The sequence below is a fragment of the Conger conger genome, chromosome 3, assembly GCF_963514075.1.
Source record: "Conger conger chromosome 3, fConCon1.1, whole genome shotgun sequence".
NCBI classification, from domain to species: Eukaryota; Metazoa; Chordata; class Actinopteri; order Anguilliformes; family Congridae; genus Conger; species Conger conger.
In genome coordinates, this window is record NC_083762.1 from 76,119,471 (window position 1) to 76,180,418 (window position 60,948).

The 60,948-nt window shown below is 48.6% G+C and overlaps 1 protein-coding gene across 2 annotated transcripts; it reads left to right on the plus strand.

Moving 5' to 3' along the window:
• The first annotated feature begins 20,511 nt into the window (after positions 1–20,511).
• Positions 20,512–60,473, plus strand: LOC133124602 (fibronectin-like). Of its 2 annotated transcripts, none has more exons than XM_061235936.1 (46): positions 20,512–20,860; positions 21,339–21,464; positions 21,720–21,857; positions 21,967–22,098; positions 22,443–22,580; positions 23,970–24,122; positions 25,219–25,413; positions 25,998–26,180; positions 26,720–26,896; positions 28,516–28,671; positions 29,403–29,531; positions 30,065–30,208; positions 32,059–32,180; positions 34,281–34,449; positions 35,295–35,471; positions 36,053–36,181; positions 37,085–37,174; positions 37,301–37,495; positions 38,718–38,996; positions 39,512–39,772; positions 40,779–40,873; positions 41,211–41,379; positions 41,937–42,023; positions 42,745–42,936; positions 44,008–44,280; positions 45,612–45,803; positions 46,305–46,394; positions 47,036–47,302; positions 47,578–47,694; positions 47,823–47,987; positions 48,866–49,021; positions 49,527–49,640; positions 50,267–50,536; positions 51,040–51,227; positions 51,900–51,987; positions 52,680–52,859; positions 53,464–53,553; positions 53,929–54,117; positions 54,779–54,868; positions 55,370–55,785; positions 56,309–56,447; positions 57,077–57,235; positions 57,820–57,945; positions 58,421–58,527; positions 59,143–59,256; positions 60,041–60,473. In XM_061235936.1, the coding sequence occupies exons 1-46, from the start codon at positions 20,698–20,700 to the stop codon at positions 60,107–60,109; spliced, it is 7,398 nt and encodes a 2,465-aa protein (XP_061091920.1). In that variant the 5' UTR covers positions 20,512–20,697; the 3' UTR covers positions 60,110–60,473. The 2 variants fall into 2 exon arrangements, with proteins under 2 accessions (XP_061091920.1, XP_061091921.1); XM_061235937.1 differs by having other exon boundaries at positions 55,658–55,785.
• Positions 60,474–60,948: the final 475 nt, after the last annotated feature.

Here is a 60,948-nt window from a genome sequence, read left to right on the forward strand (position 1 = left end):
TGGTATCGGGCACGTGCTGATTGATGTGGCTTTGGCTCTGGTTGCACGGTATGTAAGTTTCCAGTCTAGCAACTCCCAGCTCCTGCATATACGTAAAGAACCAGACTTTTGAGCCGCAAGGAGAGACCCTCGTGTTGCGCTTAAAAACACCACCAACGTGTGCCTGCTGCTTGCTTCTCGATACGGTCGTCAAACTCATTAGGCTCTCTGCCCGGAGGAAACACGGACGGCCGTTCAAGTAGCAAGAGAAACACTTGATTTCATTCATTTGTATAGACGCTTTTCACAGCAGACTGTTCCAAAGACGCTTTACATAGTAACAGAAGGGAAGAGGAAATTGGAAATATCAGCCCTGAGCCACCAAGTAGCGTATGCGCTTACTTTATTATGGGAGACAGGGGATGTCCAGGGGGCGAGGGATGCCCCCCCCCCCCCGAGGCTCAGGTTTTCCTAAAGCACTTTCTCTCTGCATGGGTGTGCAGGGGGGGGCGGCTGTAGTGTAGTGGTTAACCCTGCATTGCTCCAGGGGAGGATTGTCTCCTGCTTAGTCCAATCAAGTCGCTTTGGATAAATGCGTCAGCCAAATAACATGTAATGTAATGCAGTGTAATGGGTATGGATGGGTATGTGGTCCTGTGGTTTTATATCCACGATTCAAGCTCAGTTCGAAACGACAGCGATAGAGCACAGTGCAGGAAACAGGCAATGATGGGCTGATTTCACTGGGGCTGATTTTCAACAGTTCTACCTCTTGGCTGTCGGCAATTATACAGCGCTGTACAACTGATGCTTCTCATTGACCCATTCATACACACACACACACCAACGGCGATTGGCCGCCATGCAAGGCACCAACCAGCTCGCCAGGAGTATTCAGGGGTTAGGTGTCTTGCTCGGGGACACTTCGACACCGCCCGGGCGGGGGATCGAACCGGCAACCCCCTGACGGCCAGACGACAGCTCTTACCGCCTGAGCCAATGTCTCCACATTCAAAGAAGGGCACATTTCTCAAGAGCAAATCCAGGGGATTGGAAGAAAATGTAGTGGAGGACTTTTACTTTCTGAACCTGGAGTTTCCACCTCTGCTGCATAGGCTGCAACGCACCGTCTCCGCCAGGGTGTGGAACCGCCCCGGCTCCGCCAGGGTGTGGAACCGCCCCGGCGTCTCTCCCCCAATGAGGCAGACACATTAGGCCGTAACCGTGGAGACCGAGCCAACGGCCTGCAAACTGCTTAATTACATACGATATAATTACACATTATAAGTGTATATATAGTTGTGTCATTTGCAGTGATGAAATAAACATACGTGCATTGATGTTGGCACAGGCATGCTTGGGCATGAAGCTCATTAGAACAGTTGCTGCTTTCAAGCGACTTATATAAATCAGCATTTCCCCTCATTTGAGCTGTGAACTTTTGGACCCTTGGACCTCGTTGCAGAAGCACACAGCTGTTTCAAAAGCATCACTTCTAGGCATAAGGAGAAATGTTTGGAAATGATTAAGGACCAACCCACATTACTGCACTTCCCCCTGTCTGTTCGGGCTAATATCAACCCCCCTAAAGGCCCAGCTTGAATGGATGACAGCCTTCAGCCGTCAGAAAAGACATGCCAAGGATGAACTTATGGAAATGTCAAGGTCATTCCGGCACCTTCTAACACAGTGTGCTGGGGCTAAAGGCAGCTGTTTAGTCATGAAGTTGACATTAAAAAAAAAAAAAAAAAATTCCTTTGCTGGCCAGATGTCCAAAGTCCAAAAGAAGTGGGAGTTGTCAGACTCACCATTCCCTCTGTCCTGTACTGAACGCTGATGTAACCTGACTTGACAAGTTTGATCCTGATTGCGGATGTCCTGTGAATAAGAACATTTCATGGTGACTTAACTGAGGGCAAAGTAGTGTCAGTTGCAAAAAGTATTTACTAACCAGTGTCTTTATAACATGAGCACTTTATTCGGTATGTATTCAATGTAAGTGCTCAATTTAGAGTTATTCAGTCTTCTCCTGCTGTAGCCTATCCACTTGGAGGTTTTTGATGTGTTGTGTGTTCAGAGATGCATACCACTGTTGTAATGCGTAGTTATTTGCATTACTGTCACCTTCCGGTCATCTGACATCCACTTCCTGTCATCTGAACCTTCCTTTGATCAGTCTGGCCCTTTTCCTCTGACCTGCAGAACTGCAGCACACTGGATGTTTTTTGTTTTTTTGCGCTATTCTCTGCAAACTCTAGAGACTGTTGTGCGGAAAATCCCAGGAGATCGGCAGTTTCTGAGACCTGTCAAAGCACCTGTCTGCCACCAACAATAATTTCACGGTCATTTCCTTTCCATTGTGACATGCAGTCTGAAAAACAGCAGAGGCTCTGAATGCTTTTGTGCATTCACTTGCTGCTACATCATTGGCTGATTAAATATTTGCATTAACATGCTGTTGTAGAGGTCAACCTAATAAAGTGGTCACTGAGTGTACAATATGAACCGTGTAATATGAAAAAGATGGAACACATTTTGAGGTTCATTTGCAGTCCGGCGCGTTGAGCTTGTCATGAAGCTGGTCTAGCTGGGCATGAGCTGGTCAACCAGCATGACTGATCTTGTCGTGAAGCTGGTCTAGCTGGGTATGAGCTGGTAAACCAGCATGACTGATCTTGTCGTGAAGCTGGTCTAGCTGGATATGAGCTGGTAAACCAGCACGACTGATCTTGTCGTGAAGCTGGTCTAGCTGGGTATGAGCTGGTCTACCAGCTAGTGTTGGTAGCTTGTCTGAGCTGGTAGCTTGTAAACCTAGGTTGAACTGTTTTTCTCAGCGGGCATTGCAGGAGGTCCGCATTAGCATAATAGGGGGCAAAATGGCCATTTTGACCTCATCACTTCATACCGGCCACACCTGGTTAGACCAGGTTCCTGCAGACGCATGAACCGAGAATATGCTGACCTCGTTATCCTCCAATGAGACGGACTATATATTATGGAAAATAGTGAGAATCAGCGTCACGTGACTCGGAAGACATGACACCAACCAGCGCGTCAGGAGCACTAGGGGGTTTCGGTGCCTTGCTCAGGGACACTCTGACACACCCGGGGCGGGATCGAACCGGAAGCCCTCCAACTGCCTTACCTCCTGAGCTAATGGTGTGGTGAGGGAGAAACACGTCTCAGCCACCAACAATCTGTAGCACACACCAGGGGGGATGCACGGCAGCCATTTTGTGGCAGAATTGGAGAGGGAGAGAACGATTTTTAGCCAAAAAGGCAGGGGGATGATTAGGTGACAGGTTGAGAGAGGCAGGCCGGGAATTTAGCCAGGACACCAGGGAACCCCCTTCTCTGTGCGATTAGTGTTATGGGATCTTTAGTGACCGCAGTGAGTCAGGACCTCCGTTTATGGCGTTTCATCCGAAAGGCGGATTTAGTTTCCGCATGGCTTCCAAAGGGGATACGGTCATCTCTGGGAGGGGAAAAGTAAAGGCTTGGTGAAAAACATATTTCAGCTGGTGGCGTGTACAGTTTTTAAACAGTGCAGGTTTATTTTGAGACGCACTGTACAAAGGTATCCGCTGGCGTGGAGGTCTCGTGTATTCGCATGTGTTACTTCTGAGTTTATTTACTTTGACAGAGGTGGTATATGCCAGGATTATTCAGTGCCAGGTTACCCTGAGTCTGTGCATCGTTCCACAGCAGGAGCGAGCAGAGATCAAAACAAATTCACAATGACTCTAATTTCCTATTTCACCATTTAATTTGATTATAGTGTTGAGTTTCCCATTCACCTCGATCCATACTCAATAGAAAACATACTGAACTGGACAACTACATATGCACTGCAAAAACCAAAGAGAAAATATTTTAGTCTTATATTGAGACTTGAAATCTCATTTATTTATATACAGTCACTTTTTGCATTGTGGAAACACAAACAGCTATTTTTTTATTTTGTGAGACAGTGGACTCATCAGTGTCGCCAAATGTAAACTCTTGCTTCCATTTTCTATTTATCTGTTTATCATCTGTTCAGAATCCCTTGCTTGTAGTTTGGCTAAAATCCAGGGGAAATTTAATCCTTTTGTCATTTTAAGAGGGCTGTTTTCTGACCCGCTGACCTTTCTGCATTTAGGTTTGTTATTTTTGCCCCATAAATCCCAAAGTCATTCTTTATTTGCGAGGTTATACAAACAAGCACGTAATGGTTGAGCGTGGGAGGATGTGTTCTGAAGTGACTGTAGACTGCTGTTCATTGATGCTGTGTGCATATCCATGCAGGTGTTGCCGTGTTTCTTCACCATAACGACTTCCATATGATTATTATTTGAAAATGGCCGCAAGTGGAATAAGGTCAGTAGCAATTCACACGAGTTAAGGTCACTTCAAATCATTGACCACTAATGACGTTTTAAACCATTGAAGAGGGGGTTTTATTTGGAATGTTTTTTTCTCAAAATTCCAAGTCGTTGTTCTGGAACTCCAGAACACTTTCTGTCGCCAGCTGTGACTGTTACATCAGCATTAGAATGTTCAGCTAAGAACATTCCAGGCACATTTTTGGATCTCACCGCCGTGAGGGGGCTGAAGATATTGGGTTTGAAGTGACTTTAATCGATTGTCCAGAGTGTCTTCTGTTCTGGCCCCACGGTGGTGGAATGACCTTCCTGTGGACGTCAGAACAGCAGTCTCTGACCACTTTCAAGCGCAGACTGAAGACTCATCTCTTCAGGCTGCAACTTTCCCTCCTTACCTCACCACCATGATTAGCCGTGTATATGCCATAGATTATAATGGCACTTATATATAGTTATACATAGATATTGTTGTTTTATATTAGATAATGTATTGTTGTACTCAGCGCATTCTACCTGCCTCTAGTATGCTATTTCGGAAGTTGATGTATTCTTCAAGGGTTCTAACTGTATCCGCATGGTCACGCTAGGACTCGGAACCGTCCTGTCCTCCAGGGTTCCCCTTCACACTTGTCCCTGCGTTCGATCTGCACTCCGTTGCACGTCGCTCTGGATAAGAGCGTCCGCTAAATGCTTCGTAACGCAATAAGGTAACGAGCGTCTGCCTGTTGCCTCGGGGTCGGGGGGGGGGGAGCAGCGGCGTGAAAGTGCCCTGGCTGGCACCAGACGCCCTCGGTTACCGGCAGAGCTCCGGGCGCCCCCCCCCGTCCCGTCCCGTCCCGTCGCTAACACGCCCGCCCCAGACACCTCAGCAAACAGCCGCAGCCGGCGGCCGCTGCCGGAAGATTCCGGAGGCTGCAGCGCAGCACGCTCCTCTGATCCCAGGTGTTTCTGGGTGTGCAGACGCGACTCACTCTCGCCAGGTGGAGGTCAGGGCGAGGGCCGGCAGAGTGTTTATGAATGAATGAAGCGAGGCATTTTAATCCCAGGACGGCGGATTTAGGAGGGGAAAGGAGGGGGGGGGGGTCGAGGACACAACTGGGACACTCTGTCCCAGCCCCAGGCCTGAGAGGGGGCCCGGGATATACGAATTATGAATGCGATTTTGTCCCAGGCCTGAGAACGCAGAGCTGCAGCCCTGCTTGTTTTATGTGGCTTACTGCGACACCCTGAGGACCAGAGACAGAAGATCACACTCCCCCCATAATGAAGAGAAAGGGGGGGAGCTGTCACTCATTACCGAATTCATTAGCAGTATGTATTACCCCCCCCCCACCCCACCCCATCCCTCATCCTGTGTGACTGGAGGTGATGCTCACACCTCAGTTCATGACTTATCTTGAGCTATTGCCGTTCATGTAGACAAGTGCTTTAATCAAGCATGAAACAAACTTTTCATTAGTTAAGGCATTTGTTAGAAACAAACTAGCGTATTTGCGACATGACATTTATGCATTAGCCAACCATGGGATGAACCAATTAGTGAACCATTAACAAATTCATTAACTGATGTTATATCGTATATTCACAGCGCCGTACAGAGTAACTTCCCGGTAGTAGTTAGTTAAGAACTACGTTAAGCAACCTCACTGTAAAGCGTGACTGGAGTTGTTTGCTTTCGGGGTTCAGCACCATGCCCCAGGGACCTTGTCACGCATCTCCGGGGGGAGAAGGGAAGCCCTCCCCATCTCCCCAAAGCCCAGGCCCAGAGCCTGCAGGCCAGACTCGCTGTCTAGACAGGAATGTATGACTAATTTAGGAACACGCTGCTCCGGACCAACACCGCTCCAAAAGACTTTCTTTAAAGAGTTTTTTTTTATTTTTTTAAATGTGTTTATTTATTTAAACACATTAAAAGATTTTTTTTTTTTTATTCCAAGCTGTTTATTCCCTGTTGGTGAGTATGTGAGGGCGTTATTGATTAACTCACGTGCAGGCCCACTTATGTGACGATCCTAAACATACATATTAAATCTAATACTCACACGGATTTAAGGAAGACTCATTTGTCCCAACGGATGTGGAAAGTAATTATCTTGGAATCACTTACCCTGTATAATAAGGAAAGACTACAGACTGATGTAATGTTTTTCAGCAGTGACAAAATAAATATGAGCTACATTTTTTTTTGTACTAAGTGTACATTTTTAATTCTTGGGAATCAAGCCAAATGAGATTCATCAATGTGCTGATTTAGCTCTAAAAACACAGTGCTAGAATTGAACTTTCTGTTCTTTCCAATTATGGTGCCAATAACAGACACTCTCAAGACTTCCTGTAGAGTTGAACAGTGTATGCGAACGCGCTGCATTTCGTCGCTAGGCAACATCTCCTCCCACGTTCGTTGGCGCGCGTGTCACCGCACACGCTTATGGGTTCACAAGCCCCGCCCCTTCGCTGATCCTGAGGCGGTGAGTTTGGAACCATCTGGAAAAAGTCTCTACCGTGGCTCCACACAATAAACCTCAAGCGTTAACTTCGCGATTACAGTGACCAGAGACGCGTATTGTGGCAGATTCGCGTCGGCTTATTTTAATGGGTCCGACGCATTACGGCCAGCAGCTCAATTCTGTATGACGTTTTCAATAAAAATACGGCTTGATTAATCTCTTTATTTACCATAAATTATATGAAACAACATTTCCTTCTCTCTTTTGCTCTGTGTATGTCTGTCTGTGTGTGTGTCACACACTGCCAGTCAAAAACAATTAGTCTGCTCTTAAGGATCCTAAACAACAACAATCACTTTTTACCTGGAAACATGTACGATGCTAGAAACTTTCTTTAAGACAAAGCATCATAACTTATCTGCAAAAACTGGTATAGGTCTGAAAGTAGATATTCCACCAAAAAGAAAGTTTGAACAAGTATGTTTTAATAGTTCTTAAAATAATTCTTAAAATAATATTTCCACCACTGGTAATGGGTACATCACCTTGGTGAATGAGAACAGTTTGCAGTGGGGTTTGTAGACATGCCCAGGAACTTACTAAGAACTACTAAAGAATGTGTATTCTGTATGTGATTCGATAAATGAAGTTATATTAAGTTAATTCCTTACCTAGTACCCTCAGCAGTTTATTCATACATTTGCGAGTTACAGAATTAGAAAAAAAGGAAAAATAACAAAAATCTGATGATCAAATAGGCCCTAGTTCTTATCTTTGTTGCGCAGGTAGCAGTTGAAATTGTACTCCCCTCTAGGGTCTTTCAGCCCACTTATCCCTGGTTATGGGTATGCACTTTGTTGTACGTCGCTCTGGATAAGAGCGTCTGCCAAATGCCATTAACGTAACGTAACGTAATGTAATGTCATTGGAGGGTAATGTTTTTACCACATTACATCACGCACACAGTACCTGACTGGCGCACACCACAGAAGTGCATTTCGCTGTGTCTCACTCAGCGTGAGCTCCGTGCCCGAATGCTCAAAGCCCCTGGCGCCCTGAACGCCGCTCCGGGGCTGTGTGGGTTTGCCGTGTAGGAGAGGACCACGGCTTGAAGCCGTCGACAGGACCTCACCCAGTCGCGGACTTCCCGCCAACGACGCGACCGCTGACCGGTACCCGTCCAGACGACTGCTCTTACTGCCTGAGCCATGTCGCCCCCATGTCGCCCCGGCCAATTCCCCCATGGCGCAATGGGGGGGGGGGGGGGGGGTTAAGGACCTTGTTCAAAGGCCCAACAGCTGCCCTGCTTTTATCGTGTCTACACCAACCCTCCACATCTCAGTCAAGCACCTTAGCCACTGGGCCATAAGCTTGCCAAATATTTCAATATGAAGGACTGAGGTAGGGCAGATGCCCTCCACCTTCCACTGGGACTATATTCACAGCCGCAGTACGATCCATACAGCTGTCGGGCAAGGCCCTTAACCCTGCAATGCACCCTGGGCACTGCAGGACCAATGTAATATCCTAACTAACTAGGATGGGTCAAATGCGGAGGACAAATTACCCCACGGGGGTTCAATAAAGTATATCTAAAACTTACTATGACCGTCTTCCTGTTTAGAACAGCCCTTCATGTGCATTTTACTACTTATGGATTTCATGCTTTTAACCTGTGAAAGAACCTATGCACTTGCAAGTCGCTTTGGATCAAAAGCGTCTGCCAAATGACTAAAATGTGAAATGCAATGTAATGTCTTCTTCGTAACAATGAGTGGTAGGGGAAGTCCAGGGGCAAGAGGAGAAAAGAGAAATGGTTCTTATTTTTCACCCAGAGGGCTCAAGTTGCCAATTCCTCCCACCACCTCCCCATAACTCAAGACTGCAGACTCAATGTAATGTCACAGAAGTTTTTTTGGGGCGGGGTGGGTGCGTGTGAGGATGGTTTAAACACAGCCAGCAGACGAAACGCGGTGAGTAAGAGGAACATCACTGAACATCTTCCTCATCACTGTCACTGAGACCCAGACCACACAGCCCTCAGAACAGTGCAAACAGGCACCACCCAATGTGAGCACAGTTCACCCCGTCTGGCTGTGCTGATGACACGATCCCAGCCGAGGTTTGACACCTACCTCGCACAAAATAGTCCATCCATTTTCTCAAATATTTTCATTTTGACGTGAGAAATGTGACCGCCTTGTCACAGCGCTATTCAAAACCATAACCAAAACCTATCGAATGGTCGACAAAAAATATTCTCTTAAAATACACGTTCTTCCTTGAGGTGTTTGGAACAGCCACACAGTGGGTTTTTCTGTTCAGCGTGAACTCTGTAATCTTCCACGCAGCGTCTTCCAGACTCGTAAAAAGGTCTTTCAGACCGCGCTTCTTTGCCCTCGCTAACGTCTTCCCATTGCACAGAGGGCAGAGTAAATATTAGCTTTGTTGTGTATGAGTTCCTGATGTTTTCCTTGCAGCTCGCCTTCCCATGATGCTTTGCAGGAACATCTGTTCCAGGGCGAGGTGGCTCCTCCTCACCCCAGTCGGCCTTCACACCTACACAGACAGAACGTGTGGCCAAGCCTTTGATCAACACCTCCAACTTCCAGCTCACGGAGGGAGGAAAGCTACACCTGTCGCCCTGTGAACTTTTACAGTGAAGACAAGGCAGCTCTCTCAACGTGCTTGAGTTAACGGAGGGCTTTTTACACCTCTAATTCAGAAAATGGCAGGCAATGGGCCTGATGTACTAAGACCGTTAGCACATGCAAAACCTCTTAGCACACACAGAAACAAGTAACAGGACCAAAAACACTCGTCGGGTAATTGGTTTCAGATGTGCCAAAAGGTTTTAATGATGCTAAAGGTCCAAGTAAATTACATAACACTTATCTAGCTGGCGCTTTTATCCAATTTTTATTCAGCTGATTAGGGTACAACCCCGCCCCCCCCCCCCCCCCCCCCTCCCCTTGGAGCAATGTGGGGTTAAGGGCCTTGCTCAAGGGCCCAACAGCTGTGCGGATCTTACTGCAACTACACTGGGGCTTGATCCGCCAACCATCCAGGTCCCTACCAAGCACCTTAGCCACTAGGCTACAGGCTGCCCCGTAATGGTGCTAAAGGACCTGGTAAATCAGTCCCTGTGTGGGACATTTTGTGACTGCTGACAATTTATGAGAAACGTGAAAGAAGAAAAGCAGGTATGAGCGTAAATTATGTGAAAGTACAGGTTAGGGGCTGGAGACTTGTTTGGCCTACTGTGACAGGGACAGAGACTGGAATAGAGTGGGGTGGGGTTGGGGGGGGGGCGGGGAGGCTGGCCAGGGAGTGTTGGTCAGCAATATAACACGCTGACAGCTTAACACCGCCCTGCAAAAACACAGTTCAGTTCGGCAGGACTCAGTACGACTCCTTTCACGTCTTGGCTATGTGAGCTCATCCACCATCATCGGCCTGTTCACAAAATACAAACGGTGGTCCTTTAAATGTTACCATCAGTCATTTCTGAAGGAATTCATCAATAACTCCGAACACACACACACACACACTGTACACACCAAAAATACCGGCACCATGATCCAGCTTGTGTATATGGTGCAATATAATTGACCATAATGAACCAAGATTTTAAGGGTTAATTTATTCGGTCTCCTGGAAGTCTGGGTTTAAAGATGTCATTCAGCGTAATTACACCACGCTTCCACCAACACTCAAGTTATGTTCATGATGTCATCAATTCCATTGGCTTCTTTAAGACAAAGTTGCTGTGCACAAGTAGAAATAAGACTTTGGATTAAGATCTTTTTGGCTGGAGGGGAGAAGGTGGGGGATTTGTGTTGTTTATGTAACCGAAACACTTGAAATTCAAAGATCATATGAAAAACCCCGTTTTTTTTTTTTTTTTGTCTTTGTGCTATCAGTGCTTATCAACAATGCTCCAAGTTGATTAGAAATCCCTGGTGACTGTTTATCATTCCAGCGCTCTGTCATCATGCTCAGGGAGGGGGGGGGGTTTGATGAGGGGCTGCTTAAACTCCAGGCAGAGATGACCGTTGGAATAACAAAAGGGCCCCCGGGACCTCCTTATCAGCTCTGCTAGGCTCCTGCGGGACACACTTTGGCCTCACATGATCCGTCTACACCCACCCCCCCTCCCTCCCCACCCCCATAGAACCCCCCGCCAGCTCCCCCCAGCTGTGAAAAGGCCCCTCTGGTGTTAGAGCATGTCTTTGTGCTGTCCGACCTCCCCCGCAGAGAGAGGGAGACAGTCTCCAACCGCTCCTCGCAGACGCTGACATCATTGTCAAAAGAGGAGTGTTTTTTTTGTTGTTTTTTTTGGAGCCTGAAGCCCATCGACTGTCATCATAATCATTAACCATTTAAGGTGTGAGATCACAAAGTCATTAGAGTGTTTGGTTCTTAGTTCTTAATTCCAATGCTGATGTAACAATCACCGCTGGTAATTGAAAGCAGCGGAGTTCTAGAACACTCGCTTACTCCTTCTAAGCTTGATATCCACCACCTGCAGAATCACGATGACAGTGAAGAAAAACTACACACTGTAATGTTAGGAGTACAGAATTCTCCATAGCTGCAATATGAAGCATTTCCTCTCCGTTTGAGGGAGTGTGATTTGGGAGCGAGACTACGGGGCGTAGCTCCTTCTGGTTGAAGGAGAGCGTTGGAGGATGACTCTGTGGTGGAAAAGAGACGTCGGAATGTTTTGTTTTGATGGAGTCCCAGAAGACCAAGCGGTGGAGTTGCCTCATTGGGAAGGGGGGGGAGGGGGCACGGAAAGACTCTGCGTGTGGGATGTGTTCCTCCCCCCCCCCCCACCTCACACCCCCCCTTGCTAAAGATGGACTTCCACCGCTCACAGAACCCCGGCTCCTGCTGTGACTCAACAGTTTCGGAGAAACTTTTCGTGGGCCTTCTCACTCGCCTGGAATTCTGTGCCATCTGTTTTGAGGTAACCATGGACGCAGCATTACGTACTGCGCTTATGGAATCTGGCAGGAACGCTCCCCGTCCAGGAAAAGCTAACTTCAGCTTTGCTTTCGCTCCGGTCGGAAAAAAAACGAGGGTAGGGTTTCCAGTAAACCCCACTCCACGTTTCCCCATCCGTCTCTGAACTACGGAGGAATGTGCCGGGATTCAGGACCTGTCCAGTGATGGTGCAGGCTTGTAGAAATACGCTACATCAGCATGAAAAATGGATGCTCCTGCCCAAGCCTGAGTCCAGGGGCCTGTTCCACAAAGCAGGATCACTGGGTTAGCCGGATAACTGGGCCCTGTTCCACAAAGCAGGATCACTGGGTTAGCCGGATAACTGGGCCCTGTTCCACAAAGCAGGATCACTGGGTTAGCCGGATAACTGGGCCCTGTTCCACAAAGCAGGATCACTGGGTTAGCCGGATAACTGGGCCCTGTTCCACAAAGCAGGATCACTGGGTTAGCCGGATAATTGGGCCCTGTTCCACAAAGCAGGATCACTGGGTTAGCCGGATAACTGGGCCCTGTTCCACAAAGCAGGATCACTGGGTTAGCCGGATAACTGGGCCCTGTTCCACAAAGCAGGATTACTGGGTTAGCCGGATAACTGGGCCCTGTTCCACAAAGCAGGATCACTGGGTTAGCCGGATAACTGGGCCCTGTTCCACAAAGCAGGATCACTGGGTTAGCCGGATAACTGGGCCCTGTTCCACAAAGCAGGATCACTGGGTTAGCCGGATAACTGGGCCCTGTTCCACAAGGCAGGATCACTGGGTTAGCCGGATAACTGCACCGAGCGAAACCCGGATGCCCTCCTAATCCGTAACATGGACTGAAGAAAAAAAAACAAAAAAAAAAACGTTTTGTCCAGTTATCCAGCTAACTTTGTAACCCTGCTTTGTGGAACAGGACACAGTTATCCAGCTAACTTTGTAACCCTGCTTTGTGGAACAGGGCCCAGGCCTTGTGGACCCCCCCATCAGCAGAACTGCCCAGTCTCCATACAAATATCAGTTGCATTGCAGTAAAATTGTTCTGCATTTTCAGTCACAAAAACACCCTTTTGCATTTGTGTGTCTGAATCTGAACCTAAGATTCCAAATCTCGACCAAACCTCAGTGTCCACTCCCCCCGCATTGCCCTGTACTTCACAGTGGGTCGACTGTGCCACTTTCAGGAGAACTTTTTCGTTATGGTCCACTGCCCCGTCCAGGGTCCCAACCCCGCCATTCGACCGGCTCCGCCGTCTAACCCGCCTGTCACCTGGCCTCAGGTAATAACCGAGACGTTACCCAGAGAGCACCTGTGAGAACAGTGCCGTGCATTGTGGGAAGAGACGCCAAAATACCTCTCTCAGGACAGCTCCTGAGGGTCACCTCATTCAATTAACATCCTAAACAACAGGCTATTTGTTGAGTCTGAGTCTTTTCCAAAAAGCTAAAATGGGGCCCTGTGTTTAGAGGGAGAACTGCAGCAAACAACATTAAGAAGAGACATCCGATTAATAAAGTCAAACGATTAGAATCCGCCGTTTAGTCTGGACGGGACTTAATACTTTCAGTCAAACCCACGTTTGTGTAGCTTGTGTAGTTTGAGTTTGTATTTTTGACACCTTACAAAAAAAGGCTGATAAACAGAACAAAATTAAAATGTAAAAACTGGTTCAGCTTAAAGAAAGTAATGTACCTTCCAAAATGAACAGCGGTTATCCTGCAGGGTCATCTCAGTCAGAGATAATTATCAGATAATTAGGAAGTTCAAGAGTCCACATTCTCTTCTCTGGCCAGACTAGAGACTGAAAGCATCTAGGGTACTTAATTAGCGCAACCATATCTTAATCTGACATTTGTACAAGCGCCAGCTACAGACACAGACTGCAAGTGTATCCTAAAGATTCAAGCACAAGAGTGAACCAGTGTATTTCATAGAACGGTCAGGAAACTGAAACAAAGGTAACGGGTCAGAACAAAAAACCAGCACACAGACTGGCCCTCCGGGACTGGAGTTGTGTTCTCCTCAACAGGGTGGCATTTGGGAGGAGAGGAGTGAATGACAAAGCTATATCCAAAAGGCCATGACCCCTCTATGTCAAGAGGTACTCAAACCTGGCCTCTGGGCAAACAGTACTGATATTCATTCCACCACTCTAAATTGGGGACTGGTTTAACCCTGAGACACCAAATAAGTGTAATCACTCACCAATCAGTCCCATTATAGGACTATGGACCATCATTACATTACATTATTGGCATTTGGCAGATGCTCTTATCCAGAGCGATGTACAGTTGATTAGACTAAGCAGGAGACAATCCTCCCCTGGAGCAATGCAGGGTTAAGGGCCTAACGGCTGTGCGGATCTTATTGTGGCTACACCGGGATTAGAACCATCGACCTTACGTGTCCCAGTCATGTACCGTAACCACTACGCTACAGGCAGCCCATCAGGCAGAAGTACTGCGTACCTTCAGGGGCAGATCTCAGCATCCCTGCTCGATGTAGGACGAGAGATCCTTCAGGCCAAACGTGTGGTTTGGCCTGAACACAGACCCTAAAGCTTTGACCTTGTGTAGGCAGACTTATTCAGAAATGCGATCTGTGGGCAAGTAGGAAGTCGATGGGCCATCAGCTGAAGACGTGTATATTTACAATGGAATCCAAGTTTTTCTACCTCGGGCCTGTATAGTTTATGAGTCATACTGATGCAACGCGATACAGTGGTCTGCATTTCAGATTATAGGAGTCTTGCCAACTGCTAGAGGGCTGCTGATTCTATAACTTTTCTAGCATCCTTCCTAGCGGTCCCATGTTCCCATAGGCTGTTTTTTCACAACTGAAGGAAAACGTTGACACACCGGTTTATGAATTTGCACACTGAAGAAATCTCTCGGTGTGATCTCTTTTGTTGTTCGTTCCTGTTTTGGAAAGGGCAAAACAAAATAGTTGCAAAATTATACTGATCATGCTCAATATGAAATCATGCACAGAACGAGAACGTAAGTACCTTATTTTTTCCAAATGGGGCTGTAAACCTTAAGGTTATTGAGAATCAATTGCAATTCAAACTGGATGAAGGCTAAATAAGAACATCTGATCAGAGACACTCACATGTCAGTAACCACAGAAAACATGGCTACATGGTATGAACAGCAGTTTGAAGACAGGCAGTAAGTTTGCAAGTGTCAAAGTACAGCTTCATTCATGCCTAATTATAATGTTTATATACATAAGTGACAAAATGAAGTTTCGAAATAACAAAAATGAATGCCGTTTCACCCAGCAAATGTCCAAATGTATACTTTGCAGTGCTAAAAATGCAGTTATCAATCATGTGCTTTAATCACATATCTTGGGAATAACTGGCAATGACTTTTAGTATTCTTACTTTTTATGGCCTTGCATCTTGCTATTCTCAGGGGTAAGGTTACTACGGAACATCGGTTTATAAAAACACACCTGCAATGTACCGTAGGCTGTGAATCCCCCAAATAATTGTGAGTTCCATGACATCTTCATCGCCCTAAAATCATATTTTAAAAAACCATCTGCGTATCTTAGTACAGCAGTTTTGCAATAACAAAGTACAAAGTTCCGGTGGGTTCCTCTTCGAATCCTACCATTGTAAAGGACAAAAAAAACGTAGTATTATGCATGCGTTTCTCAAAATACAGCGCTAACTGGAGCATTTGGGAATTTGTTGTCCAGATAGCTCGAAGAGTAGGGCATTTGTTTCAAAAGAGACTCGCAATTAGTTCATAAATGGGAGAGTGTCGGTTGGGCTACGCAGGAGAAGTGAGTGAAACAGTGATTCACTTTCAGTGTGGGGAAACGCTCATGAACCGCAGGAGTAGTGAGCCCAAGCCAGACAATCACTTACAGGAACCTGACTGCTCCCACCCCTAGCCCTGCTGCTCGGCCACTCACTGACTCACCCTGCTTCCCTGACTGCCCTCCGGTTTGAGGTTTGACCACTTCATGTTTTTCCCCCCCATCAACAATCTGCTTTCACAAACGCCATCTTTGTTTTTTTTTTATTGTTTTTTTTGTTCCTCCTTTTTTTTTTTTTTTTTTTTCCCATTGCACCAGTCACTGAAAAGCATTTTTCATACCTGGTATGATGACTTCTTGGGACGCCCGGTCTAAGCGATGAGTATTTCGGGAGTAAATGTTAAACTGGAGCATAAATGCTCCTTTGGGTAAACATGACTAAGGAGAACAGGCACCACATACATTCTGTGCAGCCCTTCTTACATCCAAATGCAGAGAGATCTCTATTTGCTAAGAAGCAGCTTGGATGATGACAACATATACATGGAGATGAAAACATGGTAGTGTTAGTTTGGTGACATGCTCAATCTACTGGAACAAACCAAACATGGGCCAAATCTTAATGTCCTATTAGATACCAGCATTAGCAACTGAAAAAATAAGGCAAAAAATGTTGCTGGAAAAGCTATTTTTCATTAGCTTCAAGCACAAACTGTAAATTCCTAATAATGAATAATACAATTTTGTATTATTTTACTTTCCTCAGTGTCAGTGTCCTGACCCAAGAAACTGAGGAAATATAGATTTTTTTCAAAATGTTTTTTCCATTCGATAAAACGAATACAGCGTGCGGGAGTTCAATATTTTTATATGTCGTCGTCTTTTTCTCTTGTTGGTTTAACAGATATTCTTTTTCATTCAAAATAATTAAACAAAAAAAAAAGTTTCCGAAAGAAAAAGGAGGCATTATTGTCTTCTGACACGATACCGTCGAACAGAAACGACCGCCAAATTCCATGTATAAATCACCCTGCCCACTGAGAAACTGGTGGATATTCCCAGTGTGACGAAGAGACAGTGGGCAGCAAAGCACTTTTACAGGGATCATTACGCTTTTATAGGGAAACAAGCATCTTACAAGGTACCGTGCATGGAAACATTGCATCCAGCAGGGACTCGCACAATAGCACAAAGGGCTCACAAAAAATATACGCACACACGTACACACACATGCAGACACGTGCACACACACACACAGAGAGAAAGACAGACTCTCACTCACTCACTCACACACACTCACTCACACACAGAAAAGCAGACACACACACACAGAAAAGCAGATACACACACACACACACACACACAGAAAGGCAGACTCTCACACACACACACACACACACAAACACACACACACAGAAAGGCAGATACACACATGCAGACACATGCACACACAGAAAGACAGACTCTCTCACACACACACACACACACACACACACACAGAAAGGCAGACACACACATGCAGACACATGCACACACAGACAGAAAGACAGACTCACACTCCCTCTCTCTCACATACACACACACACACACACACACACATACAGGAATTTAGACGCAGTGAGTCAGCCATAGACAATCCAGTGGGTAGGGCCTCATGCAGTTGTAGACAGGTGATAAGGTTGGTGGTGACGGACACAGCTGTCTGCTCCCTGGTTTAAGGATTAACCCCTAACCTTATCATCTGTGACATAATCAGCACTTCGCAATGTTCCACATTCTACAAAAGGACCCATATTCCTGGCATAAGAATATTTACTTTGAACAATCCAATGAAACATGTTCACATGAATCATATATTGCACATACACACACTTAAACATACAGTCATACATGCACATGTGACATTATGAACTTTTAAAGTTGCTGTTCCACATCCATTTATGAAAATAATAAATCTGGCCCGTCATATTGGGGTTCTCCAGGGATGAACTTTTCCCAAGCTCTTTGATTAAACAGAGCGGTGAGAAGAAAGCTGAATTACTCCCCAGGGAGTCTCCCTGTATTAAAAAACCCCCCAAAAAACTAGCACTAGCAGGAAAGATAGCCTCGCCAAACAGATGTGTCTGCTCAAAGTCAGACCCATTCAGCCAGTGAGTAACCGTTAGTAACTGATCACCTTTACTCTGTGGACAGAACTGTGGGCAGGAGACAACTGATGTGCGTTCATTCACGACGGCGAACTTTAGCTAACGTTAGCGAACATATTCAAAAATTTGCCACGAACGCTAGCTAACAGTTTGAAAAGGTCGTGTGCTGCGAACAAATATGGCGGCTATCAATACACGTCAATCAATGTAGTCTAATATTTGTTCTTACCGTGGAAAATAAATCACAGGTAAGCAACGAATCAGCTAGCTGGCATTGTTAGACGTAAGCCGCATCCGTTTGTATTAAAAAGTCGTGGGTGGCGAACTAAATGGAATGCTCATATAAAATCCTTCAGCAGTCGCGGGTTTGCTGCAAACATAGTTCGACGCAAACATAGTTCGACGCGAACGTTTGAGGTCTTGAACCCATGTCTGGTTTGTAAACCAATGGCTGTGGGTTCAAACTCGGGGCAGTAACTGTAAACTGCTATTGTCCCTTAGAGTAAGGTAAACTACTTTACTAAATATTTCACAACTAATGTAAAAAATTATAAAGGCTGTAATTCATCATGGACAAAGGCAACAAACAAAGCCAACGGATGATATAATATAATCTGAATGTGTCGGCTGCTGTTGCCAAAGTTCTTCACGCTGTTTTCCCTGTGAAGTAAAAAAAAAAAATTTGGTTCATGAAACACATTCTATCTTCTGGTTCCAGGGATTACCCGTTGTATTTCATTTTGTTTCAATGAAATTATTCATAATGCAACACAGACTTTTTTTTTCTTTTTGCATTTCAGCATTTTTTGGTATGACTAATATGTATGCCTAATGCTCTGAATCTGATTGCTCTGTCTATCTATCTAATCTAATCAATTATGTGACAGCAACCCAAAGCACAAAAAAATGTAGACATTGCCAAGAGGTTCAGTTGTTGTTCAGACCAAACACCAGAATGGGGAAGAAATGGTGGTTTCAGCATCTCAGGAAGGGCTCATCTCCTGGGATTTTCAGGCACAACAGTCTCTAGATTGTACAGAGAATGGTGCATGGAGAAAATAAAATAAGATAAATAAATAAACATCCAGAGAGCAGCAGTTCTGTGGGCGAAAACACTGTGTCAATCAGAGAGGTCAGAGGAGAATGGCCAGACGGCTTCAAGCAGACAGGAAGGCGACGGTAAATCAATTTATTTAAGTTAAATAAAAAAAGTCGATCACCAAATATGATGATCATTGACTGTATATTGAAAATATCAATGAAATGTAAAATGATCTGTGGCCCGTCGTAAAGTAAACCTCATAGCTGACGGTTCGAAGGAGATTTCACCGCAAGGTTATTGTGATTGGTTGCATGCGTAAAGTCAATAGCAGAAGCCATGTTGAGATGATGTTGTGTCTTCATACACAGGGTGGAAGGCGTGTTCCTCATTAAGTGCCACTTGCATACCGTGGTTTTCTCCAGCATTATGTCATGATAGCCCTGGAACCATTAGCAGTTTGCACCCTGGAAAATGCATTACACGATTTTTGGGGGGGGTGGGGTGGGGGGACATTATTCGTCCAGTTTAGAACTGTTGCAAATGCATAATGGCAGTTGCAGAGAGTTTGCAATAAACAAAACAAAAAAAAATCTACAGCTGTTCTCACTTATCCTAAATAGTATAACAGTGATCCACAGCAAAGTTTGAAAAGGAAAAAGAATATATCATCAACATACCTCGATCCGGTTTTGTCAACATCATGATTTTGTCATCAGGTCTAGAAATATGCGCGAGATTCAGAGAAAACATTCACAGTAAGAAGCTATCATGTTTTTTTAAACCCACATTTTCAGAAGGATTAAGATGGTTGTATTATCGTATTAAGCAAGCATCGCTTGAGGGTCTAATTACTACATTTGGATAACCTCCACCTCATACCAGGGATTCCGTATAATGGATGAATTAATCTGGTAACAGTTCTGGAACAAACGGCCTGCACGTGAAGAGCTAGGCAAACCGTTAGGGATTCCACTGTGAATCCCTATGAAACTATGAAGTATAGGTAGGCTATCTGGTGACACGTACATAGCCTACTTATTCCGGGAAATAATCAGGCAACTGGAGTGTAAAGTAAACATGCCCTTTGCGAGATGACTGTTGATGACTTTAACAAACAGGCTTGTAAAATGCAGTGAGAAATACAAATCGGTCACCGGTTACAAATAGGAAAAACAACAATAATCGCTGTACCCGCATAAAGTTGCACTATTGCAATTTTAGCATTTGAAACCACAAGTCTGGAACTAGCTAGGACGTCAATAAAAAAACACTTATTCTTTAGCGATAGTATTCAACTTTACAGCTAGAGGTTGACTTGTTGGTCTCGGTGTTTAATAGACAGAGCTGTCACAGTTCTTATGCATCAATGTAACATCTGGGAGAGTAGGCTACTATCTAGCATCTATAAAACAGGATATCTATTTTTAAAAACGGTAACTCAAGTAACGTGCCAGTTCAAAATTTAGGACTGACTGCACCAAATGCAAATTGCATTTCTAGCTGTGAAAACAAAGTATTCTTAAAATGAGAAGTAAAAATATACCTCCAAGTCTGTTTTTAATGTCAATCAGTTTTAATATTTTCCCCCAAATTTTTATTATTTTTTATTTCTTTTATTTTTTTTGCGCTACTCGATGATGAACAATGGCTCGACGACGCTGACGTAAAAAAAAAAAAAAAAAAAATCGTGGTTTGGGCTGGACCCCTCCTCCCGAAGTGTGTCGGTATATCCTTGAATAAAAGCAGGAGGTAACACTGCTCTCCTCAGTACGGCTGCACAGCGGAGGCTTCGGGAAGAACTGGGAAGGCAGCCAGAGCAAGAGTCACAGCTACAGCCTCCGTTACCGAAGACTCTGCGCCTTCTCACGCTGTTGTACATAGGACGTTTTGGAGGATAAAAGGGGTGTTTTTTTTTTTGGTTCAAAATAAAAATTTTCCGTCCCATCTCTTTTTCCAAAATGACCGGTGGCCCGGTGACTGGGTTGCTGGTTGCGCTCTGCATTGGCACCGCTGTCCACTGCATGCCGAAGACCAAATACCGGCGTCAAGCTCAGCAGCACGTTTATCCCAGCTTGGACGACGCGACATCGTTCTCATCCTTGGCCTCGTCGGTTTCTCAAGGTGAGCTGACGTGCCTACCCCGCTGCTTCTTGGAAGTTTTTATATGAACTATATACAACGGTAGGCTGTGGTGTTGCTTGTGGAATAGCACACAGGTACTCCATACCTGTGCATTACGTGATTTGGAGGATAGGCTATTTGGTTGCCCAACTGCATTTCATTGCGATACAGAAATACTGAAACGTATGCTACCCATCAACCTGAATTCTTATTCGAATGACACGCACACTTTATTCCTACGTGTATACCTGTATGTGTGGGAACTAGGCTATTGGGCTACTTGGATTCCATTGTTCGGTTTTCATACATTGGTTAAGTACCAATACAATACGATTTCATCTGCTAGTAATAATTCATAGTTGATTAACGCAAATTATGACAGAGAATCGAGGAAGGACGATCTACTTTGCTATTCCCAGGAACTGTGATGAGAGGATGCTTGGGAATTCACTGCGATATTTTACCTTTTGCCCTTTAGACGGCTGCAACGAGGCTGGCCAGTATTATGGAGTTAACGAGCAATGGGAGCGCCAGTATTTAGGCAGCACGCTGATCTGCACTTGTCACGGAGTTGCAGGAATTCAATGCAAAACCAAATATGAAGGTGAGCGTTCCGTTTCATGACTTAAAATGAAAGTTTCCACTGTCTTCCTCTCCTTCGTTTGTCTTTCCATTGGGTAACGTTCATTTACATTTGGGAAGCCGTTGTCCGACAACGCCCATCTCCTTCTGATTCTTCATTGGTCGTGGACTATCGGGCAATTAAGTCGCCTTATTTCCCGAGTAACCGTGCAAGTGGGAACTCGGGAGCGCGCACTGGTTAGTGAAAGCCCAAAATAATTACTTTCTTTTCTCGCAGCCGAGGAGACGTGTTATGACAAAATCAATGCGAGGTCTTACCGGGTTGGGGAAACCTATGAGCGGCCGAAGGAAGGGATGATTTGGGACTGCACATGCATCGGCTCCGGTCGCGGAAAAATCAGCTGCACGATAGCAAGTGAGTAGAACACACCGGCTTCTCGAAATGGCAAATCCCGTGGGGTGTGTGTCTGTGACTACCTGCGCAAGTTATTAGTAGAGAGTTCAAATATACTTTTGCTTCACAGACCGTTGTCATGAAGGAGGCCAATCCTACAAAATTGGGGACACCTGGAAGAGACCCCACGAGACCGGAAGTTACATGTTGGAGTGCGTCTGTTTGGGAAACGGCAAAGGGGAGTGGACTTGCAAGCCAGTTGGTGAGAATCTGCATGAACAATTATCAACAGCCAATCGGGCTGCTTGTGATTTTTATACATCGTTATGGCTCCACCTTGGGTACCTCCTGAAGAGAAGTGCTCTTGCTTCTCCCTGTAGCTTTGCTCCTCAGAGAGAGAGAGGAAAAAATGTAAGAATTTTGTGAATTTCACTTCCTGTGAAATGTTGGCAAAACGCTTCCATACGGGTATGGGTAGGTGTTTTATCCTCAAAAGTGGGGCCTCTTGTCTGTGTGGGAGAGGGACATTGTTTCATTACTCCTGAGCCAGGAGAGTTCAGAGGTTAACTCTCCCTTCCCCACCCCCCACCCCCGCTTTCTCTGCAGCGGAGCGTTGCTACGACAACTCGGCTGGCACGTCTTACCTGGTGGGGGAGACCTGGGAGAAGCCCTACCAGGGGTGGATGATGGTGGACTGTACCTGTCTGGGGGAGGGCAACGGACGCATCACCTGCACATCCAGAAGTAAGGGTCCTGCCAGTGGACAAAAAACACCGGCCACCCCCCCCCCCCCCCCCCCCGCCTCCAAACCACACATGCCTATGCCCACTGTGACTGACCCGTGGGGTCCTGTTTTTCTTATTCATTAGACCCCATTAGTGCTTAACCTATTGACATAAGGATCGCAACATCTGGAAGAGGGCCTATGCCTGCACTCCCAACGTAAGCCTTTCGTAGCAGATGGTCAGGAAACGCCCCCCCCCGCCCCCCCCACATTCCCTTCATGCGTCCTCTTCAGCCCTCTTAGTATCTTTGTGCTTTGTGTTTAGTGGGGTCCTCCCTTAAACAGTCTTTATTCCGTTATTTTGGGTTTTGTAGTGCCTACGGCGAAAAGGTGTAGGTCCAAAAAAATGTCTGACCTGTAGTGCAGCAGTTTTATTCCGCAGCGTTTGTTTTTTTTAGAAGGCAAAAGGAATAGTGTACCTTTCTCTTCTGAATGCTGCCAGATCTTCCCTCCCCCCTCTGATATCATAGCCCTGGTCCTGGTTTAAATCTTGTATCCGGCCTGTTGGGTTGCAAAGTGACAGTTGAGCGTAGTTCTTATTTTCATTGTATTTTTACTTTACTTTTTTTCGTCAGTTGTGATGGACTCCGTTGAGGTTTTATACACTTTATACACTACAATTATACACTTCCTCAGGTCATCAGACGTTTACGACCGGTTAATCGGCGAATTTCCTCAAATGAATGCGACAACCCCCCACCCCCGATTCGGCACAGACCGGTCGGTGTCCTCAGTTCCACCGCGTTGCCGGAACCGTCCAGATGCGCGCGGTGGCCTGGAGTGTGAGGCGGGGCTCTGGATGCCTTTTGCGCGCGGCGGTGCGGCCCACACACACAGTTTCCAGGGGGGGGGGGGGGGGGGCACTCCGCCACCCCTGCAGCGTTCCTTGTTTGGTCTTGTTGACATCACACAGACCTCCTGACTCACTCTCTCTCTCTCTCTCACACACACACACACACACACACAGACGCAGACCTCCTGCCTCTCTCTCTCTATCTCACACACACACGCACGCACGCACGCACGCAAGCACGCAGACCTCCTGCCTCACACACAGACACACAGGGCGGCCTGTAGCGCAGTGGTTAAGGTACCTGACCGGGACACCAAGGTCGGCGGTTCGATCCCCGGTGTAGCCACAATAAGATCCGCACAGCCGTTGGGCCCCTTGAGCAAGGCCCTTAAACCCTGCATTGCTCCAGGGGAGGATTGTCTCCTGCTTAGTCTAATCAACTGTACGTCGCTCTGGATAAGAGCGTCTGCCAAATGCCAGTAACATCATGTAACGTGACCTCCCGACTCACAGAGACCTCCAGACTCACCTCCCTCGCTCCTACCTTTTCCCCCAGACCGCTGCAATGACCAGGACATGCAGGCCTCCTACCGCATCGGAGACGCCTGGAGCAAGAAGGACGCCCACGGACACGTCCTGCAGTGCCTGTGCACGGGGAACGGCCGCGGCGAGTGGAAGTGCGAGAGACACGCGTCGCTGCACACTCTGGGTGAGGACGCCCGCGTCTGCAGACTGCGGCGTAGCGGCTACGGTGCATGACCGGGACCCGCAAGGTCGGTGGTTTCCATCCCCCCCGGTGTAGCCACAATGAGATCCCGCACAGCCGCTGGGCCCTTGAGCAAGGCCCTTTCACCCTGCATTGCTCCAGGGGAGGATTGTCTCCTGCTTAGTCTAGTCAACTGAGTCACTTTGGATAAAAGCCTCAGCCAAATGACATGATGTAATGGATACATCACAAAGCGGGATTACTGTGCCGGCTGAGTGTTCACAGAGGAAAACCCTGACCCTGTCCCCTAAAGACCTGTAACATAGCGTAGCGCTCGGTGGACCTGGGTCAAATGCGTAATTGTTTTGGATTCAAATACATTTTCTATGCTTGACTGAGCTTGTCTGGCGTATTGGAACCTATGAAATGCTCTCAAAGTATAAATCCCCACCTGGTCCTCTTGTTTGGCAAGATCAATTGAGCACAGAAAAAATATTTGAATCCAAAACTATTTGATGCATTTCACCCAGGCCTGGGAGGACCCTCAAGCAAGTTGCTTAACTAAGGGCCTGTTCCACAAAGTGGGTTTACAGGGTTTGAGCTGGATAACTGAGTGAAACCTGGACCCCATCCAAATCTGGAACGCAGGCTAAAAAGAGCTGTTCCGGGTTTTACTTGCGTGCAGTTATCAAGTAATCCTGCCTTGTGGAACAGGCCCCAGAACCGCTTCAGTATATATCTGGCTGTATGAAAGGATAATTTGTTACAGTAAGTGCCTGCATAAGTCACTCTGGATAGCTGCCTGTAATGTAGTGTAGTGTTGAGTTGATGGGGCGGTCTGTAGTGGTTAAGCTAAATGACTGGGACACGCAAGGTCGGTGGTTCTAATCCCGGTGTGGCCACAATAAGATCCACACAGCCGTTGGGCCCTTGAGCAAGGCCCTTAACCCTGCATTGCTCCAGGGGAAGATCGTCTCCTGCTGAGTCTAATTAACTGTACGTCCCTCTGGATAAGAGCGTCTGCCAAATGCCAATAATGTAATGTAATGGGGGAACCTGCTTTGACGTGGTGTCCCTGCCTTTGTGGTGTGAAATGCAGGCACCGCGACTCGAGTGGTGACCAACGTGCAGCCGGCGGTGTACCCCCTGCCCCACCCCGAGCCCCCCACCGAGGGCAGCTGTGTGACGGGCTCGGGCGTGGCCCACTCCCTGGGCATGCGCTGGATCAGGGCCCAGGGCAGCAAGCAGATGCTGTGCACCTGCCTGGGCAACGGCGTGAGCTGTGAGGAGTGGGGTGAGCATCGCCTGTCTTTACCTGTCTTTACCTGCGTGTACCTGTCTTTACCTGCGTGTGCCTGTCTTTACCTGCGTGTGCCTGTCTTTACCTGTCTTTACCTGCGTGTGCCTGCCTTTACCTGTGTGTGCCTGTCTTTACCTGTCTTTACCTGTGTGTGCCTGTCTTTACCTGTGTGTACCTGCGTGTACCTGTCTTTACCTGTGTGTGCCTGCGTGTACCTGTCTTTACCTGTGTGTACCACCTTTACCTGTATTTACCTTTTTAAATGTGTACCTGTATGTACCACCTTTACCTGTGTTTACCCCTTTAACTGTGTGTACCTCCTTTTCCTGTGTTTACCTGTCTGTACTGTCTTTACCTGTGTGTACCTGACTTTACCTGTATTTACCTTTTTAAATGTTTAAACCAGTTATGTATTTGACCCTGGTCTGGTTCCCAGAATGGGAGGTTTTATGGAGCAGTAGAACTTTTTGAGTTTGTCTGTTTTTTATTTTTAATTTTTTGTTTGTTTTTTTTTTTTTTTAAATAAAAAAAGCAAAACTATTTTTTCCTAACATATTGCTTGTGTCATTGTGGTGCAGAGGGCCAGTCCCAGGTCTACGGGGGGAACTCCGGGGGCCAGCCCTGTGTCTTCCCCTTCGTGTTCATGGGCAAGACCTACTACTCCTGCACCTCGGAGGGGCGCAATGACGGGCAGCTGTGGTGCAGCACCTCCTCCGACTACGAGACCGATCGCATGTACTCCTTCTGCACGGAGAAGAACGGTGAGCTGGGCTCCGGGGGGGGGAAAGCGCTGTATGTGAGGCGGCCGTACTCAGAAGGTCAATTTTATTTGTGTAGAGGACTGTCGCAGAGGACTGTCCCAAATATGCTTTACAGGGTAACAGAAGGGATGAGAAAAAAAAAAAAAAAAGCAAATGCCAGCCCTAAGCCTCGAAATGGCATATGAGGTAAAAAAACGAAAAATAGAAAATAAAAGACTCCCTGGTGTGGAGAATAAACTCCCCGATGGAGAGAAATCTTGAGAGGAACCTGGCTACAGGGGGGAGGTCGGTCCCGGGAGCGATTGTCATTAGAATGTTCAGTCGCGAGCATTCTAATGGCGTATTTGTGACCTCACACCTGTCGGACCTATCGGGAGGGTTAGTGGAGCGGGGCTAGCGGGGTTAGCGGAGCGGGGTTAGCGGCGCGGGGTTAGCGGAGCGGGGTTAGCGGCGCGGGGTTAGCGGAGCGGAACCAGCAGTCCTCCGGCCCCCGGGGCCTGACCCTCTCTGCCTGTGCTTTCCGGTCGGTTTCCCCGCAGTCCTGGTGACGACCCGCGGGGGGAACTCGAACGGCGCGCTCTGCCACTTCCCCTACCTGTACAACGGCCGCAACTACACCGACTGCACCGCCGACGGCCGCCGGGACGGCATGCGCTGGTGCGGCACCACCTACGACTTCGACCACCAGCAGAGCTACGGCTTCTGCCCCATGGCCGGTGAGTCCTGGGGCCACAGGCGTTTCGGGAACACTTTACACTTTTACATTTTACACTTTACACCCCCCCGATCTTCCCCAACTGCTGTGGTCTAACCTCGGTTATTTCGGGAACACTTTACAATAAGGGTACGTGAATTGGCATTGGCTCACTACTGAGAAGTCCATCTGTACAGCTTTGATAATGTATTTCTACGTCATTAATTCATTGACTAATGCCAATTCATTTTGGAATATAAAAAAACTGTATTTGCTTGAAGGCACAATGTAATTAATGGTTAAGTAATGAAACGTTTATGCTATGGTTTGCTAATGTATAGATATTCATGTAACTAATACATTGGTAGTTGGTTAACCACCAACTAATCTTATACTAAAAAGTCCAGTGTGGGTACAGGTTTTTCTCTTGGCTGAGATCTACAAAACCTAATTTAACTATTAATGATGGTTATTCAAGACCTAGATGAGTGGATTCAGGTGAGTTAGTGCTGGGCTAAAACAAAAAAAACATGTACCCACACCAGCCCTTTTTTCGGATTAGACTGGACACCCCTGATTCAATTGCCCCCCCCCCCCCCCCCCCCAGCTGCTGTGGCCTAACCTGGGTTATCTACCCCTGGGAGAGTGCTGCTCTAAGCAAACAAATGGTGTCCCTAACAATGACGTGTGAACGGCCACTGGTCATTTCACCCATTAGTGCCATTGCTGCATAATTGGATCAACGTTGTTTAAGTCGAAGACGTAAGAAGGCCTCTGTCCCTCCACTGAGGTGTCAGTTAGCTGGGTGGGGAACGTGCCACTGCAGGGGGGCCTATTGCTATTGAAAAAAGACCTGGTGGGGTGGGGGGGGGGAGAGAGCTTTGTTTAGGGGTCTGGGCTGCTGGAAAGGAGGGGGGTAGTTGGCATGGGGGGGGGGGGGGGGGGGTGGGGGGCTGCTATGAAGATCAGTTTAGTTTGTTTTAATTGGATGCAATTACTGCTTGCTGTTGGCCATTTGTCTGAATGGCCCCCTGGGAATGCACAGCGGTTAAATGTTAAACGCAGAGGCCATGATGTAAACGGTTTAAAGCCCGACCTTAAAAAAAAAAAAAAAAAAAAAACGCAGTTGGATGAATGGGTGATACCATGAGAAGCTGTGCTGTAATGGGACTTAAGGAGGCAGTGATGGCCTGACCGTCAGGAGATAATCCACCATGCGCAGCCAGGATGGGGGTCTGGCTCCAGGATGGGGGGGGGGGGTCTGGCTGTCTGCGAGTGTCCTGGGCCCTGTTTCACAAAGCGAGATCGATAAAACCCCTCATGAACTTAGGACAGTGGTGTCCAATCTTATCCTAAAAGGGCCGGCGTGGGTGCAGGTTTTTTGTTTTAACCCAGCAGTAACACACCTGATTATACTAATGAACTAATCGTGGTCTTGACTAATCAAGACCTTGATGAGTAGAATCAGCTGTCTTAGTCCGGTGCTAAAAGAACAACCTGCACACACACCGGCCCTTTCTGGATAAGATTGCACACCCCTGACTTAGGAGATGGACTGAGGGCCTTGCGTTTAGGTTTGTGTGTGTGAGTATAAGTGTGTGTGTGAGTGTGTGTTGCTCATTGTACCTCCCCCCCCTGCAGCTCATGAGGAGGTGTGCACGACCAGCGACGGCGTGATGTACCGCGCGGGTGACCAATGGGACAAGCGCCACGACGTGCTGGGTCACATGATGCGCTGCACGTGCCTGGGCAACGGCCGCGGAGAGTGGAGCTGCGTCGCGTACTCCCAGCTGAAGGGTGCGTGGACTACTAACTACTGTCTACTGCCTACTAAACATAGTACATACTACATACTGCAGGGCTTGTGTCTGAAACAGACTCCTAACTATGGTGTCCTCAGAATCTGTACTGTGTACTAAACCTAGTACATACTACAGGGCTTGTGTCTGAAACAGACTCCTAACTATGGTGTCCTCAGAATATGTACTGTGTGCTAAACATACTACATACTACAGGGCTTGTGTCTGAAATGGACTCCTAACTATGGTGTCCTCAGAATCTGTACTGTGTACTAAACCTAGTACATACTACAGGGCTTGTGTCTGAAACAGAATCCTAACTACTGTGTACTGCCTACTAAACATAGTGCATACTACAGGGCTTGTGTCTGAAACCGACTCCTAACTATGGTGTCCTGAGAATCTGTACTAAACATACTACCTACTTTTTAGTGTGTATAAATAGTATCCTCCATACTATTTTTCAATAGTAGGTTTTCTACCTCAAAAGTGTGCTACCAAAGGCACTCGGTGAACCCCTGGAAAGAAGTGGTACCATCCAGGGATTTTAAGTACACTATATTTAGAGTACACTCATTTTTGCCTACTTTACTACTTTCTCATCCTGCGTACTAAACTTATATACTCAATAGTACGCAAAAAAAAGTTAAGTGGTTTCGGACACGGCCCGAAATGCTTTTTTTTCCCGGGTGTCTGTTGTGTCATTGATGTCCCTTCCTGGCTCTGCAGACCAGTGCATCATCGACGGGCTGACCTACGAGGTGAACCAGACCTTCACCAAGCGCCACGACGAGGGCTACATGATGAACTGCACCTGCTTCGGCCAGGGGCGGGGCCGCTGGAAGTGCGACGCCATTGGTCAGTTCCCTGGCTCGGTATCTTTCTTCCCTGTAATAATAATAATAATAATTTCAATCATATTTCAGACCTAATGTCACTATATTAACAGGCGTTGCTTGACTTAGCTGTGCTGTGGAATGCGCGTTCCTTGAAAATGCAGCCGTTAAAACAGCCTTGCGCTCACCCACAGCCTGACACTGATAAGCACCCACGGTTGACCGCTGCCATGTATTGTTTCCCCTAAGTTTTCTGGCCACTTTGTTTTTTAATGATAATTTTACTGGGGCAGAGAGAATTATTACTGGGGGCACATGCCACATTAAACCGGCAGCAACACCTGAAATCTCTGGCATTTTTATTTCGATAGTCAAACCTCACACAGACGACAACCTGAAACCTTTATTTATTTCCAACTCGGGGGGGCCCCTTCTTGTACTGGGTTACCGAGGAACAGAGGAAGACCATCTGGGGCCGCACGTGTCATGATTTTATTTCTGAAGCACACTGTTCTGGGGTTATTTTTAATTTATTTTATTTGTTTTGCCCCCCAGACCAGTGCCAGGAGCCGGAGACCAGGGTCTTCTACCAGATCGGCGAGTCCTGGTACAAAACCATCCACGGCATCCAGTACCGCTGCTATTGCTACGGCAACGGTATCGGGGAGCTCAGCTGTGAGCCCCAACAGGGCGGCTCTGGTGAGTACTGTGTACTATAGCACGGTCGTAACGTGTGGTGTACTATGTCCACTCTCTCAAAAAGTGTGCCTAAAAAAGGTATAAAAGCTTGTCTCTGGTATGGGACCCTGTAGGTGCATGAAATTGTAGTCATGGGTTTAATCATTAGTTTGTACCTTTTTTTAGAAGCAAAAAAGGTACTTATTAGTGCCCAAAGAACGTTATTGAAGCATTCAGGAAATGTTTCCCTTAAAGAAAAACAAAAAAACAAAAACATTTCTGAATAAAGCATAGTAGTAATGGTGAGTATTGTGTACGAGAACATGATAGTCCCGGGGACTCTGGTGTACTATAGCACTGCAGCATCTCTGAGAGCCGCTTGCCTATGTTCAGGTGAAGAATATAGCCAGCAAATTATTTGGGGGGCCTTTCGCAGTGATTGCGTGATCTGCTCATCCACAATGCAAAAAAAAATAAATAATTTGTCGTATGTGAATGTTTCTGTAAGTTCCAGTGCAGGAAATCCGCCTCTCGCAGCAGTTGTGTGTGTGTGTGTGTGTGTGTGGTGGGCGTCTTTGATGTGTGGAAGGCGGGGGTGTAACACACGCCTCTTTCCTCTCCTCCCCCTCGTTACCTCCCGGAAAAGCCTTTGTTGTTTTCTGCGGTCTGGTGCTGCAGACAGCTGCAGTGTGTGAGGGGAGAGGAGGGGGGGGGGGGGAGGGGAGGGAGGAGACTTTTATTACCTTTATTACCTGCCTTGTGCGTTAGCCCATTGCTACGACTGTGAACTAAGCTTGAAGTCGCTAAGGCGCTTGTCGGGGACTCGTAAGGATTGTAGTTGGAGCCCCGGTGTAGCTTCGACGGGGACCGCTGAGATGAGTAGTGCAGTGCAGCTGTTTGGCCCTCATTGCTCTGGGGGGGGGGGGGAGGATTGGCCCCTGCGTAGTCTAATCATCTGCAATGTGCTGTAATGTAAATATCTGTTGGCTCCGCTTGATCGGAGCTGCACAAAGGACGCTCCCTTGCTTTCACGGCCATTTCTGTGAGGGAGGTGCAGCGAAACGGACGCTTCCCAAATTCCCTCGGCGTACGCTGCAGTGTGCCACACCGCACTCGGCCGGTTGCGTCGCGGGGGGGGTGAACGTGAAGTCGGGTGGCGGAGTTATACCGTTTGACTAAATTGGAATTTAAATGCTGTACAACTGAGCAAGATCTGTTTTGCCAGAGGAGCTGTAATTGGGGTAAAATTGAGTCCAGATTGTGATTAGGATCTGGGGGGGGGCGGCCATCTTGAGTGCTGGTGGTTTCGCTCAGTCTCTTGCCCTCTGCCCTCTGTTCTGGTCCGGCACAGAACGACCCAGTCGGCTTATTTATTATGTCGTTAAAGCATTTAAAATATATTTTCCCCCTTTTCTTTGAAGAGGTTTGTGCGGGCCTGTGAACTAGAGAACAAAAGCTGCACTGACTCTGACCTTGGCTCTGGCTGCTTCTTCTCAGTAAATCAGTCCTGTTGATGTGGTTGTGGTCTTGGACGTGTATCTCTAAACACAGTGGATAATTTCAGTTTTGAAGGTTTAACCATCGTATAAACATGCTGTCCCTGAACTTTCTCTCTCTTTAAAAAAAAAAAAAAAAAAAAAAAAAAAAAAGGTTTGATGGGAATCGTGCACAGCACTGTCATGCTTCTCGTTTCCCAGAATCCTATGTGGCGTATGCCTTGCATTTTACAACCAGTTCATATCACCTGGATATTCCCGCAATGTGAATCGTCTTCACTGCTGTTCCTAAAATGGTGGCGTTTTGCATTCATTGACGCTGTGATTCTGGGCACAAAATGGCTCTCGTGAGCGGGTGTGGTTCCTCTGTTCCAGGTGGAAATCGTCCCGTGCAGGTCATCATCACGGAGACGGGGAACCAGCCCGATTCTCACCCCATCCAGTGGAACGCGCCCCCCTCCGCCCACATCACACAGTACATCCTCAAGTGGAGACAGGTGAGCTTGCGTTTTTTTTCCCAAACTTTCGCCTGTTCTTTCCAGTCTTGTCTGTCCTCCGTAAGGGGCCCTTCCCACTCCTGGTCCTGGAGAGCCGCAGGGTGTGCTGGGGTCCTCACTCCTGGTCCTGGAGAACCGCAGGGTGTGCTGGGGTCCGCACTCCTGGTCCTAGAGAGCTGCAGGGTGTGCTGGGGTCCTCACTCCTGGTCCTGGAGAGCCGCAGGGTGTGCTTGGGTCCTTACTCCTGGTCCTGGAGAGCTGCAGGGTGTGCTGGGGTCCTCACTCCTGGTCCTGGAGAGCCGCAGGGTGTGCTGGGGTCCTCACTCCTGGTCCTAGAGAGCTGCAGGGTGTGCTGGGGTCCTCACTCCTGGTCCTAGAGAGCTGCAGGGTGTGCTGGGGTCCTCACTCCTGGTCCTGGAGAGCCGCAGGGTGTGCTGGGGTCCTCACTCCTGGTCCTAGAGCGCTGCAGGGTGTGCTGGGGTCCTCACTCCTGGTCCTGGAGAGCCGCAGGGTGTGCTGGGGTCCTCACTCCTGGTCTTGGAGAGTCACAGGGTGTGCTGGCTTTCGTTGTTGCTGTTCTCTTGAGTCGGCTGTTGACTTTAAGGCGAAAAAAATAAATAAAACCCTAGCACACCCTGTGTCTCTCCGGGACCATGGTTGCCCCCCCCTCCACACAAATTGTTCAGTTAATCACCTGGGATGAAAGAACCAGGATCGGTTTTGGATTTCAGGGCCAGATTTGACTGTCCTGGCCTTGTAGGATCCCATGTGTTTCTTGGTCGGACCACCCTGGGTTAATATCCAAACAGGAGACTGGCATGTGCCCCCCCCCCCCCCCTTCCCTTCATTAGATAGTCATTCTGAGTACATGGGGAAGGAATGTTTTTATTGTTGCCTATTTTGGAAAAAGAGCTGTACCTAAACCATACGGGGTCTGTGAACATTTACTGGAAGGATTGTGTAAACAGGAGAACAGGCTTGTGCAAATGCGCTGGCACAGAACCGATCCTTCCTGCTGGAAAAAAACAGCCCAAGCTTGGTTTTGAAACCGCTGGTACTGTTAGCTGGTTGACCAGCTCCCGGCTCAACATGATTTGACCAGTTCAAGCTATGTTTTTGAAGTAGCTGGTTGACCTATCTACCCACTCCAGACAAGTGACCAACTCATACCCAGCTAGACCAGTTTCTGACCAGCGTGACCAGCATAGCTTGGAGTAGCTTGGCTGCACACTTCTCCTGAGAACAGCCGTGCAGCTGTCTTACAGGACTGTCCAAGTCTGTCTCCTTTTCCTTCAACTATGGGGGGGGAGAAAAAAAACCAAAACTTTTTTTTTTTTGGCTAAAACATGGATCCATTAAATTCTTGTGGGTGACTTTTGGAAGTGATCCTTATCTGCCGTGAGGCTCCAGTGTTTTTATACTTAATTGGATGCCAGTGCATTTCCTCTGATGGGTTTTGGGGTTTTTTTTTTTTTTTTGACGCTGACTGCTCCTCTTGAGTTACGAGACGCATTCCGTTTTTCGGGAGGTGAAAGCGACTCAGTATTTCCAGGCGAAGGGGGCGGTATTAAGTTTAACTGCCAACAACCGCACTGGACATAGCTCAGACTCAGACCTTGGTGAACACAATTCTGGCCAAAACCTGCACAGAATATCAGCTTTGTAGGAGCGTATGATTTATGTTCCTTGGGGCTGACTAGTTCTCCTGGTTCAGTGCGGGATGCATTCGAGTGACTAATTGTAGGCATCTAATCTTTGGACGAAAAACCCTTTTAAGGTGCGGGATCACAATATATGATTTTGGAATGTTCTTGACGGAACATTCTAACGCTGTCGTAACGATCGCGATAATTACGATTGGATGGCAGTTCTAGAATCCAGAGGACACTAACCTAGAATTCTGAAAACAAAATTCCAAAGATACCTACACTCCGGAGAGTTTTTAAGAACGTTGAAAACACGAGCCCCTCAGCGCTAGCAGTAGTTCCCACTGCTCTTTTTTATTTAAAAAAAAAAAAAAAAAAAAATTGAGCAGGTTGAGAAAATATTTTGTTCATGTCGGACGGAACGTGACTCTGTCCCTTTCTCTCCCCCCGGCAGAAAAACACGCAGGCCCCGTGGAAGCAGGTGATCATCCCGGGACACCTGAACTCCTACACCATCGCCGGCCTCCGCCCCGGGTACACCTACGAGGGTCAGCTGATCAGCATCCTGCGCTACGGTCGCCGTGAGGTCACACGCTTCGACTTCACCACCACCTACGGCTCCCGTGAGTGTGTCGCGCTCACTTCCTGTCCTGCTGCTCTCCGTTTCCTGTTTCTCTGTGGGGACCCGGGGGGGTACAGGAACACCGTTTGAAGGCAATGTGTTGTTTTTGTGTTTTAACTTCATTGTCTACAGTGCTAGTTTTAAACTGATGTTATCATCTTTTAATGTGCTGTTCTTTCCGGGCTTTTCCTATTGTTTTTACACGACCGTGTCTGCGGGCATTTGCTTGCACCGTGCGCTACGCCGTCTGCTTTGGTGAATTTTCTCATCTGAACCGAGCCGGTGAAATCAGGTGGTGTCGCGCGCGGCAGGACGTGGAGGAACTGAATAGTTCTGGTCTGCTGTGAAGCACTTGGTGTCGCAGCTCAGGAATAAATGTTAGTGTTATAATCTCACTGCAAGGCGGCACGGATGGTGCAGTGGGTAGCTCTGCCGCCTCACAGCAAGGAGGTCCTGGGTTTGAATCCCGGGGCCTCTCTGTGTGGAGTTTGCATGTTCTCCCCCTGTTTGTGTGGGTTTCCTCCCACAGTCCAAAGACATGCAGGTTGGGCTGATTGGAGAGTCTAAATTGCCCATAGGTATGAGTGTGTGAGTGAATGGTGTGTGTGCCCTGCGATGGACTGGCGACCTGCCCAGGGTGTATTCCTGCCTTTCACCCAATGTATGCTGGGATAGGCTCCAGCCCCCCTGCGACCCTGTTCAGGATTAGCGGGTTAAGATAATGGATGGATGGATGGATGAATGGATGGATAATCTGCAGTGTAGAGGGGGTACAGGGGGGGTGTGCAGTATTGCCGTGTGAAGGCCCGGTCTCACCAGCGCTGACTGCGCCTCCTCTCCCCGCAGTGGAGACCTCCGAGGGCGAGACCACGCAGCTGCCGCCCGTGGTGGACACGTCCGAGTCGGTGACGGAGATCACCTCCAGCAGCTTCGTGGTGTCCTGGGTGTCCGCCTCCGACACCGTGTCGGGATTCCGCGTGGAGTACGAGCTGAGCGAGGACGGAGCCAAGCCCGTCATCCTGGGTCAGTCCGCCGGGTTCACACTGCCACATTACACTACTATACATTACATTACATTACATTATTGGCATTTGGCAGACGCTCTTATCCAGAGCTGCGTACAGACTAAGCAGGAGACGACCCTCCCCTGGAGCAATGCAGGGTTAAGGGCCTTGCTCAAGGGCCCAACGGCTGTGCGGATCTTATCGTAGATCGTATTGTGTGTCCCAGTCATTTACCTTAACCACTACGCTACGGGCCACCCATTATGGCAGGGATCAGCAACTCCCGGTCTCCTCGAGGGCTGAGAACTGCTGCTTTTCCACCCTCCCTTAACCCGGGACTCCGGTGTGAAGACAATCTGGCCAATCGGTACTAATTAACCGGGAGAAAAGGGAGTCAAGGCTGGATTTGGATTTGAGGGCCAGAGTTGGATCCCTGGAATGTGGCCTTGCTATCCGTTTGCTGTGATTCCGTAATGAGACGATGTTCACAGTGATGCAAGTCGTTTTTAAAAGGCACGCCGTAACAATGTTTTGTGGCTCGCGACTGCGTGCGTTGTGATCTGTTGCACGTTTGACTTGTCCTGTGGGTCATGTTTGCAGATCTGCCCAACACCGCTACCTCGGTCAACATCAACGAGCTGCTTCCTGGTCGCAAGTACACAGTGAACGTATACGAAGTGACACCGGAGGGCGAGCCCAACCTCATCCTGACCACCTCGCAGACAACCGGTGAGCCAGCCCTGGACTAAAATACAAAGTACAACAAGAGTTTCAGTTGTTGTTTATTATTATTATTTTATTATTTTGAACTGCCTGCATTGAATTGAGGCGGCACGGATGGTGCAGTGGGTAGCACTGCCGCCTCACAGCAAGGAGGTCCTGGGTTCGAATCCCCGTCGGCCGGGGCCTCTCTGTGCGGAGTTTGCATGTTCTCCCCGTGTCTGCGTGGGTTTCCTCCGGGTACTCCGGTTTCCTCCCACAGTCCAAAGACATGCATGTTAGGCTGATTGGAGAGTCTAAATTGCCCATAGGTATGAGTGTGTGAGTGAATGGTGTGTGTGCCCTGTGATGGACTGGCGACCCATCCAGGGTGTATTCCTGCCTTTCGCCCAATGTATGCTGGTATAGGCTCCAGCCCCCCTGCGACCCTGTTCAGGATAAGCGGGTTCAGATAATGGATGGATGGATGGATGCATTGAATTGGAATTGTCCCCATTTCTAGTGCACCTCCCTCCACAAAATCAAAAAAATAAGTTAAACATGGGCTTCATATTGAGGCTTCATTTACATTTTTGTAAAGTAAAGACAAAATATATTGCCGGTGAGGTAAGCCAGTTTGACTCATTTCAAGATTTGGGCCAATGGGCTAAGAATTTTCACTTGTCAAGCAAACTAACATTTTCTTGACAAGCTCATATTTTGTACTTGAGAGACAAAAAAAAAAAAGATCTTCAGTCGTATTGCAAGACTAAAAAGCGTAAGGCGGTAATTTGTTGCAGCGGATCAAACGTCATCCTTCTCCAGGGCAGTGTAATGTCCACAGCATGTACGTGTTGCTCTCTGTCTGAGTGAAAAGTCAACTCTCCTGCCCTCTCCTCTCCTCTCCTCCCCTCTCCTCTCTGCCTCTCGCAGCTCCTGACGCTCCCGCTGAACACGCTGTGGATGAGGTGGAGGAGACCTCCATCATGGTGAGCTGGTCCAAGCCCCTGGCTCCAATCACAGGTGAGCGTGTCCACTGTCTCGTCCCGAACGGCCAATCGCTTTCTACTCTTGTTTGTGGTTACCATAGTGACGGCCTTCTCTAACCCCGCCCGTCTGTGTGTGTGTGTGTGTGTGTGTGTTGGGTAGGATATCGCGTGGTCTACACCCCGTCAGTAGAGGGCGGCAGCACGGAGCTCACCCTGCCTGACACCGCCACCTCCGTGACCCTGAGTGACCTTCGACCCGGCCAGCTCTACAACATCAGCATCTACGCCGTGGAGGAGAGCCAGGAGAGCGCGCCCGTGTTCGTGCAGGTGCACACCGCTGGAGAGCCTCTGCCAGGTATAGCCTCTCATTCATACACTCATACACTCACACACTCACACACTCATACACTCATACACTCATACACTCACACACTCTCACACACTCACACACTCACACACTCACACACTCACACACTCACACACTCACACACTCACACACTCACACACTCACACACTCACACACTCACACACTCACACACTCACACACTCACACACTCACACACACTCACACCCACTCACACCCACTCACACCCACTCACACCCACTCACACCCACTCACACCCACTCACACCGAAGGCACTGACCAGCTCGTCAGGAGCATTTGGGGGTTTGGTGTCTTGCTCTGGGACACTTCAACACACCCAGGGCAGGATCGAACCGGACCTTGTACAGAGGACATGGCGGTCCTATTCTTGACCAGAGTAATGCCATATGTACTCTGTTAGTGTTGAATTAACACTAGGCATTTTACCGTGAACTGCCAATGTAATGTACACCCTCAACCTACCCCTTTATAAGGTGAGCAATAATGAATTATCTTGGGGTTTTCTGATATAACAAAAATTCATTAAATAGAATTTATCATGTAATGATAGTGCTACTTCAACACACTGCCAAAGAACGGTTTTAGCACAGTCCTCTGGTGCCAGTTAAAGTTGGCTTTTGTCATAAGTTTGTGTCATAATTCTAGTGAACCCCTGAGGGAAAAAAATGGGAAAGGCTTATAGATATCTGTGTCACTCATACAAAGATTAACTCATATTAACACAAACTGAAATGGAGGAGTTGGTACGGCTCCATCAGCCGTGTGCCCTTATAAGGTGAGCTCTGCGTGTAGAGTGTGTTTCTGTTAACCCCATACCAGGATGGTGAGTCTTACTGGCTGCTTCGGTCCAAACTGATTAATACTGTGCATGTGGCCAGATGTGTCATGTGACCAGACCTGGGCCAAAAAACAGAATTGTTTTGGATTCAAATACTTTTCTTTGTTAGATTTGATTTATTTATAAAATTTTCTTTTTGTTAAGCTTTTTTGTTGGTGCAACTGAACCAACCAAGAGACCAGAAAGAGGCAGGGCTTTCCGTTTTCATGAGTATTTTTATAGGTTCAGCAGCAGACAAGCTCAGTTATAGACAAGTATAGAAAAGTATTTGATTAATTCAAAACGATTGACGTTCTCCAGAGCCACACCGGCCTGCTTTCACGTTTCTCCTCACGCGTCGTTCTCGTCCCGCAGAGGAGGTCCCGGCCCCGACAGACCTCCAGTTCTACGAGGTCTCGGACGTGAAGATCACCATCATCTGGACGGCGCCCCCCAGCGAGGTTTCAGGGTACCGCGTGATGGTCCTTCCTGTGGTGGAGGGGAGCAGCCCACAGCAGGAGATCCAGCTACCAATCACGCGGAACGCCTATGCCGAGGCCACGCCCCTGCAGCCCGGGACCCTCTACCGCTTCTACATCTACGCCCTCAGCGGGGAGGGCCAGAGCGAGCCGCTGGTGGGGGAGAAGGCCACCAGTGAGTACACGTACTGGGCCAGGTTCACAGGCCGATTGAGCCCCAGACCAGGGCTCACCAACCCTGTTCCCGGAGAGCTGCCGTCCTGTTGGTTTTCACTCCAACCCTAACAAAGCACACCTCATTCAACAGCTAGAGCAGGGCTGCCCAACCCTGTTCCTGGAGATCTATAGCACTGTTGGTTTTCCCTCCAACCCTAATGAAGCACACCTCATTCAACAGCTAGAGATCTTGTTTCGCGGCGAATGATTTGAATCCGGTGTGCCAAATTAGGGTTGAAATGAGAACCTACAGGAGAAAGCAGAAATAGTCTAGGAAATCAAGGTTCCTTTTATAATTGTCAGTAACCTGCTGGAGTCTTGCTGGTGTCAAAAGGTGTTAAAGCATTTAAAATATTAGTTAGATTCAGATCTGGTTACAGGTCACGGTTTGAGAAATTATCGATTTTGGTTCAGTGAACTCTCATTGATTTGAGTGAGACTGAGACCCTAACGCTGCTGACCATGTTCCCTTAGAGCCCGACGCCCCCACTGACCTGCGCTTCGTCAACGTGACGGAGGAGAGCGCCACCGTGGTCTGGTCGGCGCCCCAGGCCCGGATCACGGGCTACCGGCTGTTCCTGGTCGAGGGCTCCAGCTCCAAGCAGCTGAAGGTCCCGCCGCGCCTGTCCCAGTACCCCCTGCTCAACCTGCGCCCCGACACCGAGTACACCGTCACCCTCCACTCCGAGACCGACAACGTGGTCAGCGAAGGGGCCCGCGGCGTCTTCACCACCTGTGAGTCCCCGGGAACAACCAGTGCTTTCACTTTTTATTTATCTGTATGTCAGGGACAATGTCCAAAAAAAACTAAACAAAAAAAACATCAATCTCAGTTAATGGGACAAGATGTTTTGCAAATTTTCTGCAGTCCCAGGGCACGTTGACCCCGCAGTTTATCTGACGCTTTGAGCATTTCTCCAAGGGGAGGATTGTCTCCTGCTTAGTCTAATAAACTGTACGTCACTCTGGATAAGAGCGTCTGCCAAATGCCACTAATGTAATAGTGGTGTTGATTAGACTAAGCAGGGGCCAATCCCCCCCCCGGGGCAATGCAGGGTTAAGGACCTTGCTCGAGGGCCCAAGAGCTGGGTGGATCTTATCGTGGCTACACCAGGGTTTGAGCCACCAACCTCCTGGGTCCCAGTCGTGTACCTTAGCCGCCGGGCTACAAGCCGCCTGGGAGTCTGCTTCACACAGAAGATCGCGGTCGCTATGGCAGCCGGTTGAGAATGTGTCGAGGGTGTGTTAGGAAACGGTTAGCGGCGGCAGTGTTTGAAGCGGGGGAACGCGCTGCTCTCCCGACGCACTGGGCACGCTCGGTGTCAGAGCGCAGAAGACCAGGGCCGGACACATAACCGCTTTGTGTTCACATACCGCTCCGCGCTTCACTGAGCCTTTTCTGGTTCCTATAAAATACTCTCCAAAAGCGACATGCCCCCACATCTTCTGGCCATCTCGGTTGGGTCAGTTGGAGCGCAGGAAAGTATTTGAAGGTTCTGGGTGGGAGGCCCTGCCGGCCCCGGTCCTCTCCGCGTGGAGTTTGCTTGTTCTCCCCGCGTTCATGCGGATTCCCTCGGCGTGATCCGGTTTCCCCCCACTGCAAAAACATGCAGCCCAGGCACTACAGACGAACATTAGCCCCCCCCCGGCTGACCTACAGAAATGTTGTTGTTAATGTGCATTGTGCTGGTTAAATGCCTGAATGCGACCGTGCTAATGCCTCCTCTCTGCTCGACCCCAGCTCAGCCAATGGGAAACGCTCCTCGCATCAGCACCGATGTCACCGACACCTCCATCATCATCTCCTGGACCCCCGTGCCCCGCATCGGATACAAGGTACACATTTACCCTTTACCATTTCGGGACCAAAAAAACAGTTATTCCTTTTATATAAACATGGCAGTCTCATTGAGATCAGGGTCTTTTTTTATTATTTTTTTTAAGAGAAAAAAATCAGCAGACAAAGATGCATTTCAAAAAATGCGTTTGCCATAACGTCAAGCACAGGCAGAAAAGTTCTAAGTAAAACATAAAACGTATACTAGCATTCTTAAGAAAAGTTAGCAGAGTAGCAGAGGCGTGTGATGCTCAGGTCGTGAAGGGGCTCTGGCTTCGACCTCTATGCGACCTCTGACCCCGTGACCTCACCCTGGGCTCCGGGTTCCTTCCGCAGCTCTCCGTGAGGCCGAGTCAGGGAGGCGAGGCTCCCCGCGAGGTCACCTCCGACTCGGGCAGCATCTACATCTCCGGCCTGACCCCGGGGGTGGAGTACACCTACAGCGTGCAGCCAATCGTCAACGGGCACGAGCGCGGCACACCAATCACGCGACGCGTCGTCACGCGTAAGAGACCGCAGACGCCTACAGCCCGCTGGGGGGGGGGGGGGCGTCTCACAAAGCAGGATTAACTGGTTAACTGGAGTTAACTGGATAACTGTGCTGAGCAAAAACCCGGAATGGCCGTTTTTTACTTCAGTCCGTGTTCCATATTTACGAGGGTTCCGCGTTTCACTCCATGCAGTTATCCAGCGAATTCAGGAATCCTGCTTTGTAATCAGAATGGCAGGGAATCTCAAATGTTTCATTGTATTGTTATATCCCAAGTTAAAGTTTCAAAATGTGAATGAACACATAAAGAAAAAAATCTTCCAGAATTTAGTTTTAATTTGTGCTGAATTTTAGGTTTTGAATCCAAAGCACTGAACTGTACAGAAACTGCCCTTTTTAAAACTCTCCTCCTTTTTGGAGGACTCTTTGATGCGCACCTGAATAAACAGACAGGGTTGTTTGTTTTGCGGGCCCTGTGTGGGCCTGCGATTGAAGTTTGAAGCGTCCCGGCAGCTGAAGCACACTGCTGTATCCCAGTATCTTCACGTTGTTCACCTTTCGGTTCGGAACAGGCCTGTCCCCTCCCACGGACCTCAATCTGGAGTCTAACCCAGACACCGGGGAGCTGACCGTCCAGTGGACCGATGCCAAGACCCCCGGTAACTTTCACCCCCCTCTGCCCCCCTCTCCAGCCAAAATCGGCCGGTCTGTACTGCACTCTGTGCTGCCGAACTGCCTAGTTCTCCTGCAGTGTGTGAGCCATGTCTTTCTCTCTGCTGTCGGCGTCTATGTAATGGATACAGACGATACGTTTCAGCACGAGTGAAAATGATAGAGTGTAAATTATAGGACTGCAAACCTCATAAACAGAATGTAGCATTCTTCAGTGGATAAGGGGCTTTTTAATCTTTTGAGTGAGATATAAAATTTGGACTTCGTATCTGATTTTATAGGCTTTGTAATTCGCCCTGCATAAAAGTATTAAGCCGTGGAATAGTGTACTGAACTGCACGACATTTGTGCAAATGATTGCCATTGCTTACGATGTCAACATAACATTACATTAACAGTTATTTAGCTGATACTTTTATCCAAAGCAGCTTTACAGTTCATTAGACTAAGCAGGGGACAATCCCCCTTTGAGCAATGCGGGGATAAGGGCCTTGCTCAAGGGCTCAACGGCTCCATAGATCTTATCACAGCTATACCGGGGCTTCAACTGCCAACCTTACCACTAGGCTACATAACCATTTCAGTTCTAGTTCTTGTCCACACCTGGAATATAAACTCTAATTATTTCTGCCATTTTTAAAATTTCTTTTTTTCTCTCCCCTCTCTTCCTTTTGTCTCAACCCCTCTCTCCTCATTGGCTAATCGAAGACATCACCGGGTACAGAGTGGCGTGCACTCCGACCAACGGGCAGCGTGGGAACTCTGTGGAGGAGTTTGTGAGCGCGGGGCAGAACTCCTGCACCCTGGAGAAGCTGGTGCCCGGCGTGGAGTACAACGTCAGCGTCTTCACCGTCAAAGACGACATGGAGAGCGAGCCGGCCTCCACCACGGTCACTCCAGGTACGTCTGCTCGGCCTCCACCTGGGAACCCCTGGGAAGTTATTGTTTCTGCTCTAGAAGTGACATTGGCAAATCTTGAACTCTCTCGCCTCATTTGCAATATTTGTGTTATTTAGCCAAAAAAAAAAAAAAAAAGGAAGTAAGATTTTAGGTCTAAATATGAGACACGTACTTCTTGAGATTGACTTATTTTTTGTTTTTCCAGTGTACAGCTTTTCCTTAACATTACTGGAGTTTAGCCAACGTTCCTATCTATGCAGACACAAGTATAGCCCGCGAGAGACGTCGCGTCCAAGAAGCACAGACTCCATTTTATGCGAGCATTCGGACAGAATAAAGGTCTCCAGTGTTACTGGAGCCAAAATATTCTGGCACCGGAGTAGTCATCTGATTTTTACACATCCTCCTTCCGTTTTTATCGTCAATGCCAGAGCATTTAAGCAGATTTTATAAGTGCAAGTTGGTTTTAAAAGTCTAAAGCGGCACTGGAACTATTAATCTCAGCAGAATGACTGGACCTGCCCTGCGTCCCTTAAAAACTGACCTGCCATGTATCCTGAAAGTAGTTCTACTTCTCCAGGAAAGCTCTAGCCTTGGCGACTACAAAAAGCTCATTTTTAACGCGGTCGATTGGCTATCCTTTTAATTTTTTAATGGTTTTTGTTTAAACCTCTCAAGACGGCAACAAAAGCTCAAACCTTTCTCAATTTAAGGCTTTTGTATTAATATTCTGTTGCTGACTTAGAATAGTGATGTGTTCCACCATTTTTAAGAGCATGGCCGTTTAATTTTAAGTCACTAAGCTTTTAGTTAATTGGATTGATTTTGGTAGAATGATATTCTATCCTATTAACTTAGACTTAGATTATTTCCTGTTGAGGTAAAGTAGACAGCAGCTTTCTAAGCTTGTCAGGGTAAAGCATTATATCACGCGCCCTGAATGTAAGTGTAACGGTGATCTCTGCTCTCCTGTCTCGTTTCCGTGGTTTTGTGTTTGTTTAGTTTTTTCTTGTTGTCCATTTTACGTGCCGTCCTAACCACCCCCCCCACCCGCCATGTCTGACCTGCCAGAAGTGCCTCAGCTCACGGACCTGGGCTTCGTGGACGTGACCGACACCACGATCGGCCTGAGATGGACGCCGCTCAACTTCACCGCCGTCACCGGCTACCGCATCACGGTGGTGGCCGCCGGCGAGAGTATGCCCATCTTTGAGGACACGGTGCAGCCCTCCACCGGCTACTACACCGTGAACGGCCTGGAGCCTGGCATCGACTACGACATCAGCGTCACCACCCTGACGGAGAGCGGCCAGAGCGAGCCCACCACCGTCACCCAGCAGACCGGTGAGTTTCCGTTGAGATTTGAATTTGTTTTTCCGTTGAGATTTGAATTTGTTTTTCCGTTTTTTTTTTTTTTTTTAAATTTTTTTTTAAATTTTTTTTTTTTTTTGTTTCAAATGGGAGTCACCCCAGTTGCCCTTTTAACAACACTCCTTGGTGGATGTTGTTCATCATCCCCTGTGACAGGATTATTGATTGTACCACTAATGGCATCCAGTGCCCTTCTACAGTAGCTGTGTTGATTCGTCCTTTTTAATAATGATAGTAATTTGTTATTTAGCAGATGCTTCTTTTACCCAAAGCGACTTACAGTTGATTAGACTAAGTAGGGCCTTGCTCAAGGGCCCAACAGCTGTGCGGAGCTTTTCGTGGCTACACTGGGGGTTGAACCACCAACCATCCAGGTTCCAGTAATCTTAGCCTGTAGGCTACAGGCTGAATTTTCATTCCCCCATTTGTTTTGAATGGAGTCACCCCAGTTGCCTTCTTAACAACATTCTTTGATTTGACTTTTTAATTACTCCCTGAGAATAATTAAGATGTTTATTGTACTTGGATCGTACCGCCGATAGCGTCCAGTGCCCTTTTAAAGTGGCTGTGTGTTGAGTCGCCCTTCTGTTTGTCTAGAATGTTCCGCAGCAGTGAATAGTTTCCATACCGGGGGGGCGACGTTCCGATGCCAAATGTTTATAGTTGGTGCGTGGTAAAGACTTGCAGCTCATTTCTTCAGCGGTCTCTCTATACTTCGAGCGCCGATCAGCGAATTTGAGATTCAGCCCTCCTAATCCCAGTATGAGTTCTGCTCATAACTACCTGTGTAATACACGCAGTGTACTGGTGTTGTCCTTACGGACTGCTGTGGGAACATCTGGACGCTGATTGAGATGATTTATTTCAGATGACGTGATTCACGGCGATGGGAAGGTTGCATCTGAAGCTGCCGGGTCTCTGTCTGGGAACGGTTTCCCCGAGGTGTAGCAGACGAGACGTAGACATCTGCGCTTTTTTTTTTTTGACCTTATCGCAGCAGTGCGAAGGAAGGGAGGGAGGGGGGGGTTGTGTTTTCAGGACCAGGTGGTTTTATTTTGCGAAACCCTAATTCGCTGCACGTCCAAACGATTACTTAATCGCAGTCCACAAGCTGGACCTCGTTTTCCTCCCATTAATCCTTTGTCCTCCCAGGGCTGTTGTTTCCACTCCACTCCAATGAAGCGGTGATGGATAGAGTGTATGTTTGCCAAGGTTTATACGTACGATATTTAGTGGACTCCGACCATCCTTAGTAACTCTGGCTTTGTGTTATTCTGTACCCCCCCCCCCCCCCCTCCCCTCAGCTGTTCCTGCCCCCACGAACCTGAATTTCGGAGAGGTGGGACCCGACACCATCGAGGTGACCTGGACCGCCCCGACCGTCGTCTCGCCCAATGACATCTCTCGCTTCATCGTGCGCTACCACCCCATCAACAACGACGATGACATCACCGAGCGCAACGTGGGGGGCGACACCAACAGCGTCGTTCTGCGCGGTAAGGGCACGTTAAACGCGTCTGTACGCGTGCTGCAGGCCACCATCCATAACCTCAGCCGGCGTGGGTCTTCAATTAAAAAACAAAACGTTTTGTCACACGGAGAGTGGTCACTGTGTGAAACGGCTTGCCCGGACATGTTGTGCAGGCAGGCAAAACTAATCTTGGTTTTAGGCAAACTAAGCATTAGGTACAGTTTAATGGTAAGAAAGGGCTATCGCTGGGCTGAATGGCCTTTTCTCATCATTATGTGACAATTAACATTATGTTTTGTTAACCTCAATACACATACGGTATATTGTTAATATTTTTGACATTGTATGACACTCATGTTCTTTTGTCATCGAAGACTCTTGTATTACGTCGAAAAAGAAATTAACTTTTTTTTTTTCCCAGCCGGGTCTCAGATGGAGGGTAACCTGCATATGGGATTTAATGGAGACCACTGTTGGGATTTAACTACCCTGTGTTTCTGTCTGACTGCGTTTCTGCTCCTCACAGACCTGCTGCCCAACACGGAGTATGTGGTGAGCGTGGTGTGCGTGTACGAGCAGCGGGAGAGCAAGCCCATCACCGGCACACACAAGACCAGTGAGTGCGGATTACCTGCGCCCGGTTTCACAAAGCTGGCTTACTGAGTTAGCTGGATTACCTGGGCCCTGTTCCAGAAAAGCAGGCTTACTGAGTTAGCTGGATTACCTGGGCCCTGTTCCAGAAAAGCAGGCTTACTGAGTTAGCTGGATAACTGGGCCCTGTTTCACAAAGCAGGGTTACTGAGTTAGCTGGATAACTGGGCCCTGTTTCACAATGCAGGGTTACTGAGTTAGCTGGATAACTGGGTCCTGTTTCACAAAGCAGGCTTACTGAGTTAGCTGGATAACTGGGCCTTGTTTCATAAAGCAGGCTTACTGAGTTAGCTGGATAACTGGGCCCTGTTCCACAAAGCAGGGTTACTGAGTTAGCTGGATTACCTGGGCCCTGTTTCACAAAGCAGGGTTGCTGAGTTAGCTGGATAACTGGGCTCTGTTTCACAAAGCAGGGTTACTGAGTTAGCTGGATAACTGTGCTCAGCAAAACCTGGAACAGCTCTTAATTTCAGTCCATGTTCCAGTTTTGGGAGGATTCTGGGTTTTACTCAGTGCAGTTATCCAGCCAACGGGCATCTGAGCCTGTGGGGGGGAATTGGTACTCTGCAGGATGACTGAACTGATTTACCCTCCCCCCCACTCTAGCCCTGGACTCACCCACGGGCCTGGACTTCTCGGAGGTGCTCACCAACTCCTTCACCGTCCACTGGGTGGCGCCACGCGCCGTCATCACCGGCTACAAGATCCGCTACCAGGCCGCCAGCGGCGGGCGCTCCAGGGAGGAGAGACTGCCCCCGTCCCGGAACCACTTCACCCTGACGGGCCTGGCCCCGGAGACGGAGTACATCATCCACATATTCGCCGTCAGCCGGTCCCTGGAGAGCCAGCCCCTCACGGGTCGCCAGGCAACCAGTACGTTCCGCTGTTGCTCCTGTGTCCGCTTTCCCCCCCCGGACCTCTGATCGATTTATTTTTTTATTGAAAAACGTTTTCTACATTTAACCCTTTAAGGTGCGAGGTCACATCTGATTTAGAATGCTCTCGACTCAACCTTCTAATGCTGATGTCACAATCACCGCTGGTCATCGACGGCAGTGGAGTTCCGCCTTCCAAAAAACCTGCTCTTCAGAAGGGTGAATGTTCTTGCTCCTTGTGTTCACTGTATCGTCGTCTCTCTCTCTCCCCAGTTTCCGACGCCCCCACCGACCTGGTTGTGACCACCTCCAGCCCCAGTAGCATTACCATCCGCTGGGACGCCCCCAGTGCCTCTGTGCGGTACTACAGGATCGCCCACGGGGAGACAGGTCTGTGGATCCGTTTTATTTTTCCACGCTCAATTAACGGGGCCAGGTGCCTCGGTAAACCCGCCGTGCAAATGCCCTCGTTTTAGAGTTTGTACCCAAACTGTTTCTGCCCCTCCCCTCGCCCTCAGGAGGCCACGACGCCCCCAAGGAGTTCACCGTGCCCGGCTCCCAGTCCTCCGCCGTCATCGGCAGCCTGCGGCCCGGCACAGAGTACACCATCACCGTGTACGCCGTGACCGGCCGGGGGGACAGCCCCGCCTCCAGCACCCCCGTCTACATCACCCACCGCACCGGTGAGGAGCCACCCGTTCATCGCACGCTACGTTTACCTTACCTTTTATTCACACCACGCTTTTATCACAAAAAAAATAATAAAATTGTTTTCCCCTTGCCATAAGGCTGACATGACACTGTCATACACGTGACATAACAGCTGTCACAAGATGGCATAACAACATCTGTCATAACCTTTGACGATAAAAGTATTGATAGTTTTATGTGATTTGACATTAACTGTCAGCTGTTATGTCATCTGTATAACAGTTTTTATGTCAGCCTTACGGGTAGGAGTTCAAGTTGGGACTCCGTTTTATGCGAGCAGTCGGACAGAATAAGTCTCCAGTGTTACTGGAGCCAAAATATTCTGGCACCGGAGTAGTCCTCTGATTTTTACACTTCCGTTTTTATCATCAATGCCAGAGCATTTAAGCAGCGATTTACTTAAATGCACCGATCTTGCGGGTCCCAGTCATTTGCAGCCTGTACTTTAACCGCTTTCACATACAGTGGACATGGGGCCCAGGACTTTCTTATGCTTTGTCGCAGAGATGCACTATTGGCATCATCATCATCATCTAGCCGCACAGGAAGTGTTAATGGTAAATGGTCGGCATTTATATAGCGCCTTTATCCAAAGTGCTGTACAATTGATACTTCTCATTCACCAATTCACACACACACACTCACACACCAACGGCGATTGGCTGCCAAGCAAGGCACCAACCAGCTCGTCAGGAGCATTTAGGGGGTTAGGCGTCTTGCTCAGGGGCACTTCGACACGCCCGGGGCGGGATTCGACCGGCAACCCTCCGACTGCCAGACGGCTGCTCTTACCGCCTGAGACAACGTCGCCCGCGACGTTTTAAAAACCCGTCACGACCTCTCTCGGCAGACATCGAGTCCCCGTCCGAGATGGAGGTGACGGACGTGAAGGACAGCGCCATCACCGTGCGCTGGAGCCCCGCCCAGGGCCCCGTGACCGGGTACCGCGTCACCGGCACCCCCAAGAACGGCCAGGGACCCACCTTCTCCGAAGTCGTCGCCCCCGGTAGGATCTCGTTTTGCACTTCATAACAGACAGCAAAAACCTCTCTCTGTCCCGCAACAATCCGCGTGTGCGAGGGAGGGAGAGGTTTAGCCGGGTTATTGTGCGTTTTGCCGTTCGTGTTTTGGTATTACGTTGCATTACGTTAATTATTGTACAGCTAAACAATGTTTTGGTACCGAGTGCCGGCCTGTCAACTGCATATTTTTAAACCCGAATTTAAGGACTATAAACACAGGCACAGGGTGAGCCAACATGTCAGTGAGCCTTTTTCAACAATAGATAGGGATTTACAAAGGTTTTGTAACAATGTTTTAACACAAAAATATTACGTATCGTACCTTTTTAAGTGCCCTGCCAGGTTAAATAAAGGTGAAATAAACGCTGGCTGTGGTACACTGCCTCGTCCGTGGACTGGCCGAGTGGAGCGAACAGCGTTCGGTACGGGAGTGCGTTCCTCCTCAGCCATCCCTTTCTGACGCCCCCCCTCCCTCCTTCTGCGTTCCAGACCAGACGGAGATCACCTTCTCGGGCCTGATGCCCACTGCTGAATACGAGCTGAGCGTGTTTGCCCTGGGCAAGGACGGCGAGAGTCCGCCCCTCGTGGAGACCGCAGTCACCTGTGAGCCCCCCCCCCCCGCCACCCCCTCTCAAACTCTAAACATTACCCACAATCCCCAGGGAGTGACACACCCAGTGCATTGTGCTGTAAAAACACAATTTTTTTTTTTTTTTCCCCACAGTAAAATGTTTATATTTGCATGCATTTCACATGATTTCACCGGTTCCTTTTTCGAAAACACTCAGTCATGGCATTGACTCACTATTTAACCGCCATCCCATAAAATAAGTGTTTATACAGTTTGTTTTCCATCATTAAATGGTTTTTCATTGGGAACATTGGGACCAGATTAGCGATCCCATTCTCAAATGCTTTCTGTTTACGGGTCCAAATCGCCTCTAACTAGCGTGCGCCCGGTGTGTCATTGTCCCCTGCACTCTTAACAAGTCTTAACAAGTATCTTAGACTTAATCTTATTTCTATGATTTTTTTTTTTTTTGCTAAATAAAATTGGCAGTTATTTTGACTCATTCACTTCACTCGTCAAGCAAACGATAACTTAAAACGTAAAGGTTAAAACTTTCTACTTGAGAGTGAGAAATGTGATCTTAAGTCTTTCGCTGTGTGGGCGTGCCGCGCCGCGTGCCTAGGTTCTAACCTGTCTTTAACCTCCCCCCGTCTCCCAGCTGTGGACCGGCCGAAGGACCTGACCTTCTCGGACGTGGACTCCACGTCCATGCGGATCTCCTGGGAGGCGCCCGACGGCGCGGTCACCGCGTACCGCATCCTGTACTCCAGCTCGGAGGAGGGCGAGCGGGAGCTCCGCCCGGCCCCCGACGGGGACGCCGAGACCGCCCTGCTGGAGGGCCTCCGCCCCGGCACCGAGTACACCGTGCGCGTCCTCGCCCTGCACGACCGCACCCCCAGCCCCGGCCTGGAGGGCACGCAGGCCACAGGTAACCGCGCCTGCCCGGGGGTCGCACCATTACAGTGACCTTTTACTTTAAAGGTGCGATAGGTAACCTAGGACTTCTAACGGTACAACAAACGCCTTCAAACCACAACACTGTTTATCCCACCCCCTTAAAAAGCTCTCTTACAAGAGACCTGACGGTTTGGAAGGGCAGCACATTTGGATTTAGGCTGTATGTAAACGCACACAAAAAGAATGAAGAGAAGCCGGATGTGCGGAAATACAACCCGGTGCAAAAGATGTTATCATACAGATTGCTGACATCTATTTTCATATTTTTATTTTTTTGGATCAAAACTTGTCCCTCGAATGACTGTAACATGTTGAACTGGTACTAGTTCCGAATATGCCGGAGCGCTGAATTTCCAGAGATTTTCAAAGTCATATGTGACCTACAAAGGTCCTACAAAATGTCCTACAATTTGCCGTTGTGTTTGTAGATGTGATTTTTAACATCTCTCTGGCCCCCCGCCTCTCCCGCAACAGCCATTCCCGCCCCCACGAACCTGAGTTTCAGTAACGTCAGCCCTTCAACCTTCACCATCACCTGGGACGCCCCCCAGGCCCAGCTTTCTGGGTACCGCGTGGTCGTCAACCCCAAGAACAAGAGCGGACCCACCAAAGAGATCAACCTGGCTCCTGACACCACCCAGGTGGTGGTCTCCTCACTCATGGTAACGTATTCCTTTTATGACGATCAAAATAATAAAAAATAATTTTCCAACATTGACCTCGTCAGAGACATTTCCATGGTGTGTAAAATCCAGCTATGACCGGCTTGAAATGAGCAGCTACCAGCTGTGTCAAAACGCATATGTAACTTGATCTGGTCAAACCATGTTGAGTATGGAGCTGGTCTGAACTTGTCAACCGGCTACCGGCTGCCTAGCTTGAGTGTGTTTTTTTAAAATTTATTTTTATTGAATTAATTAATTAATTTATTTATTTATTTTCCCCCCAGCCGGGTTGTTCATGGTTTGGTTCTTTTCATAATTCCCCAGCGACTGCTGTTGTATTTTCCAGCGTTCTGTGTCGTAAAGGAGCTCTGTTGAGGACATAATAAGAGGCAGAGTTGAGTTTCTGTTTAGCTTAACCTCAGCACTGAGGCCTGCCCCACCAAGGGGGTAGTGAAGCCACCGTCCACGTCAGGCTTGTAATTCCCCCCCCGCTAGTGGGTGGATCAAAGTACGGACTCGCTGCCAAGGACTCCCTTCAGACGCTACGCTGAGAAATTGCAAACCCTTGGGGTTCGATTTTAGCTGCCCTGCTTGTCTTGTGGGATTGTTTGTAGTTATTATCTGTGTCGTGTCCCCGCTTGATGATGTCATCGGCATGCACCGCTGCAGGTTGCCACGACGTATGAGGTCCAGGTGTACGCCCTGAAGGACACTCTAACGAGCCGCCCTCTTCAGGAGGAGATCACTACCCTGGACAGTAAGTAATATTATTAATTGTATGCTTGCTGACACTTTTTTTTTTAAGGGGGGCATTAACCCTTTCCATCCCGAGCCAAATATGAAGAAAGTTCCACCCAAATCCCACCCAAACATGTAGAAAGTTGAGAGAATTTAGCAGGGTTTTAATGGGGGCTCATAACGATAGTATAGCAGCCATTTTGATTGGTTGAAAAGGTAGGAGGTCGAGAGTGCCATATAGTCTATATCCATGTACACTCCGCCGTAAATGCCGTGAGTGGTCAGCATTTGTATAGCGTCTTTATCCCAAGCGCTGTACAATTGATGCTTCTCATTCACCCATTCACACACACACACTTGCACACCAACGGCGATTGGCCGCCATGCAAGGCACCGACCAGCTTGTCAGGAGCATTTGGGGGGGGTTGATCAGGCGTCTTGCTCAGGGACACTTCGACACAGCCCGGGCGGGAATCGAACCGGCAACCCCCCCCCACCCTCCCAACAGCCATACGACCGCTCTCACCTCCTGAGCCAATGCTGCCCCCGTTCTGTGAAGTTTACCACGCTGGAGTCTCCTATCGCGTTTAGGCCTCTACACTCTCACTGGTATTGCACTACGACATGCTTATTACACTACGCCCCTGACACTCACTTGTGTTATTAGCCTGTTTATTACACTCAAGCGTTTGTCGCTTCCTGCCGTTTCAGCCATCAGCCCCCCTCGCCGTGTCCGGATCACGGACGTCAAAGACTCCTCCATCACGCTCACCTGGCGCTCCAAGGTGGAGACCATCTCCGGCTTCCTCATCGACGCCACCCCCACCAGCAGCAGCCACGAGCCCATCCGACGAACCATCTCCCCTGACCTCCGCTCCTACACCCTTACTGGTATTTCCCCCATTACACTTTATTACATGCTTATTACGCTAGGCGCCTGCACTCTCACTTGTATCATCAGCCTGTTATTACATGATTACATGCTTATTGCACTAGGCCCCAACACACCGGTAATTACCATGTTATTACACTCAAGCCCTCTGCTGCTGTGTAGACTCAATTACATGCTTACTACACAAATGCTCTCTCCTACTGTAGTGGGTTCCAACGCAGTTCTTGTAGATCTGCCGTCCCGCAGGTTTTCACCCTAGGGTTGAGAGCCACTGTTCTACGGGTTAGGCCAGGGCTACTCGACTCCACGTCCTGCGGGCCACAGTGTCTGCAGGTATCCGCTCCAAGCATGCGCTACACCACCTGATTTCACCAATGACCTTGCTTACTGAACCAAGGAGGTAGAATATTCGGTGAAATCAGGTGGCGTAGCGTACGGTCGGAGCGAATGCCTGCAGACACTGCGGCCCGCAGGGCCTGGAGTTGAGTAGCGCTGATATAGGCTACTGTTAGCCTTTTAATAGGGTAGTGCTTCAGATGCTACGGGCTGGTTGTAGGATTGCAGAGACTGGGCTCATTGTTGTAACTGGTTGATCTCTTCCAGGTCTGCAGCCAGGCACCATCTACACCATCCTCTTCTACACCCTGAACGGAGAGGCCCGAAGTGCCCCCTTCACTCTCACCACCAGCACAAGTACGTAACGCGTCCCAAAATGATGTGTGATGTGTCAAAATGATGAGTGATGCACTGACGTTTCAGTTTGTCTGTCTTCAACCAATTCAGTCCCAAGAGTGCCATATGACGACTGTAAAATCCCACAAGACGCTCAACCCTTCTCATTTTCAAATAATCACGTAATCACGATGACAGCTATGCAACTATATTGAGCTCCGATTGAAACCGACTAAATTTTCTACATTTTCTCAATTCTCTCAACCAAAGCCAAAACCCCTTCATATAGGGCTTGGGACTGAAAGGGTTAGGCCCAGCACACTAGAGTTGGTGCTGTTACTTGACAGGACAGTGCGGTGCGGTCAGTGCGGTTGAGGTTTGAACGTTTTTTTGCAGTCAAACCGTCGGTGGAGGGTCCCACCAACATCCGCTTCACCTCGCTGACCCCCAACGCCATCTCGTTTACCTGGGACGCCCCCCGCACCCGAATCACCGGCTACTTCATCACCTACGAGGAGTCGGGCGGCTCCCCCCGGGAGCTGACCCCACGACCTCACGCCGGAATGAACTACGCCACCATCTCGGGTACCGGCCTGCGTCTCTCTCTCTCTCTCACAAATGCCGCGCTGTCGTCCGATTCCTAATGGGTTCCTCATAACCTCTGAGCTCCTGTAAACTACTGTACTCCTACTGTAATCATCCTGTAAACATGGAAAACATGTTGGGGGCAGCCTGTAGCCTAGTGGCTAAGGTGCATGCATGAGATCCGGAAAGGTTGGTGGTTCAAGCCCCGGTGCAGCCGCGTTAAGTTGCACACAACTGTTGGGCCCTTGAGCAAGGTCCCTAACCCTGTATTGGCCCCTGGGGGGCTGCACTGTGGCTGCCCATGGCTCCTCAGTTCCTCAGCACCTCAGCACCTTACCCTCAGGATGGGTAAAATGCAGAGGACTGATTACCCCAGAGGGTTCAGTGAAGTTTACCTTCGGAAAGGGTACTCCGGTGTCCTCCCACACTGGAAGACCTGTATTTCAGATTATGTATTACCCCCACCATGTCGCTGGCCTCAGAACTAGAGTCGGTCCCCGGGCGCTGCACTGTGGCTACCCACTGCTCCTAAGATGGGTTAAATGCTGTTCAATAAAGTGTAAAATAAAAGAAACCCCATTGTAAAGCATTATTGAATTTGATGCTAATTTGTCTTTTTGCGACGTTTGGTTTGATGCGCTGCTGTCGTCTTTGTGCTCAGGGCTGAAGCCTGGCACTGAGTACATCATCAAGATCATCACCCTCCTGGGGGCCCAGCGAAGCAGCCCTCTGGTGGGCAAGGCAAGAACCCGTAAGTACAGACATGTACACGCTCTCTCACACACACACACACGCGCGCACACACACAAACCCAACACACAAACCAACATGCACACACACATACACACATCCTTTTTTTGCTGAAAAGGGTAAGGGTTGGCAAAAAAAGATGTTAAAGCCAGCACCATTTCGGCACCAGGGGAAAGGTACAGCTTTTCAGGTAATCAAAAGTGCTCTTGCTGCAGCAAGTTCACTTTGGAGGCCAGCTAATCTTACCCAAGTAACTACTCCCCAAGTGCTTTTTAACAAAGCATTTACTTTTGAATGGCTGTATATAAAAAAATTAAAAAAATTTAAAAAAAAATATTCAAAAGTGAATGTTGGCCAGCTTGGCTCCGCTGAATCCAGCAGAGATGGCGGTCCTGATGGATTCGCACTTCCGCCCCCCCCCCCCCCCCACTGCTGGGGGCGCTGTGGCTAACGCAGGCCGTCCCTAACGCGCGCTTTGCCTCCTAACCCGTCTCTCCGCTAGAACCCGAGCCCCTGCTGCCCGTCCTGCCCGCCCTGCCTGTCCCCCACCGGCCCGGCCCGGACATTCTGGACGTGCCCGAAACCGACTTGGACCAGAACCGCGTGCAGCTTGTCGGCACGAACGGGCACGACATGCTGGGACAGCAAGGCCAGCACATCTACACAGAGTACCAGAGCCAGGGGAACGGGCCCCAAATCACCTTCACCGAACTGGGCCCCGACAGGGAGCTGGTGCCCCTGGTGCGGGTCGGTGACGGGCCCGTGCTGGCCTATCCCTTTGGTTTTCCAGAGAACGAAACGGGAATGCCGCAGGAGTCCCAGACCCAGACCACCGTCTCCTGGCAACCGTACCAGCAGAGCTCCGAGTACCTGCTGTCCTGCCAGCCTGTCACCCAGCAGAACGAGAAGCTGTTCCAGGTACGTAGTATACACACACACTCACCACAACGAGAAGCTGTTCCAGGTACGTACGTGCACACACACACACGCACACACACACACACACACACACACACACACACCACAATGAGTAGCTGTTCCAGGTACGTACGTGCACACACACACACGCACACACACACGCACCACAATGAGAAGCTGTTCCAGGTACATACGTACACACACACACACACACACACACACACACACCACAACAAGAAGGCAGAAGGCGTTCCAGGTACGTATGTACATACATGCATACACACACACCACTACGAGAAGGTGTTCCAGGTACATACACACACACTACAGTCAGGTGCAAACCCTATCAAACACAGTGTACACACACACACACACACACACACACACACACAGAAATAAAAAAACCTACTCTTCAAAGTTCTTAGTGCGAAAGGATCTAGGATTTTGCTGTATGATGTAATCAGCAGCCAGGATTCCCTCTGTGTTTCTGACCCGCCTCTCCGAACTTTCCTCCTCCCACCAGATGCGCCTCCCCGGCACCTCCACCAGCGCCACCCTCGTGGGCCTGACCTCCGGAGCCTCCTACAACGTCATCGTGGAGGCCATCAAAGAGGGGCTGAAACGCAAGATCCTGGAGGAGATGATCACCGTCAGCAACACCGGTAACCAAACGGGCTTTACACTGAGGCTGATTCTGAAACGAATTACTGCCACTCCAGTCCTTAACCATAACCGTTTTAGATTCAAATACTTTTCTACACCTTACTGAGCCTGTCTGGAGTAGTGGAACCTATGAAATGCTCCTCAAAACGTGCAAAACCTGCCTTCTGGTCCTCTCGGTTGGCTCCGTTGCACCAGACAGGATCAGTCGAGCACAGAAAAGTATTCGAATCCAAAATGGTTACATGCTTGGCCCAGGTCTGATGCACACTAATTTTAAAATGAATAATTACTGTATTTTCCTCTGTTCATGGTAAATGGTAAATGGTTGGCATTCATATAGCGCCTTTATCCAAAGCGCTGTTCAAACACCCATTCACACACCAGTGCCATGCGAGGCACCAACCAGCTCATCAGGAGCACTTGGGGGTTAGGCTTCTTGCTCAGGGACAGTTCGACACACCCAGGGTGGGGGATCGAACCGGCAACCCTCCGACTGCCGGACTGCTCTTACTGCCTGAGCCAATATCACCCCCCTGGTCACGTGTGTTGATGTGCATTTGTTTAATTACTTTAATTACTTTAATGAGTTGATTTTTTTAAATGGCTGTTTCGCGCCTCCCCTCTCCAGTTCCAGGGAACGTGCCCTCCAAGGACGTGTGTTACGACACCTTCACGGCGACCTACCACGACGTGGGAGACGAGTGGGAGCGCATGTCCGACACGGGCTTCAAGCTCTGGTGCAAGTGCCTGGGACTCGGGAGCGGCCATTTTAGATGCGATTCCTCCAGTGAGTGGCACACCTATCCCATCATGCACCCCGCGTCACCTTCACCGCCTTCCTGTCCCAATTGGTCTTGGGGCGGGGGCTCATTTGAAGGGGCCTCCTAGCTGCGGCTTCTTCTCACACCTAGAAGGCACATTTAACGGATAGGAATTTTTCTTAAAGATGGTGGACCTCAAGACGATTTCCAGGTCTGGCAGAGAGCAAGGAGTTAGGTGGTGGGGAAAAATAAGTGATTGAAAAGAGCCTTTAGAAAGGTCTTCTTACCCCATTCATAAATCAAACCAAGCGCAGTAAGAAAGACCCGTCAAAATGCTGATTGTGTATTGCGTCCAGTGCAATTTTACCCATGCTTAATTTAACGTTGTGTCACTGTTGTCAGCATACTTGCTTTTAAACATGCTGTTGTCAACATGTTTTTTTTTCAACTACTTTACCTGTTTAGCAGACAATGCAATTACCAAGGCTTTTGTGTTTCTCTGGGATCTTGTGGTGATTTCATTGGTCAACGGTCATGTGACTACCGAGTGGGGGTGGATTGGCTCTCCAGGAATATAACCAGGAACCCTCTCTTCTCCCCCCCCAAACAGAGTGGTGTCATGACAACGGGCAGAACTACCGCATCGATGAGAAGTGGGACCGCAAGGCGGAGAACGGTCACATGATGAGCTGCACCTGTCTAGGCAACGGGAAGGGCGAGTTCAAGTGCGAGCCACGTGAGTTGTTATTATTATTATTATTATTATTATTATTATTATTAATAATTTGTTATTCAGCTGATTCTTTTATCCAAAGCAACTTACAGTTGATTAGACTAAGCAGGAGGCAATCCCCACTGGATAAATGTGGGCATTAGGGGCCTTGCTCAAGGGCCCCGCAACTGTTCTGGCTACACCGGGGCTTGAACCACCAACCATCCGGGGCCCATTCAGGCACCTTAGCCACCATGTTCTCGGCACTAGAAATGCATAATGTTGTTGACCGTGAAGCATATGGCAGTCTCTGGGAACTTACTGCTGGGGAAGTTTTGACTTGCAGAACCCGGTTGTTATTGCGAACGGGCACAATGCCCCTCTCAGTGATGATGATGATGAGGATGATGATGATGTTGTTGATTATGGCCAAGGGTCTTTGTGTAGCCTTCTGTCGGATGTAGATGTTTGATTAACCCCCCGTTGTCCCTGTGTTCAGATGAGGCCACCTGCTATGATAACGGGAAGGTGTACCAGGTGGGGAACCAGTGGCAGAAGGAGTACTTGGGAGCCATTTGCACCTGCACTTGTCACGGCGGACAGCAGGTAAAAACCAGTGCACCTCCACGGGTGAATGTGGGTGTGTAGTGGGGTTTCCATCCAGCCGTTTTTTAAAGCCCAAAAAAGAAAAGGTCACTCTTTTGATGACATCATGCTGTTGCGTCCTCTTCTGAATATTCACGTAACAGCAGCTGATGGAAACACACACCGATTCACGTTTACTTTTTGCCGACTTTTCGGAAATTCCACTCAACATTTGCGAAACATTTGAAACTTAATGACTCCACCAGCAAGTGTGAACGTCGCGCAGGTGTGTGACTGTAGGTGTGTGAACGTCGCGCAGGTGTGTGAACGTCACGCAGGTGTGTGACTAGGCGTGTGAACGTCGCACAGGTGTGTGACTGCAGGTGTGTGAACGTCGCGCAGGTGTGTGACTGCAGGTGTGTGAACGTTGTACAGGTGTGTGAACGTTGCGCAGGTGTGAACGTCGCACAGGTGTGTGACTGCAGGTGTGTGAACGTCACGCAGGTGTGTGACTGCAGGTGTGTGAACATCACGCAGGTGTGTGACTGCAGGTGTGTGAGCGTGGCGCAGGTGTGTGAACGTCGCGCAGGTGTGTGAACGTCACACAGGTGTGTGACTGCTGCGTTGTCCCCTCAGGGTTGGCGCTGTGAGAACTGCCGTCGGCCGGGCGCTGATCTGGACGTGGACCTGGTGCAGCCCGTACACACGGACCTGTACGACCGCTACAGGGAGAACACCCTGCGCAAACTGGTGAGCACTGCTCCCCGTTACTGTTTCTGCTCCTGAACAGCGCCCCTCTCCACACTCTACTGTTTCTGTTCCTCAACTCTACTCTGCAAACCCCACGGCCCTGCAAACTGCTTCCGTGGGTAGTATTCAAACGACACAAACGAAACAAAATTTTTCATGTCTAATTTTGCACCTAAATAACTCCACTATAAATGGTAGCCACATCTCAACTAAGCTTGGAAACCTGAGCCCCGTTCCACAAAGCAGGATTATTGAGCTAGCTGGATAACTGTACTGAGTAAAACCAGGAATGGTCCTTTTTACTTCAGTCCATGTTCCAGATTTTGGTGGAGTCTGCGTTTTCCAGCGTAATCCTGCTTTGTAGAACAGGTCCCAGATTTTGAGAGCTCTGGATTTTACTTGATAATCTTTGTGGAAAAACAGGAAACGGGGCCCTGGTCATGTCAGTGGACTAAAATCAACAAGCACCATCTAATCAAGAAATAAAGAAGCTGGAACATACATTGTATAAAAATCAAAAGTGAATTAAAAGTGAATTAGAAGTGTTTTTTATTTAATATTTTATTTCATACGACGTATAAAAATGTGATCTCACCAGAATTGTAAAGAAATGGCTTGTATGTTTAACCATTGCAGTCTCACTGAAAGGATTGTGGACTAAACCAAAACAAAAAGGGGGGGGGGGGGGGTCCGGGGGTGCTGAAATGCAGAAACCTATCATGTGATGTAAGATATAAAAATGGAAAGGTCCACGGGAACTGAGTGCCGTGTGTTTTTCCGGCAGAATATTCAATGCCCCATTGAGTGCCTGAGGCCGGAGCTCCTTGCAGACGCCCAAAACCCGAGAGAGTGAACGGAGACCCCCCCCGTCCGTCCGTCCATCCGTCGGTCGGTCCATCCTACCCCTGCTCCCCAGCTATGTACCGTGCCGGTGATGTTGAGGAGGCCGCCCCTCACCCCAGACTGTACCAATAACGCCCTCTGTGCCTTATTCTCCTACACCCTCTCACCCCAGACTGTACCAATAACACCCTCTGTGCCTTATCCTCTCACCCCAGACTGTACCAATAACACCCTCTGTGCCTTATTCTCCTACACCTCTCACCCCAGACTGTACCAATAACACCCTCTGTGCCTTATTCTCCTACACCTCTCACCCCAGACTGTACCAATAACACCCTCTGTGCCTTATTCTCCAACACCCTCTCATCCCAGACTGTGCCTTATTTTCCTACACCTCTCACCCCAGACTGTACCAATAACACCCTCTGTGCCTTATTCTCCTACACCCTCTCACCCCAGACTGTACCAATAACACCCTCTGTGCCTTATTCTCCTACACCCTCTCATCCCAGACTGTACCAATAACACCCTCTGTGCCTTATTCTCCTACACCCTCTCATCCCAGACTGTACCAATAACACCCTCTGTGCCTTATTCTCCTATACCTCTCACCCCAGACTGTACCAATAACACCCTCTGTGCCTTGTTCTCCTACACCCTCTCATCCCAGACTGTACCAATAACACCCTCTGTGCCTTATTCTCCTACACCTCTCACCCCAGACTGTACCAATAACACCCTCTGTGCCTTATTCTCCTACACCCTCTCACCCCAGACTGTACCAATAACACCCTCTGTGCCTTATTCTCTAAACCCCCCCCCCACCTCTCACCCCAGACTGTACCAATA

What these genes read in the sequence shown, in the direction of transcription:
- LOC133124602 (XM_061235936.1), top strand. Translation starts at nt 20,698, where the DNA reads ATGACCGGTGGCCCGGTGACTGGGTTGCTGGTTGCGCTCTGCATTGGC. An exon ending in CACCGGCACACACAAGACCA is followed by an intron (nt 46,395 to 47,035) that starts GTGAGTGCGGAT and finishes CCCCCACTCTAG; the next exon opens with CCCTGGACTCACCCACGGGC. An exon ending in GATCGCCCACGGGGAGACAG is followed by an intron (nt 47,695 to 47,822) that starts GTCTGTGGATCC and finishes CCTCGCCCTCAG; the next exon opens with GAGGCCACGACGCCCCCAAG.